General features: G+C 39.6%; 1 protein-coding gene and 1 long non-coding RNA gene across 3 annotated transcripts; one reads left to right on the top strand and one right to left on the bottom strand.

Annotated features, from left to right (window-relative positions):
* Positions 1–11,826: 11,826 nt before the first annotated feature.
* LOC133653176 (uncharacterized) lies at positions 11,827–37,096 on the bottom strand. Its single transcript, XR_009826678.1, has 4 exons — positions 36,995–37,096; positions 36,606–36,697; positions 36,423–36,522; positions 11,827–11,945 (listed from the first exon to the last, which is right to left on the bottom strand). It is a non-coding gene; the product is annotated as an uncharacterized LOC133653176 (long non-coding RNA).
* A 30,717-nt stretch (positions 37,097–67,813) lies between these two features.
* Positions 67,814–71,230, top strand: her9 (hairy-related 9). Of its 2 annotated transcripts, none has more exons than XM_062052223.1 (4): positions 67,814–68,126; positions 68,216–68,311; positions 68,392–68,479; positions 70,287–71,230. In XM_062052223.1, the coding sequence occupies exons 1-4, from the start codon at positions 68,019–68,021 to the stop codon at positions 70,853–70,855; spliced, it is 861 nt and encodes a 286-aa protein (XP_061908207.1). In that variant the 5' UTR covers positions 67,814–68,018; the 3' UTR covers positions 70,856–71,230. The 2 variants fall into 2 exon arrangements, with proteins under 2 accessions (XP_061908207.1, XP_061908206.1); XM_062052222.1 differs by having other exon boundaries at positions 67,818–68,126; positions 70,284–71,230.
* Positions 71,231–72,089: the final 859 nt, after the last annotated feature.

The raw sequence follows: 72,089 nt of genomic DNA, 5'->3' as shown, positions 1-72,089 counted from the left end.
TTTTGGCTAATGTAGTAGCATGGCGATGAATTCCTACACAAGCAAATCAGTTCCTCAGTGTTCGCTCTCACAATAACAATGTTGCTACAGCTTGATTATTATATAGGTTACGGAACGTAAATGAAGTATTGTTGGAGGTTTTTAGAAACATTTTTAATATGATTTATTACCATTAGCTGCATTGCTAGCCACCTAGAACAGGCTGAATATTACAAGTTTGAATGCAAAAAACAAAACAAAAACCCTTTTGTCTGCTTGTCTCTCATCAGGATTGTGAACAATAAGCAAAATTCACCCCCAAAAAATGATTAATCTAAATGTGTTCATGATTAATGTGATCAGTTTGTGATTTTTGACAGCCCTATTAACAATATTATCTTCTATATGAAAAAACAAACGTCATTAAAAAAACAAAACACCAGCAGACACAAAAACGCATCAATTGAATTTGTTTTAATCAGGAACTTAAGTCATACAGCTGGTATAAAATTATAAAATAATATTAGTGATTAGACAATATGTCAAATCAGTCCATATACTGTAGGTTCAGAAGCATTCATAAGATTGAGCTTCTGCACAATTGCCTCCTTTCTCACAGCCGTGAGTGTAAATGTTTCAGTTTGCACATACTTTTCAGACATGCTAACTGCTAGAACTCATGTGCATGTGCAACATAGCGCATGCACATGAGTTCTAGTCATGATAAATCAAACTGCATGTGCAGAAAAATTATATTTGCATCTTCTCCTCCCAGTATTGTAAGCGTTCTGATGATCGACATTAGGGTTGTGAATCTTTGGGCACCACACGATTTGATTTGATTATTGGGGGTAACGATTCAAGTCAGAATCATTTTTTAATTTTTAATAACATTGGTTGCCAGTTCTATGATTAACTACATTCCTCTATAGAATAGACAAGCAGCTCTGATAAATGTTCATGTTACTTAAAAGAAAACAGGTTTTGTTAAACAAATTTCTACTCAAACATTTAATAAAGTTAAATATAAATAAGGCAAGTACCCACTTCTCTTTTCTAAAGTAAATCTGTCCAGCAAATAGGGGCATCTGTATTAACAAAAGGATTTGCCTGAGTGGCTGGACAGGACAAAAAAAAAATTATAATGAAAAAATAGATTTTTGATTTTCTTTTTAATTGATAAAGAATCATTACAAATATCTTAAGTAGAGTTTATAAGTCTTCCATTTGTGCCCGACACAGCCTTATTCAATGCAAGCTAATACATCACACTTATTATACCAAGGTCCAATTAGCGAAGATATATGATGGCATATCCGTGTTATTAGCTCCAGCTAATTTAAACATATGTTTTGGCTCTGCCTATCCCTGAACAGCTATTGGACAATACTTTCTAACACTTAGTCTGTGGTCACTGGCAAAAGGATTGAACTGAATCCTCTAGGTCAGTGGTCCCCAACCACCAGGCCGCGGCCGGTTACCGGTCCGTGGATGGATTGGTACCGGGCCGCACAAAAAAATTTAAAAAATTAAAAAATATATATATATATTTTTATTAAATCAACATAAAAAACACAAGATACACTAACAATTAGTGCACCAACCCAAAAAACCTCCCTTCCCCATTTACACTCATTCGCACAAAAGGGTTGTTTCTTTGTTATTAATATTTCTGGTTCCTACATTATATATCAATATAGATCAATACAGTCTGCAGGGATACAGTCCGTAAGCACACATGATTGTATTTTTTTATGACGAAAAAATAAAAAAATTTAAAAAAAAATAAAATAAAAAAATAAAAAATTACCATAACCCCCCCGCTGGATTAAAGATGTACTTTATTTCCTCAAACTGGAAAAAATTATCACTAACATTGAATGGTTGTTCTGCAAAGTTTCAAGAACTGTGGGGTGTCTTTCTGAGATATGTAGGAGAGAGTGATCTTCAAATTAACCACGATTAAAACACATTTGAAATGTGGATGGTTGATGAGCCTTTTGTGTGCATGTTGTATATCTTTAGGGCCATTCAGGAATGCAACTGTTTGTGGTTTTATATTGATATCAGTCTTTGGTTTCTCTTTTATTTATTTAATTATTCATATTATTTTTTACTTGTTGAGTGGAGGCAGCATTTGATGCATTTTTGGCTATTCCTGTCAACTATTTGTGTCTGAAACCCAATAAACAAATGTTTAAAAAAATACTAATAATCATTACAAATACGAATTGCGATTCATTCATATCGACATATAAGCTGCCTTTTCATGAAGACAAACGCTAAATGGGTTGCGCGCCTTATTCTGCTCAGGAAAGAGACGCAATCCTAAGTGCACACGTTTCTTAGATCAGCTTTGCGTGTGCTATCAAGTTTGCACGTGTTTTGGAGCACGCAAACCATTAGTAGATCAGGCCCATGATGTTGATCTCACATCGTGAAAAGCACGCTCGGCTGACCTCCCAGGATGTCCCATTCATATAAAAGTGAATCACATTTCCAAAGACGGATATAGCTTTACATCGTTCCAAAAGGCCGTGTACCGTGAGAGCCGTGCGCCAATCAAGGTAACAGGCGCAAATGTGCATGGAAAAAAAATAACGCTGCCACACGCACCCGCTATTGTGGTCACGCATACAAACCCGACACGTTGCAGAATCTCAAACCAATCAGACCCAATAAAACCAACAAAGCTCATGAAAGCAAAAGAGGAGATGTCCCTTGAATGGACGGCGGTGAAAGGAGAGCTATCATTCATCGCGCTATGGCTCCCATGCCTGGACAAGCTTGCTCCCAGCTCCACACACTTGTTGTCATTGTGACACGCTGGCAGAGTGAAGCCTCTGTATTCTCGGGATCAATTCAGAGGCTGACAACACCACACTGAACCAGGGTGCCATTTGTTAGGGACCACCACTACCACCGACCCCCCTCCTTCTCTCCCCATCTGTCAGGAGGCCTCCGAGCCACTTTTTGTGTCCGCCACGGACGTGTGAATGTAAGTGGGTGGGAAAGAGGAGGTTAATCAAGATCTGGATGTGGACTAGGGCTGGGAGGAGGGCGCACATATGAGAGATTTGAATGTGTGCTAAGTCATTATGTTGATTTCCTTTTCTTTCTCTCTCCACAAGACATTCAGAGAATACTTTCTTTTACCTTCTTTTCTTCGCAGTACCTCCTGTGCTGCCCATTTTTGGGCCCAGAGGGACAGATATCTGGGAATTGGGTCAATTAAGGACGATGGTGTGCTGATAAGAGCGACACGGAGCGGGTGTGCTGTTATTTTAACAAGTTTAAAATGGAGAGATTCTCAGAGGGTTGAGTTGTCTCCTGGAAATGACTGGCTTAAGGCCCTGTCTACATTAAGCCGGTTAACTCCTTAAACAAATAATTATTTCGCCTAAGCATCGTGTCTGCCACACTAAACCATCGTTTAAGGTCCCCCTCCGTGGAGAATTTTTTACACGGGTAAGTGCGCCGTGTATTTCTTGAATCTCCGGCTCTTAGCTTTGTATGGACTCCCCGCTCGTTTACAAACTGTTCTGAGAGGAAGTGACGCCAGAAAGACAGCGCCCCACACAGAAACAACCTGTTTCCACTCGGAGGTAAACACTAGAAAGATGGAGGCGAGTCATCCAGACATGCCGTGTTTCCCCTTCCTCTACATGTACAGACACTTGTGGGAATCACACAAGAATACCTTCAGAGAAAGCGATTGCAGCTATTTCGGATACAACACTTCTCAAACGGCAAGAGAACTTTCGAATGTCCAGGTCAGCTGTGATTCTGCTTAGCGAAAAACTTTGTCCATTTGTCGAAGGAGAGACAACAACAATGCGGGCTCCCGTGGATGTGACAAAAAAAGGTATCGTGTGCTTTATATTACCTGGCCGACGAGGGAAGACTACGGAAAACATTGAATGCTTTTGGACTAGCAAAGCAGACTGTATCAGTTATTGTCCGCCATGTATGCCGTGGGCTCAACGTCTAGGTCCAGAGTATATGAAATCACCAAAAACGACAATGAATGTGAAGGCAAAAGAGTAAGGAGTGTCCTGACCAGATATCTAGATCCCTAGATTGATTGATGTAACATGTTCTTTATCACATTGTTTACTTTCACATGTCCGTTAAAGATTGTATTATTTTATGATGTCTCAGGTGTGAGTCACTACACCAGAGCCCCACAGCACACTGGATTTCAGTTAATTGAAATACCACAACACTGGATATTGTTCAGATACGTTACATTTAATTTAAGAACTTGCACACAAAGCAACACTGGAGGTGCCCATTTTCCGCGCATGCGTACGAGGTGTCGTTGTGTCGGCGGACGGAGGGGGTAGAGGGGGTCTTAAACGACGGCATTGTGTGTGTGTGGACAAGGATAAGGTTAGGTGGGATTTACCCTGGATAACCTTAGTCGGCTTAGTGTAGAAGGGGCCTAAGAGTGGCCAAAGGTATGTAGGGGTGTGTCCAAGTCAAAGGGCACGGCAGGTTGTCAGTGGGTTAACTTACAATCGTGGTCAAGCTGTGTAAAGTTTGCTGTGGTCTGTAAAAACATGAAACATAAATAAAAATGTAACCAATGTTACATGTAAACATAAAGTGCTATGCGACTAGGTGTAGAAGTCATCAACAAGCCCAAACAACATAGGTAAAGGTGTAATAGTTCATTCAAATATGTATTTGTATATATATTTTTGTTTGAGAATTACAACTAGCATTATTATTTGTGATAAATGTTCATCCCTTTGTATAAGAAGTGTAATTTGGTCGCAAACATAATTGTTGACAATGTTTTTGTAATTTTGTAAGATAGCGATGTTATTGGGAGGTTTTGTAGTGTTTTATGAGAGGCTGCAAGACTTGTGTAGCACACATGCAAAGAGACGTCGCTTGTGCCATCTGCAGCAGCTCGACGAGTGTAAAAGAACTCACAAGTATAAAGATTGTAGGACCTCCAAGGTGACAGGCGGCCACAAGTTTTCACGGCGTTTAAGAAGGCTACAAAGTGCCGGTCAGTCAGAGGCTGTGCTGGAATTTGTTCTTTTTAGAGCCACACGAGGGTTTGGGTGATATAGACAAAATACTAAATCCGGCCGACGATCAGAGGTGGGTAGTAACGCGCTACATTTACTCCGTTACATCTACTTGAGTAACTTTTGGGATAAATTGTACTTCTAAGAGTAGTTTTAATGCAACATACTTTTACTTTTACTTGAGTATATTTATAGAGAAGAAACGCTACTTTTACTCCGCTCCATTTATCTACATTCATCTCGCTACTCGCTACTGATTTTTATCGATCTGTTAATGCACGCTTTGTTTGTTTTGGTCTGTCAGACAGACCTTCAAAGTATGATCTATCGCATGCCTGCGTTTCACCAATCAAATACAGTCACTGGTGACGTTTGACTCCGTTTCACCAATCAAACAGAGCCAGGCGGTCTCATGAGAAACAAACTTAAGCTTACATGAACTCAACATCAAATTTGAGGAAGCACATCGTGGTAAGTAACCTTAGTAGATATTTTGGCTGTCACCCTAGGCAGATGTTAGCTTCCCTGCTATGAATCACTGTCAAATGTACATCGTGTGGGGACATTTATTAACGCACTGCAGCCTCATAGACAAACACACACACACGCACAGTCGCACACACACACACATACACACGCATGCATAGAAACACCAATCAGTGTGTTCCCAGGTGCAGCCCACACCTATCAGTTTATGGTTTGTCTAAAGGCTAACTTTTTATTTTCCTTTGTAATCTCTGCCTACTGAGCCTATGGTGCTGTTAAGTTATTGTGGCTCAATTAGCCTTAATTTTCTTTATGTTAATGTATTATTATTTAATATATATTATTGTTTTAGTTGCTTAAGAGATATTCCTGGCTCTGAATTTGCTCATTGCTATTTTTATGTTTTTGTGCATTATTTGTTGCCGTCATCATTAAACGAAACAGGTTACTCATCAGTTACTCAGTACTTGAGATGTTTTTTCACAACATACTTTTTACTTTTACTCAAGTAAATATTTGAGTGACTACTCCTTACTTTTACTTGAGTAATACATCTCTAAGGTAACAGTAGTCTTACTTGAGTACAATTTCTGGCTACTCTACCCACCTCTGCCGACAATAGAGCATTTAACACTATTGTTGTATCGTGTTAATACATGTTGATGACACATTCCAGCTGTGCCTGCAAATTAGACAGCGACAAGCGAAGGAACGCGACCTCAATGCACTGTAGCATTCTTGCTAACGAGCTAACAGCTAACGTCCTTCCACACCGCAAAGCCGCGTCAATTCAGTAATCCATTGGCGGCAAATAAACTACAGGTATGTTTTTTTCAAGTATCATCTGTGGAGGACAAGGGATAGCTAAAAATGCTATACACTACACAACGTAGGAAGATATGCTTACCGCTAACCACCATGAGCCAGAGCTCTTGAATGTAAACAGAGATTGATACAAATATTGACAGTAACGATACTGAGTATACAGTTAGTATATGGTTGATACTACAGTGATATTTTTTTTCGTAAAAAATATTTTTTGTTATTATTTACAATCTCACTCTGGACACAGGAGAGCTTTACGGGCAAAAACCAAAGGATTTAAATCAGTACCAATGGTATAAAATCATTTAAATATTTAATATTATTACACCCACAGCCTGTGTTTCAATCTGATTTTATTGGGGCCAAAAAATTAATCATTCATTGATCTTAAAAATTCTAAGTATCAGTATCAGCATTGGTATGACCAATACTGCCCCTGTACTTGGTATTGGATGAATACGCACATTTGAAGTATCATCTAAAACTAATGTAAAGTAGCTAACAACTGAAGAATATGACAGCTTTTTACATTTTAACAGAAGTGTAGGAAGAACCATGTTACAACAGAAGGTAACCAGATATTACCAGTAGAATAATAATAGTTTTGATAAAAAAAAATACAACCAAGAATGATGCAATTAAGTTACCTCATACATCAGCAGCTAATACAAAATATTGTGATATGTAACCTTATCGCAGGAGGCTACTATATACAGTATGTCGCGATATAGGTATTAGGCCATTTGCTCATCCATGCAAATATGAAATATGAACATAAAGCTACATAAAGTAAAGGAAATGAAATTAGCTCAAACATAATATATGGACATACAGTTAGCCTGAAGCGTGCTAGCACCCATTAGCTAGCAGTTATGCACTGAGCAAATTAGCAAATTCACACATGGTGTTAATGTTATCAAAGCTCACCTTTGTGAATTCACGCACACTGACATCAGGTAAACAAGAATGAGGCAAACAAACAAACAAAAGCCAAACTGCTGGTCACACAGTACACAAACGGTGCGTTCAGGGACCACTGAAAAGAGTAGGACAAGACAGACCTCACCAAAACACTATCATTGAGGCATTACCGTTTTTTCCATTTGCTTACACACTATTTTACTAACAGTGTGTCTTTTTTCAAAAGGATTTACACACTTTTCCAAACACCTTATTCAATGTTTTCTTAATTCCTAGATTATTTGCAAAATGACACACTTCGGTCAAAACATATGCCCATTCATCAAAATAAAGCAAGCATTTGTAAAAAATTGGGGGTGTCCGATAATGGCTTTTTTGCCGATATCCGATATTCCGATATTGTCCAACTCTTAATTACCGATACCGATATCAACCAATACCGATATATACAGTCATGGAATTAACACATTATTATGCCTAATTTGGACAACCAAGTATGGTGAAGATAAGGTCCTTTTTAAAAAAATTTATAAAATAAAATAAGATAAATAAATTAAAAACATTTTCTTGAATAAAAAATAAAGTAAAACATTATAAAAACAGTTACATAGAAACTAGTAATTAATGAAAATAACAATAATAATAATAAATAAAATTAACTGTTAAAGGTTAGAACTATTAGTGGACCAGCAGCATGCACAATCATGTGTGCTTATGGACTGTATCCCTTGCAGACTGTATTGATCTATATCGATATATATGGATGTATCAGAATATTAATAACAGAAAAAAACAACCCTTTTGTGTGAATGAGTGTGAATGAGTGTAAATGGGGGAGGGAGGTTTTTTGGGTTGGTGCACTAATTGTAAGTGTATCTTGTGTTGTTTATGTTGATTTAATAAAAAACAAAAAACAAAAAAACAAAACCGATACCGATAATAAAAAAAACGATACCGATAATTTCCGATAATACATTTTAAAGCATTTATCTCTAGTAAAAATGCAGTTTTATTGTCATCTCACTCACACAGACTTCAAATGATAACACACTATTAGAGTGAGTTACCCAGAACAGTGATAAATACAAAACACAGTTGTAAAAACCCCTATTTTACTATAAGAAATCACATGTTTGGGGCATTTTGCCTGACCCTTTTAGCATATGTGATGAATGATTACTGTAACTTGACAAAATATATTGGCAAATCCACAGCAATCGTCATTGTTTACTTTGACCTGGGCCTATACGTAAGGACCTAAAGAGAAAGTACAAATATCCTGTAATCTTTTCAAGAACTGCTCAACAATGATGCTGCAAACTGCAAATATGTATTTTTTACCACATTCAGGTAAAGTAACACCACAGTAGTCAACAATGACATGCAGTGCAAATTAAAAATCTGAGACAAATAAAAAGGTTTGAAAAAAAAAAATATGGAGATAAATAAAAATGACAGCATAGAGTATAGGCTACATGTGCAGATTCAGGCAACAGCAAGGTTTGAAAAAAAATCTGTAGATAAAGTTGTGTGTATCACAATCCTAGTGTGTGTGTAAAGTGTGAAAATGTGTGTATCACAATCGTTATCTGTGTGCAAGATGTGAAGATGTGTGTAAAGCATTGTGTGTAACATTTCGCAAAAACTGTGAAGCAGTGTCTATGCCTAATATTAGGCAAATCTGCACAGTGGTTTTGTTTACTGTGTGTAGACTTTGTTAACTGTGTGAACATTTAACATTTAGTGTGTAAGCAATTGGAAAAAACTGTAAAACACAAACATGCAAAACCGTGGGCCTTCTAACAAACTTAATAGGCCTTAAACCTTCTGTCATATCTGTGATGATGCTCAATTTGATGCACCTGCAAAGTCTTAAACCTACAACGCTTGCTGGGACGCGTCTGAGCCACATTAACCAGCCACAAAGGGGGTGACAACATAGAACAACTATTTATTCTTCTTGTCTTAGGCTTAATTCACGAGTCGCCGGCCCGAAAAACTAACCCAGGCGCTTTTTTTCCTGCTGACCGTGGTCTTACACCAGGAGGGTTCATGTTGGTTCTAGCTCACAATGGGACACGTGGTGACCTACGACCCCTGGCACTGACCCTCCTCTCTTCCAGGGGTTAGGTGGAGAAACAGATGTGGCTAAACTTCCCCCGAGAACAACAGAATGAGGCCCACTTGTCAAAGAACCCAGTTTCTCCTTCATGAGGGTGAGAGTAAACCTTTAAAGCGGAAGGTGGGTCTAATTGGGAAAGGTCTGGATTGTCATTGCTAATTGGGGCATGTATAGTCCTCTCTTTTGTCCACAGCTGAGCAGGAGTCTTCTTCTGGTAAATAACATCTAATATACATTTCTCAAGTGTGCAGTTGTTACAAGAACAAACAACATGGAGGGAAGCATGCTCTATAGGCTGCATACCAGAAGGGGGCCCTCTAAGCCTGACTGTTTGTCTTCTCATTAGCTCTGCAGACTGGGAAGGAATGTAACATACAATAAATAACACATTTGACAGTATTTAGATAAATACTTATATAAAAAAGGCAATATTAGAAAAAAGCTCTCAGGATGCAACACAACAGACTGTAACCAAAGCAATAAACAATAACTCATATATAATAACATTCCTGGGAAATAACTTTATTTGTTTCTTAATATGTCAGCTATATGCAACAGACAATGTAAACTGAATTAAGTATGCATGAGTCTCTAAAATGAAAAATGCATTAAAACATACTTTAAATGCTTATCTATCAGATTTTATTTGTATGTTTAAGTAGTAAAAATAATCAAAAATACCTAAGTATGACATGCTGTACATACGTGTAGATTAAATGAAGTAACATATCGTAATGCTTATAAATGGATTTTACATATGACTGAGTGCATACAGGTAACTAAAATATTTTAAATGTGTATATTTGAGCTTTTCTTCTATATTAGTGAGCAATATGTAGTATATATTACTGTTTGTTTTTTATTATGCTTTACTTCTGTTACTGTATGTAAAAACCTGCACTGCAACAAAGTAATTTCCCCATTGTGGGATGAATCCTATCCTATATTATTCAATCAATCAATCAAAGTTTATTCATATAGCCTGTGCACGGAGGATTGCGTCTCTTTACTGAGCAGAATAAGGAGCACGACCCATTTAGCGTTTGTCTTCATGAAAAGGCAGCTCATATGTCGATTAAGGGTGTCAAAAACAAAATAGATTTTTGAATGAATCGCCATTCTTATTTGTAATGGTTATTTTTTAAACATTTGTTTATTGGGTTTCAGACACAAATAGTGGGCATGAATAGCCAAAAATGCATCAAATGCTGCCTCCCCCCAACAAGTAAAACATAAAATGAATAATTAAATACATAAAAGAGAAATCAAAGACAGATATCAACATAAAACCACAGACAGTTGCATTCCTGAATGGCCCTAAAAATATACAATAACCAACAAGCACACAAAAGGCTAATCAACCATCCACATTTCAATTATGTTTTAATTGTTGTTAATTTGGAGATCAGTTTCTCCTACATATCTCAGAAAGGCACCCTACAGTTCTTGAAACTTTGCAAAACCACTGTTCAATGTCAGTGTCTCAAAGGGCTGCACAAGCCACAACGACATCCTCGGCTCAATTAAGTACATAAAAGTAGCTTAAATAAACATATAAATTAATAATAAATAAAATAATAATATTTATATACCTACATATTATTTTTTACACATACTTGCAGACAATGGATGCAAATTAGCTTTTGTGCTAATTCCAGCATATTTATGTTGAAGCTGTTTTTGCTGACACATTGATTAATACGTACTGTCCTATTTTATTATTATTATTATTATTATTAGCCTTTATTTAACCAGGTAAAATCCCATTGAGATCAAAGATCTCTTTTCCAAGGGAGACCTGGCCAAGAGGGCAGCAGCAAGGTTACATTAAAAACAGTAAACAAATACATAAAACATCACATTTACGACCTATTTCAAATAAATAAATACAAATAAAATATACAGTATAGAAAAAAAAAATGTAGTCTAGCTTTTTATGCATAGGTATGACTACATAAAATATGCAAATACATTTGCTGAATTCTAAATGCTTCTGTATTAGCTTCTCTTTCATATGTTCAAGTACATAAAAACATAAAAAATAATCTAAGGCCTACATATTAATTTTTGCAAATGAATATGCATGATAGAATGAAGTCAAATATCTTAATGCTGATGAACGGGTTTTACATATGAAGAAGTGCATACAGATAACACAAATATTTTAAATGCTTCTATTTTAGCAATAATAATAATAATAACAATATTTAAATGCTTACAGATGCCTCTTTACACATATTGTACAAAGAATGAGCTACATACATGAGTGCATAAAATGAACTAAAGCTCTTTAAATGCTCTTATGAGGTTTTTTTTTTACATACAGAACTGTATCTATGAGTGCATAAAATTAAAATATATACATTTTAATTTTTGTAGTGTAGCTTTTTATACACAGGTACGACTCCATAAAATACGCAAATAATAGTATGTAAAGAAAATATGACTTACCCCTTAAGTTCGTATGTTTTCCTTAATGTTGTACTCATATGTTTTTTTCCCAGCACACATGGATTTTATTGGACTTTTAATCCTTATTTGAGGCCACGTATATTGTTCATTTACTCCACCTAGAAACAACAGAAACATTCAGTGAGAATTTCTGAGGGCGGTTGCCTGGGTTATGTCCACAAATGTCTAACATGCCATTGGAATAGCATGCTACACTTCCACTGGCTCCTGTCTAATGAGTGCTGCTCCGTCTCATAATTAAAAGCATCATGAGACCAGAGAAGCAGTAGAGAGGGACAATGGCTGGGAAAGGTAATAACCGGCCATTTAAATCACTCCAAATGAGACAGCCTGCTTGGATTCAGGGGAGACCTTTTCTTTCGTCTTTCAGACACAACCCAAAAAAATGCGACATCTCTTTCCCAGCATGCCACTGTGAGGACGAGGACCGTGAGCATCCTCAGCGTGAACCCTCTTTTTTTTTTTTTTAGTTGGTGGCCAAAAAGTCATAAATGTCTTGTCCCTATTGTGTGGGAACTCATCTTGGACATTGTCCCGGCTGCTCTGCCCACCAGTAGCCAATAAGTGGAACATGATCTCCTATCGAGCAGCAGTCTAGCATTCCGGACATTTCCAGTCGGCTGTCTGCCATAGGTCACAAGAGACAGCGTCAAACACCAAGACACCTTGTTTTGGTCTTTGTTCCTGGTGAGCTTGTCTCCACACAGGAATGTTATTGTCCCCCCACAACAACCAACATCTCAATAACTGATTTGTACGGGTTTAATGATTCTTGTTTTGGTTTTTTTCCGATTCAAATCAAAATTTGGTGTTGCTGACACCATTCAGGGACGATGTAATAATTTATTTAGAACGATACTGAAACAATTTGGTGAGTTGAAATCCATTCAGTAACTTTTTTAGCAAGAAAAAAAACAACTACCAGTGTTACTGTTCAAACAAGCAGGTAAACAACAATTAATGACCGGTGCATTCACATCCATCCATCCATCCATTTTCTACCGCTTGTCCTTTTTGGGGTCACGGGGGTTGCTGGAGCCTATATCAGCTGCATTCAGGCGGAAGGTGGGGTACACCCTGGACAAGTCGCCAACTCATCACAGGGCCAACACAGATAGACAGACAACGTTCACACACAAGGGCCAATTTAGTGTTGCCAATCAACCTACCCCCAGGTGCATGTTTTTGGAGGTGGGAGGAAGCCGGAGTACCCGGAGGGAACCCACGCAGTCACAGGGAGAACATGCAAACTCCATACGGAAAGATCCCGAGACCGGGATTGAACTCAGGACCTTCGTATTGTGAGGCACATGCACTAACCCCTGTCACACCGTGCTGCCCTGCATTCACATTGTATTTGAATAAAGTGCAACCAACACTTTAGGTTGAATAACAAGAGGAAACATGTTCTACTCTCATTGTAAACATTCAAGAAATGTTCAATAAAAGTGTAGTAACCAACATTTTAACAGCAGGTTTACCTACCACATTTGCTTTTGTTTTTCAACGTAAAAATAATACAATATTAATAACAAAAATAAAGTGCTACCAACATCTCTTCAGGTTGAATTAACAGTAGATTACCAAATATGTGTTATATGTGTGGTTTATGTTGCACGATTGCACCAAGAAAAATTCCTAGTTTGTGAACCCGTTCTCAAACAATGGCAATAAAACTATTCTGATTCTGATTTACCTGAGAAATTAAGGGCAACCAAATCTTTTCAGATTAAGGCCCCTTCTAAGGTTATCCAGGCTATACAGTATCTCACCTGACCTTATCCTTGTCCACACAAACACAATGCTACCGTTTAAGACCCCCTCCCCCTTCCGTCCACCGGCGCAACGCGACCTAGTACGCGTGCGCGAAAAAAAATGTGCGCGTCATAGTCACCTCTGACCTGGAAGTGTATTCTTACCCTGTGTTTCAATGTAGCCTATTGCCACATTTCTCTTAACAATAAACCTGGCTTGCTTTACCATCAGCAGCTGTTAGACTGGCCCTATTGTAGTCAATCACACCTGAGCCATCATACATTATTCATATCTTTAATGGACGTGTGAAAGTAAATAATGTGATAAATAACATTTTACAACAATCAATCTAGGGGTCTAGATATCTGGTCAGGACACTGTGCTTGTAGGCGGAAATTGGCGGTCGTGCTTGACGGCCGCAACCACTTCATGGCTTCACAATAGTTATGGAGTACTGTAGTAGAATTTCTGACCTTTTGACCTATATTTCTTGTCTTTTAAGAATGTCCGCTCATTTTCAATACTCTTGTATTTTTGTGCCATTGAATGGACCAGTTGTGGGACAAAAGTGAATATTAAGTCGTGCCAACCTGTCTATAGAATGTGTTGACAGTCTAAAGGATTCGAGTTGTTATGGAACAGATAGGAAAAGCAAAACAAGACACTGACGCACTTGATAAGGAACGATGACGCACAACAGACATATAAAAAATGGCAGAAGACCGGAACTCGGGAGTGATTTTGGCTTGTGTGTGTCTTGTTGGCTCCGGAGTAACTTGTGGTTTGTCTGCACGACCAACTCAATTCAACCTGCACTTCTGATAATGGGTAAATAAATGTATTGTACTAAACTACTTTTGTTGCCTGCTTAAGCTTCGGACAATCCACTACAGTACAAAACTAGACATTGAGTAATCACTCGACATACATAGCAGACAATAACTGATAGTCTGCTTTGCCAGTCCAAATGCATTCGCTGTTTTCCGTAGTAGTCCCTCGTACACAGGAGCCCGTTTTCTCGTTGTCTCCTCTTCGACAAATGGACAAAGTTTTTCGCTAAGTACAAACGTAGAATCAAAACTGACCTGGACATTCGAAAGTTCTCTCGCCGTTCCCGTGGCACAACACGCTCGTTGACAAACATATCCCACCAGGCTGCCGTTCTTCCAGGCCTTATCCAAAACCGTCGCTCAAAATTGCTATGTTGCCGTCTGAGATGTGTTGTATCCGAAATAGCTGCAATCGCATGTTTCCTTCTGTTAAGGTATTCATGTGTGATTTCCACAAGCGTCTGTTATGAAGCTGGTTGTGGCGCGTTCTTTCTGGTGTCACTTCCTCTCCGGACTCAGTTTGTAAACGATCGATGAGTCCATACAAAGTGAAGAGCCGTTTCGAGTGACCGCCGATGATGATGATAAAAGCAGCTTCCATGAAATGCTCAGTCATTCACAAACAAGGATGTCGCGAGGGTCACCACTTTGTGAACAAATGCGTGAACAAATTATCCAACAGTTTAAGAACAACATTTCTCAATGAGCTATTGCAAGGAATTTAGGGATTTCACCATCTACGGTCCGTAATATCATCAAAAGGTTCAGAGAATCTGGAGAAATCAAAACGAAAACCAACATTGAATGCCCGTGACCTTCGATCCCCCAGGCGGTACTGAATCAAAAAGGGACATCAGTGTGTAAAGGATATCATCACATGGGCTCAGGAACACTTCAGAAAACCACTGTCAGTAACTATAGTTGGCCGCTACATCTGTAAGTGCAAGTTAAAACTCTACTGTGCAAAGCGAAAACCTAAGATGGCCTGATGCAAAGTGGAAAAGTGTTCTGTGGTCTGACGAGTCCACATTTCAAATTGTTTTTGGAAACTGTGGACGTCGTGTTCTCCGGACCAAAAAGAGGAAAAGAACCATCCGGATTGTTATAGGCGCAAAGTTCAAAAGCCAGCATCTGTGATGGTATGGGGGTGTATTAGTGCCAAAGGCATGGGTAACTTACTCATTTGTGAAGGCGCCATTAATGCTGGAAGGTACATACAGGTTTTGGAGCAACATATTGTGCCATCCAAGCAACGTTATCATGGACGCCCCTGCTTATTTCAGCAAGACAATGCCAAGCCATGTGTTACAACAGTGTGGCTTCATACTAAAAGAGTGCAGGTACTAGACTGGCCTGCCTGTAGTCCAGACCTGTCTCCCACTGAAAATGTGTGGCGCATTATGAAGCCTAAAATACCACAACGGAAACCCCGGACTGTTGAACAACTTAAGCTGTACATCAAGCAAGAATGGGAAAGAATTCCACCTGAAAAGCTTCAAAAATTGGTCTCCTCAGTTCCCAAATGTTTACTGAGTGTTGTTAAAAGGAAAGGCCATGTAACACAGTGGTAAAAATGCCCCGGGCCAACTGCAATGTGTTGCTGCCATTAAATTCTAAGTTAATGATTATTTGCAAAAAAAAAATTGTTTCTCAGTTCGAATATTACATCTATTGTCTTTGCAGTCTATTCAATTAAATATAAGTTGAAAAGGATTTGCAAATCATTGTATTCTGTTTTTATTTACAAATTACACAATGTGCCAACTTTACTGGTTTTGGGGGTTTGTAAACTACTTCAATCAAATACAAGGAAAGTCCAACACTTATTGGAGGACATTTATCTGTTACCTGGTTGCCTAGCTATGCACAAGTAAACGCGCTGCAGGACTGCATGGGTCAGAGCTTACATCAGAGATTTTAGATGCAAGTCGACAACATCCGATATTTATTTGCTGATATCGACTCAGGGCCCCCCCTAGCAAAAATACTCAAACATTCAGCAGTTATATTTACAGTATAGATACGGTATCTCAGGGATGTCCAAAGTGTGGCCCGGGGGCCATTTGCGGCCCGCAGCTCAATTTTTTATTGACCCGCGACACATTCTATAGACGAACTAAACAGGTCCCAAATTAGAACAAAAAACTATGAAAAATTCAACGGGACCAAATCCCCCAAAAATGGGACCTGAAAACCAAAATGGCCAACAACCTAAGCGTCTTACTGTATGAGGTCATTTCTTGTGAGACATGATATGTTTTTGAGTGTACTAAAGCCCTCAAAAGCGTTTCAGTTGACGGTATAATAGCAATATTAGTAAAAACAAGCTTACTTTAGAGCACAGTTAACAAATACAAATAAAATCATTATTAAAATAATTATGAATGATTTTATTGCTTTGTTATCTATAACACTAAGCTAAGATATAGAAGTGTTTTTCAAATGTTAGCATATGTTCACCTACCGTATTTTTCGGACTATAAGTCGCTCCGGAGTATAAGTCGCACCGGCCGAAAATGCATAATAAAGAAGGAAAAAAACATATATAAGTCGCACTGGAGTATAAGTCGCATTTTTGGGGGAAATTTATTTGATAAAACCCACCACCAAGAATAGACATTTGACAGGCAATTTAAAATAAATAAAGAATAGTGAACGACAGGCTGAATAAGTGTACGTTATATGACGCATAAATAACCAACTGAGAACGTGCCTGGTATGTTAGCGTAACATACACTACCGTTCAAAAGTTTGGGGTCACATTGAAATGTCCTTATTTTTTAAGAAAAAGCACTGTACTTTTCAATGAAGATAACTTTAAACTAGTCTTAACTTTAAAGAAATACACTCTATACCAGGGGTCACCAACGCGGTGCCCGCGGGCACCAGGTCGCCCATAAGGACCAGATGAGTCGCCCGCGGGCCTGTTCTAAAAAAAAAAAAAAAAAAAAAAAAAAATATTTTATTTTTAAAAAAAAATTAAATCTACATAGAAAAAACACAAGATACACTTTCAATCAGTGCATCAACCCAAACAACCTCCCCCATGCACACTCATCCACACCCACTCACACAAAAGGGGTTATTTCTTTCTGCTACCAATATTCTGGTTCCCACAACATAGACAACACATCTGCAAGGGACACAGTCCCTGAAGCACACATGATTGTATAGGCTGCTGGTCCACTAACATTTTCATTAATTACTATTTTTTATGTAATTATTTTTATATTGTTTTACTTTCTTTTTTATCCAAGAAAATGTTTTTTATTTATTTATCTTATTTTATTTTATTTTTAAAAAAAGGGCCTTATCTGCAACAGACCAGGTTGTCAATGAAATTAGATTTGTTTAAAGGGTTTTTTAAACCAGGCCCAGTCCAGATAATGTCCAAGTTGGACTCAGCAACACACACCTTCATTCATGTACACAGAAAAAAATTAGGGAACACAACAGATTGCATATAATTTATAAACAAAATTGCATTTTCAAAATAAGCATTTATGTACAGTCCAGATTATGTCCAGGTCACTCAAATTAGGGAACACAACAACAGATATCATATAATCTATAAACATAATTATACTTTCAAAATAAGCCTTTGAGGAATTCTCATCTTTTTTTAATGTTTTTTGGCATCATTATCGTTTTCAACCATGTAACTTTCTAAAGTTAGAAAATACTGAATAAATGTTTTAAAGAAAGTAATACTAAGTGAATATCTGTTTTTGGCCTTAAAAATAAACATTTTACAGAGTACTATAATTAAATTGACTAAATCATGATTGTCAATGAACTCTCCTAAAATAACAGAAACCACATTAAGCTTCATAAACAAACCAATCCTTAAACACATTTTTTCAACTTCCACCCAAAACAAAGACACAATATGACAATACCAAAACAAATGCAGGGTGGATTCAGGCTCCTGACAACAAAATCGGCAATCATCTGACTCTGTCATATTCCATAATTTTAACATTTTCCCTGTGGGTAAGAAGTTATAAATAATTTTAATTTGAAAATAACGATTTTGCACATCGATAGTGGTTTTATAGATTAGTTTGAATATGGCATCCCATGGCAACGGGCAGTCAAAAAAGTCCTCCCATTTTCCATTTGTGTTGTATGAGGCAGCCTTCAAAGATTTCTTTATTAAATAAAAACTATATATTTTTCTATTTATTTTAGTTCCTTTTTGCCAACTAGAATTTCTTATTAGAGGTTTACAAACTCATAATTTAGTAGTTCCATAATTAATTATTTGTTTCCATATTTTCCCAATTACTCCAGTTAGTTGATAAAATGAAAAGCTTGAGCAAGCATCACCATACATAGCTCTAAATTCATCATACTTCATAATTTTACCATTCTCATTGATAATATCATTGACAAAAATGATTCCTCTTTCAACATATTTTTCCAAAAGAAAGGCTTTCCATCTATTACAATATTAGAGTTCATCCATATTAACTGCTGCAAAATATCGTCTCTTTTTTCTGGCACATAAAATTGAAAACAGCACTATGAGTGGATTGTTTCCTTTATGAACCCCGCCATGTTTCCCAGCAGACTCTCTGGGAGGGGATCACTTGTAAAAAAGGATACAATTTCTTTTGATACAGTACATGTTTTTTGTCCAACAGGACATTTGTGTACCACTCAATGTTTAAATACATCTTTGGAACAATTGATGCTTTTAAAGACAGACACATAGCTTCAAGGTTGAGAAGTTTCAGGCCCCCATATTAATACTCTTTGTACAAAACCTTTCTTTTAATCTTTTCTGGTTTGCCGTTCCAGACAAAATCGAAGACCCTCCGCTCATAAATCTTAAAAAAGTTTTGTGATGGAGCTGGTAATGACAAAAACAAATAAATAAATTGAGGAATAATTAACGAGTTGGCAATAGACATTTTACCATACAAGGTTAGGGATTTCCCTTTCCATAATTGCATAATTTTGTCCAGCTTTCTTAGTCGATTATCATAATTTACTGAGCCTAGATCTTCCAGATTTTCTGGGACAACAACACCAAGTATGTTAACTGGTCCATCTGTCCACAAAACAGGCACTTTGCATTCCATTCGAAAGGACGTTCCCTTTAGATTTCCGATCCTTAACATTTTACATTTATCATAATTAAGCTTAAGGCCAGATTGCTGTGAAAATATGTCCAAAAGATTAAGAAGGTTCCGCAAACAATGAGGAAAAATCTTATCTTTGTGAATCAGCCTTTTCTGACATGAACTTCATCAAGAACAAACACAGAACACGCCTCACTGATGCACATCTGCAAGACTCACTCAGAGTTGCAGTGTCAAGTTACACACCAGAGTACAACACACTAGTTAACAGCATGCAATGCCAGGCTTCCCACTAACTGACAAAGAAACAGATAACAGATTTGGAGTCCAGTTCAAAGTGTGACATGATTTAAAAATTTGAGAGTTTACTTTTGTATTTTACATGAGTTATTATTTGTACAAACATGGTGCAAAGTAATTCATGATTTGTTAAAAAATGTTAGTGGCTAGCTAGTTAAAATGGGATATTGTGATTTCACAAGACTGTCTTAGAAGTGATCATTTGAAAATGTTCAATTTGAAAAATGTGCACTTAGAGAAAATGTAAAAATAAAGTGTTGCATATTGATATTTATCTGTTTCTATATATATTTATTGTGAGAAATCATTAAGATGATCAGTGTTTCCACAAAGATAAATATCATTAATTATTAATAATAACAGAGTTAAAGGTAAATTGAGCAAATTGGCTACTTCTGGCAATTTATTTAAGTGTGTATCTAACTGGTAGCCCTTCGCATTAATCAGTACCCAAGAAGTAGCCCTTGGTTTCAAAAAGGTTGGTGACCCCTGCTCTATACATTGCTATTGTGGTAAATGACTATTCGAGCTGCAAATGTCTGGTTTTTGGTGCAATATCTACATAGGTGTATAGAGGCCCATTTCCAGCAACTATCACTCCAGTGTTCTAATGGTACAATGTGTTTGCTCATTGGCTCAGAAGGCTAATTGATGATTAGAAAACCCTTGTGCAATCATGTTCACACATCTGAAAACAGTTTAGCTCATTACAGAAGCTACAAAACTGACCTTCCTTTGAGCAGATTGAGTTTCTGGAGCATCACATTTGTGGGGTCAATTAAATGCTCAAAATGACCAGAAAAAGAGAACTTTCATCTGAAACTCGACAGTCTATTCTTGTTCATAGAAATGAAGGCTATTCCACAAAATTGTTTTGGTGACCCCAAACTTTTGAACGGTAGTGTATTATGGTAAGAGTCATTCAAATAACTATAACATATAGAACATGCTATACGTTTACCAAACAATCTGTCACTCCTAATCGCTAAATCCGATGACATCTTATACGTCTAGTCTCTTACGTGAATGAGCTAAATAATATTATTTGACATTTTACGGTAATGTGTTAATAATTTCACACATAAGTCGCTCCTGAGTATAAGTCGAATGAAAAAAACTGCGACTTATAGTCCGAAAAATACGGTACATTATTTTGGTTTGAGTATTTTTCATATACAAAATGTATAAAAGAGGCCCTCGCATCCTTCAATTTTTCTCTATGTGGCCCTCGCTGGAAAATGTTTGGACACCTTTGACATACTGTAAAGGAGCAATTACATGAAAATAAAACTTTCACCAAACAAATTGCTGATTAAATGTATTTTTATGGATATTCTAGTTATTGCAATGCAAGTCATTAAAAATACATAATGGAGTCTTGCTCTTTGCTCATAGATAAAGGGGAAAGTGTAGTTGGGGGGGCATTAACTCTTACTTGTGGTCATAAAATAAAGTGTAAAAAGGGTAACGGCGTGTATTGTGTCTGCAGGGAACTCTGCCTCCGCTGTTTTACCGCTCTGGATTTAAAGTCTCGTTACTGAGAGATTATTAGACTTAATCTAGTAAAAGCGGAGCGTGACAATCCGATCACCCCGAAGGCTCTCCGGAGCCCCCGGAACAGTAGGGGGATTCATCTGAAGCGGCCATATGCTGCCTCCCCTGTGAGGAGGGGGAGAGGTGTGGCTAATTCTCAAGTGAAGTCCATTCAAATGTCACCTGAGGCACTTAGCTGGCAGGTAGCGACTCCGCTCGTAGTTTCATGTGTTGTAAAATGGCGGCAATGTTGGTGATGGAGCACATGGTCACCCGCGGTGTGGGGGAGCCAAAGTGGGGGGGGGGGGGGCCTTCCCTGAGGGCAGGTGGTGGCTGGATAGCTTTGGAGCAGTGAAGTGCGGTGGGAGATCCTCATGGGAGCCTTTTGAACTGCTCGATGCAGGTGGAATGTGCTTAGTCAGCAGGTCACTTCTTCACCCCGCTTAAAGGCTGAGCCTGGAGAGTCAAGCTAATGCTAATTGTCCTTGATGTGATGGGCTGCTGCTCTGTGACAGAGGTTTACCAGTCATCATGACCAATCCGTTGTCCACATTCATCACAACACCCCCCCCCCAAATCGTCCCTTCAGCGCTTTAGATCCTTTTCATTTTGTGCAACTTCAATGGCCTTATTTTTCATCTGTCTTCTGGCCACTCGGCTTTACGGCCGGGGCCCGACCACATCCAGCAGTTGACATGAATGAATATGAATAATCTTGTTTCACAAACCTTATTAGCCATTTTTTCACCTACCTAGGTTCCATTCTAGAGGCTAACCTTTCCTGTGACAAAATGGCAACCAAGGTAATCAAAAAGGTTAACCAACGAACGAGATTTCTCTACAGAATTTCCTCTCTGGTCAACAAAAGCACCTTGAGGATTCTGGCGGGAACTCTCGTTCAACCCTTTTTCGATTATGCATGCACCTCCTGGTACCCTAGCACCTCCAAAACCCTCAAATCTAAACTCCAAACATCTCAGAACAAGCTAGTCAGGTTACTTCTAGACCTCCACCCCAGATCCCACCTCACTCCTGCCCACTTCTCTAAAGTGGGCTGGCTCAAGGTGTTAAACAACTTGCACTGAGCCTAGTCTATAAAATCCGCTACACCTCCCTGATACCGAAGTACATGTCAAACTACTTCCTTAACGTAAATGACCGCCATAACCACAACACCAGGGGGTGCTCCACTAACCACGTTAAACCCAGATTCCGAACTAACAAAGGTCTTAACTCATTCTCTTTCTATGCCACATCAATGTGGAATGCGCTCCCAACAGGTATAAAAGAAAGGGCATCTCTATCCTCCTTCAAAACCGCAATAAAAATTCACCTCCAGGCAGCTACAACCCTAAACTAACACCCTCCCCGGATTGCTAATAATCAAATGTAAACAATCAAATGCAGATATTTTTTCTTTTTCTTATGCCTTCTGATCTCTCTCTCTCTCTCTCTCTCTCTCTCTCTCTCTCTCTCTCTCTCTCTCTCTCTCTCTCTCTCTCTCTCTCTCTCTCTCTCTCTCTCTCTCTCTCTCTCTCTCTCTCTCTCTCTCTCTCTCTATGTCCACTACTTGATGTCCATACCCCCCCCCTCCCTCCACACCCCTGATTGTAAATAATGTAAATAATTCAATGTGATTATCTTGTGTGATGACTGTATTATGATGATAGTATATATGATAGTATATATCTGTATCATGAATCAATTTAAGTGGACCCCGACTTAAACAAGTTGAAAAACTTATTCGGGTGTTACCATTTAGTGGTCAATTGTACGGAATATGTACTTCACTGTGCAACCTACTAATAAAAGTCTCAATCCATCAATCAATCAATCATTAATTAGGTGGGTTACACACAAAGAGTCCTTATTGAGCTGTCCACCGACTAGACAGGAGTGTCGTAAACCTAAACCAGAAGTATTTGCAATTGAACAAGAGTAGTACTTGCTCAGGACCAGCTCAGTGGCCTTGTGGTTAGAGTGTCCGCCTTGATATCGGTAGGTCGTGAGTTCAAACCCCGGCCGAGTCATACCAAAGACTATAAAAAAGGGACCCATTACCTCTCTTCTTGGCACTCAGCATCAAGGATTGGAATTGGGGGTTGAATCACCAAAATGATTCCCGGGCGCGGCCACCGCTGCTGCTCACTGCTCCCTCACCTCCCAGGGGGTGGAACAAGGAGATGGGTCAAATGCAGAGGATCATTTCACCACGCCTAGTGTGTGTGTGACAATTATTGGTACTTAGGGATGATACTCGAAACCGGTTTTCCCGGTTGTTTGATAAGAAAAGAACCGAGTCCTCGGACTCGAATCCCTTTTTGAGAACCGGTACCCGTTATCGAGACCACTATAGTAAAGAAAAACAGTTGGTTCTTTATTCAAATCCCTGGGACCAATCCCGTCCCGACCAGAAATGCCCCGTGAGAAATCACAAGAAATTACGTCATGTAGCTCAGTCATTAGGCGCAGATAAGGAAAGCAGGGGCCGGAAAAAGCGCTCCAAGGTGTAATAAAGTTAAAAATAAAAGGTATAATCCAATGAATAACTTTACTGAGAGATTTGAGCAGGGTACAAACACATGACGAACACTTTTACGACCAACCGGAAACATAGCAACCAGGCTAGCAACGCACCTCCTTTACGGCAGCTGTCGCAACGTTCTTAAAGCAACCGCAGCACATACATATATATATATACACAACATATATGACATCTCCCTTTTTTAACTTTTGTTTTTCTTTCCTTGTAAACAAAACAAAATCACACTGTATATGTGTTGTCTGTCTAATTATAAATAATGCAGACGAAGCGTGTTGGCTGAGTTCTTGACGTTTACTTTCACAGCGTGCTCATAACCTCATTCTTACGTGACGACATGCAACAACACTTTTCGGGGCTACCACGCATGCTCGTCACTCCCTTTGCATGCTGGGTAGTGTAGTTGTTATATTCCTAGCTCATAACATCACATATTTCCCCCTATTAAGAAACAATGTTAACTCAATAAAGTGTATTTCTTTTTTTAGCTTTAACTTTTCATTTTTTAGCATTGTAGCCACATTTGCAAACAACTTTTCTCTTCGTAGAATTTTCTTTCAATAAAGAAATAAAGTGCAAAAATGTCAAAGCATCAAAACAAACAGTTATGTCAAATAGCAGCAGAAGTGCACTTTTTGGAGAGCTGTATTATTTTCAGTTTTGTGCCCAAGGGACTGATTTTATTTAACACTATATTATTATTTATACACCTACAGTGATCACAGAGACAGGTTGTTTTTGTGTTACTGTATATATTTGTTTTTCTGAAAAATCCCACTTAATATACTTTGGGTAACAACAGTCAATATTTATTTATTTATTAGATTTTATTTGTTTCTTATATAATAAAAGTGAGCTTTTGTTAAACCAAATATTGTGTGGTTTTTTTTCCATATACAACAACCTATCTGGACTCGATAAGAGAATCGATAAGGAATCGGTTCGATAAGAGGATTCGATAATAGGCTCGAACTCGATAATTTCTTATCAAACATCATCCCTATTGGTACTTAAACTTAAACTTTTTACTTGGACAGATTTGTGATTGGAAGCCATGCGCCACAAAATAGTCAGACAACTGCAAAATAAAAAGAAGAACTAAGGCTCGCTTTTAGCTTACCTAGTAAAACCCTGGCAATTTTCTTGAGATAGAACTTGGCGGAGACATATACCGTATTTTCCGGACTATAAGGCGCACTTAAAGTCCTTTTCCCCCCCCCAAAACTCGACAGTGCGCCTAATAACCCGGTGTGCCCAATGTACGGAATAATTCTGGTTTTGCTCACCGACCTCTAAGCAATTTTATTTGGTACATGGTGTAATGATAAGTGTGACCAGTAGATGGAAGTCAAACATAAGAGATACGTGGTAAGAAGGTATGAGGGCAATATGACTCAAGTAAACAACGCCAACATTTTATATGTTCCATTGAAAATATAGAACATTACACACGGCGCTCAAAAATCTATCAAAATGTTTTAGTACGACTTTGGTAAGCTATGAAGACGCTTGCTGGATTGTCGGTGCATTAAACATACAAGTATTATTATGGTGTGTGTATAAGGTAAGACATATTATCTGGCGTTTTGTTTCGCAATATTATGCAAAAGCAACTTTTCTTACCTTCTGGTACCTGCTGATGTGTATTTGGGATCTTCATAAATCCTGAAAAATTGCGCCATCCGCCTTTGAAGTCCGTACAGACGACGTAGTCGATAAGCATCTTCTTTTTCTCTATCTTCTTGTTATGGGACATTCATCCTCCACTGTTGCCATTTATAATATAAAGTAGTGTAAAGTTCTTACTTATATCTGTCAGTAAACTCGCCTAGAAAGCGCTAAAACATACCGGTGCAGTGAGTTTCTATTATTCACCCAAGGAACTTTAGTTATTAGAGTTCCGGTCGGACGGTTTTTCACGGGTTACATTTCCTGCCTTGTTGTTGATTCCGGATGAGGAGATGCTGCTCCGTTATTTATTTAAGTAAAGTCTGAATGTCATTAAAACAGTTAGCTCCATCTTTAGACACTTCATCCACTCCCGTCCTTCCACGCTACACCACTACAACAAAGATGACGGGGAGAAGACGCTGCCGAAGGTGAGCCACGAAAAAAAGACCGCCCACAAAACGGCGCATCCGGAAATGACTGTCAGAAAGTGGCTTGAAGTTGATTTGTAAAACATAATCTATGCAACATTTCTGACTCCTTTAATGCGCCCTATAATCCGGTGCGATTTTTATATGAAAAAAGATCGAAAATAGACCATTCATCGGCAGTGCGCCTTATGATTCGGTGCGCCCTATGGTCCGGAAAATACGGTAATAAATATGCATTTTCCTCGGTCCTCCATTTCTGAACTCAATCTTACTTTGTGTTTTGTGCTAATTGCAGATAGCCATTATTTGTTTATGCTTGTCTTATTCAGTTTGTTCCCTGATTTGATATTGTTTTGTTCCATGCCAAAGTCTTAGAGGTGAACTGCATTTTTATTTTTTATTTTGCCAATCACCCACAATCCCCATGTGAGACAAAAACACACAAGTCTTTCTCTTTTTGTGCGTTCTAAATAGAGAACAAGTTCTAGTACGAGGAGGCTAACAATGCAGGTAATTGGGATCCAATTAATCCGCCTATAAAACCTTTAAAAAACATCAAACAAAACAACACCTGAATATTAACCAAACTGTAGCGACGTCACACCTCTCACCTGTATATATGTATATATATATATATATATATATATATATATATATATATATATATATATATATATATATATATATATATATATATATATATATATATATATATATATATATAGATAGTACTTTATTGATTCCTTCAGGAGAAATATATATATATATAAGATTGTGGCACTTTGTGGAGATTGTGGTCAACTTTAAAAATACACACACTACCAATGTGATACTGTATGACTCACATCTTTGCTCTCAACAAATGGAATGTAGCATTAAGCTATCGCAACATTGCTAGGAAAACATTTTTTATCTGAAGATTGAGGATTATTCTGAATTTACCAGATCAAGGAGAGCACAAGTGCTGGAAGATACAACCATCCTCGGCATCCCAGTGAGAGCAGACCTTGTAAGTCTCTTTTTTATGTTCTTTGCCATTAGTGGTTAGTGGTAGCCAACATAGACAGTGCTCGCCTTGTTGTTGTTGTTGTTGACATTGATTTCATAGAGCGCAAAACAACAGCAATGTACTCTGTCAAATCAATGCACCCAGGAATGAAGCTACGGTACTGCATAAAATGATCAACATACTGTAAATATTACATGTTATCATGAATGTGAGGTTACGACATTACATTCATACTCACAGCATGTACACATAACAGTGTTGGAGGCTTTTGGATGTTTATTTAAGGGCTTTATAGACAGGACAGATTATACCCCCATTACCAGCTTTGTTATAATCCTCTTACTAGCAGTTTTTCACTGTTTAGAATGTATAGAATAGGGAAAGACGTGTGTTCTTGCCTTGTGGATGACGGACTAAATTGCCAAAAATATCCCAGTGGAAAAAAACACCCTAACCACCACTAGTTAAAACTCACCAGGTAGACTAGCTGGCCTTTGCTGAATTTAGTTGGAAGGGGAGATTTGAGAAAAAAATTGGTTTGTGTACCCCACTTTAGCTTCTTTCTGTCACCTTATGTTATCATTCACACAGGGTTTGAATTACAGATGCCATTTTTTATTTGGCCTGTGGGGCAACTCGGATTAAGCCCTAGGAGCTCTGCCTAGCAACAAGTTGACATGATAATGTGAGACGCTAATAAAAAGAATCTCAGCAATTTTGTTGACCTGTCAGGGAAGGCATGACTCAGATGGTAGAATGGCCGGCCAAAAATAATTAAGGTTCCAGCTTCCGCAATCCCAAAGCCCTTTTTCCACCGCAGGAACTTTTTCAGGAACTTTCCCACTTATAATACAGTTTCTCCTGTGTTTCCACCAAAAACCACCCGGGTAGATTTAGTTCATCAGGAACATTTTGGAGTACCTCCTAGCTAGGCTATCGAACACTGATTTGTTGAACACAGTTTGGGCCGTTCCTAATTTTTCAAACACACTTAGGAATATACGCGGCAACTTGTTTATTTCTTATTTATTTCTTATTTCCTGTATATTTCTATTACAAGGAGCTTTAGAAATGCAGGAACTTTTGTGGGGCATCTTTGTGCTAAAGAACGCTGATCGGTGGAACTATTTTGAAATGTCCTTAGTCAGCCGTAGTCTTTAAAATATATGCAGTTTATTGATGTTTATTATTCTTACAAACTTCCTTTCTGTCATGTCTGTGTTCATGTTTTTGTTTGGCCATGTGCTGTTTTGTTTTTTGGACACTTCCTTAGTTCCTTGTTTCACTTCCTGGTTTTGTTTGTCACCATAGCAACCATTAGTTTCACCTGTTCCACGTTTGGACTCACACACACCTGTCTCACGTTTTCACAGTCATGTCACGCACCTGTTCACAGTTAGTCACGCACCTGTTTTCACTTATCATGTCACTATATAGGCTTTTCTGTTTCTGTTGTTCGTCCTGGCGACATCACCCATTCATGCCATGTCCACAGTTCCTTGTCACGTTAGTTCTTGTTTCATCTCTTGTCACGTAAGTTTTTGTTTGTTTAATGTTCATAGTTCTCCGCCATTGTGCGCGCCTTTTGTTTTTTCCTAGTGAAGTTTTTTTTACCTCCGCTGTGAGCGCCTTTTGTTTGTACCCTTTTGTTTGTACTTTGTAGTTTATAGTTATAATTAAACTATGTCTTTACCTGCACGCCACGTCCGTTCCATTTCTTTTGCACCACGGGAGAGCAAACCACGCCAAAGACCAAGTCTTGACAGATGTCGCCAGCACGAGAGCTCTCCCGCAAAAAAATGGGACAATTTTGACGAGGTAACGTGGGAGGTCCTGCGCGCCATGGAAGCCGAGACACTCCGCCATTCCCCCATGGAGCGCAGGGATCTCATGTGGGGTCCGACCGGCAAACTGGTGCCGATCAGCTCCCTTTGGTCCGAGGATGGCGCTGCGTCACCGCAGTCCCGGAAGCGCCGCTCCCAACGAAGGACGTCAGGGAGGGCTTCCACAAGCATTGGAAAGGACGCATCGTTCCCGCAAGCTCCTCCCCCTCCGGGCGGAAACGAGCTGCAGCCAGCCCGGCTTCCCCAGGACGACGTCACGCCGCTGCCAGTGGGTGACGTCATGGATTTTTTTCCCCTGAACTCTTTTTCTTGTCAGCCACATCCAACCAAAGACTCTAAATCCATGATTAAATATTACCAAGACATGTTTTTAGAAATCAGATCCTGTCAATCACAGTCACCCAATTTTCATGCCCCGCCCCCCAGGACTCATGCCACGCCCAAGTCAGAAATTTTTTTTTCACCCACAAAAGCCCAGGTGGGGGGGAACGAAAGACCTTTTGGACAATTTAGAGGGGAGGATTCTGCCCTCCTCCTGAACCCCCTCCGCCCACCCCAAAAGACGGTTCCAGACCGCGGGGAGCGCGTCTGGGATCCGCTCCTTGAGGGGGGGGCTAGGGCTGGGAATTGTTCAGGTGGGGTGGGTCAGCATCGTCACGCCAAGCCACAGCCTCCAGCACGACCACCACCACCTGTCTTTCGACCTGCCAAGCCACAGCCACCAGCACGACCCCCACCACCAGTCTTTCGTCACGCCAAGCCACAGCCTCCAGCACGACCCCCACCACCTGTCTTTCGACCTGCCAAGCCACAGCCACCAGCACGACCACCACCACCAGTTTTTCGACCATGCCAAGATCCACCTGCTCCACGCCAAGCGCCACCAGTACCTGCTCCACGCCAAGCGCCACCAGTACCTGCTCCACGCCAAGCGCCACCAGTACCTGCTCCACGTCAAGCGCCACCAGTACCTGCTCCACGCCAAGCGCCGCCAGTACCTGCTCGCCGCCAAGTGCCGCCCGTGGCTGCCCCACGCCGCCAAGTGCCGCCCGTGGCTGCCCCACGCCGCCAAGTGCCGCCCGTGGCTGCCCCACGCCAAGACCAAAGCCAAGACCAAGACCCGCCAAGTGACCAAGACCAAGAACCGCCAAGTGACCAAGAACCGCCAAGTGACCAAGACCAAGAACCGCCAAGTGACCAAGACCCGCCAAGTGACCAAGACCAAGAACCGCCAAGTGACCAAGAACCGCCAAGTGACCAAGACCAAGAACCGCCAAGTGACCAAGACCCACCAAGTGACCAAGACCAAGAACCGCCAAGTGACCAAGAACCGCCAAGTGACCAAGAACCACCAAGTGACCAAGACCAAGACCCGCCAAGTGACCAAGACCAAGACCCGCCAAGTGACCAAGACCAAGACCCGCCAAGTGACCAAGACCAAGACCCGCCAAGTGACCAAGACCAAGACCCGCCAAGTGACCAAGACCAAGTCCAAGCACCGCCACGCCAAGTCCAAGTCCAAGACCAACCATGTCAACACCAAGACCAAGTCCAAGACCAACCATGCCAAGACCAAGACCCAGACCCTCGCCAAGACCAAGACCCAGACCCTCGCCAAGACCAAGACCCTCGCCAAGACCAAGACCCTCGCCAAGACCAAGACCCACGCCAAGACCAAGACGCGCCACGCCAAGACCAAGACCCACGCCAAGACCAAGACGCGCCACGCCAAGCTTCGCCGCCTGACGCGCCACGCCAAGCTTCGCCGCCTGACGCGCCACGCCAAACTTCGCCGCCTGCCATGATGACGACGCGCCTGCCTCCTCGTCTGCCACGAAGGTGGCCACAGCCTGGTCGTCCGCCACGCCAAGTGCGCCCACCTCATCGGCCATGGATATGGCCATTCCCGGGTCGCCCACCTCGTCAGGTACAGCGGCGATCTACGCGTCGCCGCCACCTGATCCTGCCCCGGTGGATTCGGGGACACCTGGTCTGGCGACCCACCGCCATGTCCCCCTCCCCCCCTCCCATGACTCTTGATCCTGTTTTTTGTTTTTGGACATCTGGGATCTGTCCGTAAGGGGGGGGTTCTGTCATGTCTGTGTTCATGTTTTTGTTTGGCCATGTGCTGTTTTGTTTTTTGGACACTTCCTTAGTTCCTTGTTTCACTTCCTGGTTTTGTTTGTCACCATAGCAACCATTAGTTTCACCTGTTCCACGTTTGGACTCACACACACCTGTCTCACGTTTTCACAGTCATGTCACGCACCTGTTCACAGTTAGTCACGCACCTGTTTTCACTTATCATGTCACTATATAGGCTTTTCTGTTTCTGTTGTTCGTCCTGGCGACATCACCCATTCATGCCATGTCCACAGTTCCTTGTCACGTTAGTTCTTGTTTCATCTCTTGTCACGTAAGTTTTTGTTTGTTTAATGTTCATAGTTCTCCGCCATTGTGCGCGCCTTTTGTTTTTTCCTAGTGAAGTTTTTTTTACCTCCGCTGTGAGCGCCTTTTGTTTGTACCCTTTTGTTTGTACTTTGTAGTTTATAGTTATAATTAAACTATGTCTTTACCTGCACGCCACGTCCGTTCCATTTCTTTTGCACCACGGGAGAGCAAACCACGCCAAAGACCAAGTCTTGACACTTTCGTTACGCGAAGCTACGAGAAGTGGACGGACTCTTTAAAACGTATTTACGGAGGAGTATGAAGCCGGACTCGAAGCGGCGACCCCAGCTGCTTACTACTATGACTTTGTTGGATAAATGTGGGGAAAAAAGGGAGGCAGCACGCGAGTGGAACGAAGGTAAATCACATCAAATATTAACTAATTACTTTGTTACATGTTGTAAAAGTAGTCTATGACACTCCATTTGTGTAGTTATTAGCCTCAACCTGAGGGAACAGAATGCTAATGCTAACAAGCTAACACTAAAGCCGATATGTTCGTGTTGCCATGAATTGTACCATGAATTGATTTACGTGGACCCCGATTTAAACAAGTTGAAAAACTTATTTGGGTGTTACCATTTAGTGGTCAATTGTACGGAATATGTACTGAACTGTGCAATCTACTAATAAAAGTTTCAATCAATCAATCAATTGTCGGCGTGAGATAACCCCGGACATTTATTCTTTATATATTGTTTTTTACAGCTCAAATGAACCAAAAGGACCCTCACAAATTCATCATTTACTGAGAGGACGACTTTCTGGCTGGACAAAAGCCAGATTTTGGATGAAAAATGTGTATATTATTGCTTTGTATTTCAATGACCTACTTTTTAGTAAAATAACTGCAGTCACCCAATACTGTCTGTTTCTTTACATGGTATCAGTGTAGAAATATAGTAAACCACTCCGTCATATGTCATCAGCCGGATTTGTATAAACTACCCTGAACAGTGAAATGCGGTGGAAACACAAACCACGCACTTCTACAGGAACCTATAGATCCAGGAACCAGAGATTCCAGGAACCAAAAGTTGAACTTTTGGTTGTGAAGGGCCTCTAGTCCAGTGGTTCTCAAATGGGGGTACGCGTACCCCTGGGGGTACTTGAAGGTATGCCAAGGGGTACGTGAGATTTTTTTTTAATACTCTAAAAATAGTAACAATTCAAAAATCCTTTATAAATATAAATAAAAACCTATCTTTTTTTCCAAATAGTTCAAGAAAGACCACTACAAATGAGCAATATTTTGCACTGTTATACAATTAATAAATCAGAAACTGATGACATAGTGCTGTATTTTACTTCTTTATCTTTTTTTTTCAACCAAAAATGCTTTGCTCTGATTAGGGGGTACTTGAATTAAAAAAAAATCACATGGGGTACATCACTGAAAAAAGGTTGAGAACCACTGCTCTAGTCAATGCTGTTGCGTCCTTGGGCAAGACGCTTCACTCACCTTGTAGCTTAAATGTAGATACCGGGTTATGGGTTTCTCAATGAAAAGTGCTTCGATTCATTACAGAAAAAGTATTAGATAAATATAATTCACTTCACGTTACCTGTGACATAGTTTTAGTACAATAAATGTGTTTTTTCTGAGGGATTTTAAAAATAAACATAAAACCAAGTAAATTGCACTATATTCATCACACACAATTCATCCTCTGATCATATTACAGAAAAGAGCAGTGCGGATCATTCACAACGTTGGTTATTCAGAACATACTCACAATCTGTTTATGCTATCAAAGTTGCTCAAATTTGATGACCTTGTTAAATATAATACATTAATTTATGCAATCAAAGTTGCTCAAATTTGATGACGTTGTTAAATATAATACATGAATAATCTTATATAAAGCATTTAACAAATTATTGCCGCCTAATCTACAACATTTTTTTTATAAAACGAGTGCAGGCTCATAACTTGAGTGGCTTTGGATATTTCTCATTGCCGAGAGCTCAAACCACTCGTAAACGTTTTTGTGTGTCTGTACGCGGAGTAAAACTCTGGAACAAACTGGACTTACAACACAAGCAATGCCAAACTATTAATCGAATATAGAGATGAGGGTCTTTAAATTGACCTGCTGTTGTACTCTCTCTCAAAGTGTTAACATGTGCTCAATGTTTTCTTACCATTATTTTGTATGTTGTCTATTACTATTGTTGGTATTTTGTCTATTACCATTGTTGGTATATTCATTATTCCTACATTGTTGATACACATTATTGTTACAGTGTAATAATTATTGTTACCTGTGGTAATGTCACTATGATACAACATCTGTATTATAATCCTTGAACAAAGTAGCGGTGAAACTCATGGGAATAATCACTGAATGGAAAACTGGGGGTGGGATTAAATAAATTATCTTTTTCCCACTCCCTTTCAGGCAAAACTGGACAATCATGCACTACATACTATACATTACCTTTTGCACTATATTAATTTATATTATTATGTGTTTTCAACTTTGGACTTTTTTTGTTATCATTATTTTTTATGTCATTGCCTGAAATAAATAAATAAATAAATGAAAAAAATTAATGAATTCAATGAACAAATAACTATAATCAATTATCATATTGAACATATTTTAAAAAGTATTTTATTTCAAGACCGATGAAATTTGTATGACACTTTTAATAATTTATAAGACATTCATCCTGCCCCCCACCTCTTTAAACCGTGACCTTAATGGTTTTTTCCACTTTATTTTGTTTTTCAAGGAACTCCAGCATCATAAAATAAAATTCCATCAAACAATTGAAATGTCATGGAATCTATATATAACATTAGGTATTAATATTAAATTGGTTATATCCAAACAATTACAATTTACAATTGCACAAATACAATACTTAATTGAAATAAATAGATCGGTTTAAGAGTTAGACGTCAGGAAAAGTTGTTTTTCAAAATATATAAAATATGACATGAAAACTATTTTGATGTGAATAGGTATGTGGAAGTATGGAACCAGTGGGTCTCAGAAGACATGGTAACTCTTCCTGGAATCCCTTTGTGTCTCACACCCAGACAGAGGGTACCTGACCATGGGGGGGCACTTGTCTTCTGAATTGTCTAAGAGATGCTAAGATAGCATCAGCTCAAACAGTCAAACACTCCACGTGGCTTTTACGATGGAAGTGGTAAAAAGGTGGTTTGTATCATAACATAGGGACGTGACCTACCTCTACTCAAGAGTTTTTTTTGATGTGGTAGCATATATTGTACTGTATGTTACAGTCCTCTTCACTCTGTGTGTCCCCGCCAACAGATCTAGGCCCCGGGCCGAGGTGGTCCGCTGCTAACCCCCAACCAACCTCCAGGTGGGCGCTGCTAATGAGCCCCAGTTGTAGCTCCAGCGTGGGCCTCTTATTCCCAGGGTTGGAGGGGGCCAAAGGGGGCGTAGGGGGTCTAAGGCTGGGTCAGTACCAGGCAGGGGGCTTGGGATGAGACAAGGAGGAGAGACTGAGAAAAGGGAGTTAAGAATCACACTTTTCAGACCTTATTAATGGTGAGTTTGTGTACGAGTGTGGGAAGATAGAGTGTGAGGGCCTTGAGGTTGCCACATGGTGCATTATAAGACACAAGTCCATTTTGTGGCCCTTGAATTGTCTTTATTGGAAGTGGGCACATAGTAGGTCACTTGTTTCCTTGCTAGTTGAATGGGCCAGGCGGTAGGTTCCCTTTCGCACTTTGCTTTTACAGTGGCACATATTCCAAAGTAAACAGCCCCTCCTCGGGCCGCGACGGGATTCACGTGAAAGAGAATGCAGTTGACTAATGGGAGTGTTTGTCTGATGCTGCCACTGTCTGCCTTTGTTTCCTAGCCTTTTGATGTGATTGATACACAGTGTTTGCAAAGACGCAAAGTGTCTCCTCAGCTATGTTTGGCCCAAAATAAAAGTTAAAGGGAGGGTACGCAATGAATCTTCACATCAGAGGCTTCAGGAAGGGTGGTCTGTTGGGATTTAAGGGAGGGACTTTGATGATGGGATGGTGTGTACTATTACCATAAACACACTCCTTGTTTCAACCATTGCAGTCTACGAGCTCTGCTTGGATCAAAATGCATTTGATATCTTTGACTTCACTTCTTCTCCAAAACAATTGAAACCCTCTTGAGAAAACAAGACATATAGCGTGTGAGGTACAGTCCAGTTTTAGAAAAGGGCTCGAAAGTGCATGTGATCTCGCATTATGGGCTGCAGTCGCCATTTTTGATGGAAAACATTTTTAAAGTTAAAGTTAAAGTACCACTGATAGTCACACGCACACTAGGTGTGGTGAAAATACCCTATGCAATTGACCCATCCCCTTGTTCCACCCCCTGGTGAGGGGAGCAGTGAGCAGCAGCGGAGGCCGTGCTCGGGAATCATTTGGTGATTTAACCCCCAATTCCAACCCTTGTTACTGAGTGTCAAGCAGGGAGGCAATGGGTCCCATTTTTATAGTCTTTGGTATGACTCGGCCGGGCTTTGAACTCAAGACCTACCGATCTCAGGGCGGGCACTCAAACCACAAGGCCGCTGAGCAGGTATTTCTGTAGACATCGCTGAGTTGGAGAGCGAGTAACAAACTAATAAAACATTGGCTGTACCAAAAAAAAGCAAGGGATCATACCTAGACTAACTGGACCTTGTTCCAAAGGCTTGATACCGTGACAAAAATCACTAAAATCTGTGAAATTGATTTGTATGAGTACATCCACTAGACATTTGAATGACCTCCCACCATTATCCGAAGCAACGTTTGTCCTAGTTAACGAGTCCGTTTTTATACCTGTGAACATTTTCGGACTGCAAAGTCTCTAACGGCTCTTGGCTCTTGGACAAACCAATTGTAGGTGGCTGCAAGACATGCACATTTTAAATCGGAACGAGAAGACCGTCGTCATTTCAGAGGTATGTAGACAACACGGCCATTGTCACTTTTAAAATGACAATCTTTTCTAAAAAAAACCCCACAGATCACTTTAAGTCAAGTTGTTTTCCCCATAATGCGCTACATTGTTTACAGCCCGCAGCTACCTTGGTTAACGCTAACTCTGGCAGCCTACTAAATGCTACTCGTGAAACAGTGGAATACAATGCTTCGATTCAAACTTACCAGTCTGAAAATGCCATGAACACACCAACATGTGTCCGGTGATGGAACAAAAAGTGACGTTTGCTCAACTGCCGTCTCTTTTCTGCTCTGCCCCCCTCTCCTGCGTAGAGAGGTTATTAGGTGACCACAGATGATCCGCTAGCTGTTCAAAGTCGGGACCCGGGGTGGACCACTCATCTTTACATCAGTTGATGACGTCTCTGCGCTGCTGACTTGTCTCCACTCAAGATGATCTCCTGCTGGCCCCACTATGGACTAGACCAGAGGTCGGCAACCTAAAATGTTGAAAGAGCCATATTGGAGCAAAAATACAAAAACAAATCTGTCTGGAGCCGCAACAAATTAGAAGCCATATTACATACAGATAGTGTGTCATGAGATATACATTGAATTGAGATGACTTAAAGGAAACTAAATGACCTCAAATATAGCTACAAATGAGGCATAATGATGCAATATGTACATATAGCTAGCCTGAATAGCATGTTAGCATCGATTAGCTTGCAGTCATGCAGTGACCAAATATGTCTGATTAGCACTCCACACAAGTCAATAACATCAACAAAACTCACCTTTGTGTATTCACGCACAACGTTAAAAGTCGGGTGGACAAAATGAGACAGAAAAAGAAGTGGCATAAAACACATCCTAGAAAGTCAGAGAAAGTTATACATGGAAACAAACTAAAGGTGAGTTCAAGGACCGCCAAAATTAGTAGGACAAAACGGCGCTCGCCAAATACTCGAATCAGTGAAGCATGTTTAATACAAACAGTGTGCTTTATAACAATTAGGGAGGTTTGTGTCATGTTTGTCCTCATACAGAAACCATATTAAAACCAAAAAAATTGTTTTTTTCCCCCTCATCTTTTTCCATTTTTCATACATTTTTGAAAAAGCTTCAGAGAGCCACTAGGGCGGCGCTAAAGAGCCACATGCGGCTCTAGAGCCGCGGGTTGCCGACCCCTGGACTAGACTCTCACACTATTAAGTAGATCCACTCTACGTCGTTTGTAGCCCATTGGGTTGAGTTTTTTCTTGCCCTGATGTGGGATCTGAGCCGAGGATGTCGTTGTGGCTTGTGCAGCCCTTTGAGACACTCGTGATTAAGGGCTATATAAATAAACTTTGATTGATTGTTTGATTGATTGAACTCACAGCTGCTATCCAGACCATTCGGCGTCTTTAACTCACGGATCCGAGGCCGGTGGCTTTGCTTACACGTTGGAAATGAGAAAGATCTCACGCTGTCGTTTTTTTCCCCTGTGAACGATTGTGGCAGATAATAACGCAGCAAGTTTGCACCATGTTTTAAACTTGTTAAAAAAACAAAAACACTACAAGCAGCCAGCGTAAACACGCTTAAGATACCCGTAAAGCCCACAATGCATTGCGTTTTTTAAAATTTGCTATGTCACCCTTTTTGAGCCTCATTGTGGGCCTAGTTTACCATTTTTTGGAAATATGATTCAATCGGTAAAAAATGGATGGACGAATGGATATTTTAAAAAACAAATTGTAAATATGAAAGGAAAAATTCATCCCCTTTGTATCATGAAGTGGAGTATGTGTGGAAAATGTATACCAAAGACTGAAATAATTATATTCCGGTTTTTTTAATCTCCTTTGGGGAGACACAGTTGGGCTGCATGAGTTGATGTCCTGTGGTGCTGGTCAGTTAGACTGGATTGCCCTGCGTCATGGGTTCAAGGCAACGCCATAAAGGACTTTTTTGTTAGCCGTGAGTGGGGGTCGTCTCCCTCCTTCACTGACCAATGAACATTCATGATCTCCACCTTTCTTATGATTTGGTTTAGCCAACGCAAACAAAAGTATAAAGCCTTGAATTATTCAGGAAAATGAATAAAGGATTAATTTGCATTGATTTGGGAACAAAAGGTGTCATTTTCTGTCCAGAAAAATAAAGGCAAAGCATTTCTTCCAGAAACAAAACTGAACAAAAAAATCTATTATTATGGCGATCAGGGTGGAAAATCACTTAAAGTTGTGCTTTGTGCGATTTTAGTTATCGGTTGAATTTTTCACTTGATCTGCAGACACGGAGTCAATGCTAGCTTTGTGTGCAGCTACCGTATAATTGAAATAAAAGGATCAGAGTAAATTTCAATAATTTGACCAGTGAATGTTGAGAGAGACTGCTATAAATCACAACTGACTGAGGATGGAAATGCAGTGACAGATGTCTGTGTTTGTCTGTTTGACTTATTCAGCGCACTCTGTGAAAAGAATCGTGTTCCCTTTTATCTGTTTATTTAGGCTGAAATGACTGGCCAAAGGGGATTTGCTGGTCTATTTTACTTAACTTCTGTTGGACGGTGGACCAGGGATGGGCTTTGGACACATTTCATTAATTGTTCATTAAAAGTAATCGGTTATTTTCGTTTAAAAAAATGTTTAAGGTGCACAGACTAGAAAAGTCTAGTATGTAGATGTAAACACAGTAGTAGACAAGCTAACTTTGCTAGCCTGAATGTTAACTTTGCCAACCTAAATGCTAACTTTGCTAGCCTGGGTGAACTTCCTCAATTCAATTTCCAGTAACATGTCCTAAAAAATGGGAATATACTCTTATGGTTGTTCTGAACTTCTGTTTCAATGCCAGTAATGTACTGAGAGCAATAATGCCTCCCAAACAAGTTGTACCATATATAGCAGACATGGGCAATTATTTTGACTCAGAGAGAAAAACAAATGTGTTTGGGGGCCGGTGTGTATATGTGTGCATAATAAATAAATAAATATATATGTGAAGTGAATTATATTTATATAGCGCTTTTTCTCTAGTGACTCAAAGCGCTTTACATAGTGAAACCCAATATCTAAGTTACATTTAAACCAGTGTGGGTGGCACTGGGAGCAGGTGGGTAAAGTGTCTTGCCCAAGGACATAACGGCAGTGACTAGGATGGCAGAAGCGGGGATCGAACCTGGAACCCTCAAGTTGCTGGCACGGCCACTCTACCAACCGAGCTATACCGCCCCGTGTATATATGTATATGTGTGTGTGTATATATATATATATATATATATATATATATATATATATATATATATATATATATATATATATATATATATATATATATATACACACACATATATTTATTTTTACACATTTGAATATATATATATATATATATATATATATATATATATATATATATATATATATATATATATATATATATATATATATATATGTATATATTATTATATATATATATATATATATATATATATATATATATATATATATATATATATATATATATATATATATATATATATATATATATACACACATATATGTATATATGTGTATGTATAGACACATATATGTATTCATGTATATACTTACACACATATATGTATATAATTTAATGGCAGCAACACATCGCAAAAAAGTTGGCACGGGGGCATTTTTACCACTGTGTTACATGGCCTTTCCTTTTAACAACACTCAGTAAATGTGTAGGATTTGAGCAGACCAATTTTTGAAGCTTTTCAGGTGGAATTCTTTCCCATTCTTGCTTGATGTACAGCTTAAGTTGTTCAACAGTCCGGGGTCTCCGTTGTCGTATTTTACACTTTATAATGCACCACACCATTTTCAATGGAAGACAGGTCTGGACTACAGGCAGGCCAGTCTAGTACCTGCACTATTTTACTACGAAGCCACGCTGTTGTAACACCGTGCAGAATGTGGCTTGGCATTGTCTTGCTGAAATAAGCAGGGGCGTCAATGAAAAAGACGTTGCTTGGATGGCAACATATGTTGCTCCAAAACCTTACCTTTCAGCATTAATGGTGCCTTCACAGATGTGTAAGTTGCCCATGCCTTGGGCATTAATACACCCCAATACCATCACAGATGGATGGTTCTTTTCCTCTTCGGTCCGGAGAACACGACGTCTACAGTTTCCAAAAATAATTTGAAATGTGGACTCGTCAGACCACAGAACACTTTTCCACTTTGCATCAGTCCATCTTGGATGAGCTCGGGCCCAGCGAAGCCGGCGGCGTTTCTGGGTGTTGTTGATAAATGGCTATGGCTTTGCATAGTTAAGTTTTAACTTGCATTTACAGATGTAGCGACCAACTGTAGTTGCTGACAGTGGTTTTCTGAAGTGTTCCTGAGCCCATGTGGTGATATCCTTTACACATTGATGTGGATTTTTGATGCAAGACCGCCTGAGGGATCATAAGGTCACGGTTATTGCCGCTTATGTGCAGTGATTTCTCCGGATTCTCTGAACCTTTTGATGATATTACAGACCGTAGATGGTGAAATCCCTAAATTCCTTGCAATAGCTGTTTGAGAAATGTTGTTCTCAAACTGTTGGACAATTTGCTCACACATCTGTTGACAAAGTGGTGACCCTCGCCCCATCCTGAGCTGCTTTGACGTAGATCACAGTAATAACTTGTATATCATTTAAAAGCCCAGATTCCAATCATTGACTTACTTTAAAAATCTTAAAGGGCCGTAATTTGTCAAGTCTGAGATAGTGTGTAGATATGTGTAGATGCCGCAAAGTAGTGTATTCCAATTTGCCTCAATTAGTGCATGACACAATTAATGATCTATTTCACATAATTCTCAAAAATCACTGAAGTAGTTTGTTAGTCCATTCCTACATTTGACATTAAAAAGGCTGTTCAATATGCATCATAACAAAAAGGGTAATACTAAAAAAATGGATAGATGTTGATAGTCCAACTCAAACTGACTGGTACACACAAGCTATGAAAATGATATCAGTAGAAAAAAATGCATTTAGTTTAGATAATAATGAGTCGAATATTGGAATATGGGATCCATTATTTAAATTAGTTTTAACAATTAAATTAACTTAAAATATGACTTATTTAATCTTTGTGGAAAATATTGGGCACAATGTGTTGTCAAGCTTATGAGATGTGATGCAAGTGTAAGCCACTGTGACACTATTGTTCATTTTTTAAATGTTTTTATTATTTTCTAAATGGCTGTGATGATAATGTCAATGAGGTATTACTAATCACTGCTATGTTGGAATTCATATTAATATTGATACTGTTGTTGATATCATTCATTTTTGTTTGACTACTTTTGGATTGTTTTGTGTCATGTTTGTGTGTCCTCTCAATTGCTCTGTTGATTGCTATTCTGAATGTTGCTAGGCCGGGTTTGGTTTTGGAATTGGAATTGTATTATTATGGTATTATTGTGGATTATTTTGTTGGATTGATTAATAAAACAATAAAAAAAAAAAAAAAGGCTTTTGGATTGTAAAAACAACAACACCCTGACTCACAAATACACTGATTATCATTGGTGCAAAATTGCAAAATCAGAGATTATTATCAGTGTTGAAAAATTATTAATTTAATAAAGCAGATTAATCACCCATTTGAGATTGACTTCATCAAAATTAATCACAGGTTATTACTCGCTTGCATACATTAAATTAGCCTAAAAAGGGAAAAGAGAAAAAGGAAATAGAAGGGATAAAAACAAAAACATTACCAAATGTATTTTCGATACTTTTCGGTACTTTTCGATAATTTTCTAAATAAAGGGGACCACAAAAAATTGCCTTATTGGCTTTATTTTAACAAAACATTTTACGGTACATTAAACATATGTTTCTTATTGCAAGTTTGTCCTTAAATAAAATAGTGAACATACTAGACAACTTGTCTTTCAGTAGTAAGTAAACAAACAAAGGCTCCTAATTTAGCTGCTGACGTAACATATTGTGTCATTTTCCAATCTATTATTTTGTCAAAATTATTAAGGACAAGTGGTAGAAAATGAATTATTAATCTACTTGATCATTAACTGTGAATATCTGCTTACTTTCTCTTTTAACATGTTCTATCTACACTTCTGTTAAAATGCAATAATGTCTTATTATTCTGTAATTTGATACTTTACATTAGTTTTGGATCGGATTTGCGGCCTCATGTTTTGGACACTCGGGTGAAGAGAGGGGCGGAGCTTTCTACCGATCACCACCTGGTGGTGAGTTGGCTGCGATGGTGGGGGAGGATGCCGGACAGACCTGGCAGGCCCAAACGCATTGTGAGGGTTTGCTGGGAACGTCTGGCAGAGTCTCCTGTCAGAGAGAGTTTCAATTCCCACCTCCGGAAGAACTTTGAACATGTCACGAGGGAGGTGCTGGACATTGAGTCCGAATGGACCATGTTCCGCACCTCTATTGTCGAGGCGGCTGATTGGAGCTGTGGCCGCAAAGTAGTTGGTGCCTGTCGTGGCGGTAATCCTAGAACCCGTTGGTGGACACCGGCGGTGAGGGATGCCGTCAAGCTGAAGAAGGAGTCCTATCGGGTTCTTTTGGCTCATAGGACTCCTGAGGCAGCGGACAGGTACCGACAGGCCAAGCGGTGTGCGGCTTCAGCGGTCGCGGAGGCAAAAACTCGGACATGGGAGGAGTTCGGGGAAGCCATGGAAAACGACTTCCGGACGGCTTCGAAGCGATTCTGGACCACCATCCGCCGCCTCAGGAAGGGCAAGCAGTGCACTACCAACACTGTGTATAGTGAGGATGGTGTTCTGCTGACCTCGACTGCGGATGTTGTGGATCGGTGGGGGGAATACTTCGAAGACCTCCTCAATCCCACCAACACGTCTTCCTATGAGGAAGTAGTGCCTGGGGAATCTGTGGTGGGCTCTCCTATTTCTGGGGCTGAGGTTGCTGAGGTAGTTAAAAAGCTCCTCGGTGGCAGGGCCCCGGGGGTGGATGAGATCCGCCCGGAGTTCCTTAAGGCTCTGGATGCTGTGGGGCTGTCTTGGTTGACAAGACTCTGCAGCATCGCGTGGACATCGGGGGCGGTACCTCTGGATTGGCAGACCGGGGTGGTGGTTCCTCTCTTTAAAAAGGGGAACCGGAGGGTGTGTTCTAACTATCGGGGGATCACACTCCTCAGCCTTCCCGGTAAGGTCTATTCAGGTGTACTGGAGAGGAGGCTACGCCGGATAGTCGAACCTCGGATTCAGGAGGAACAGTGTGGTTTTCGTCCTGGTCGTGGAACTGTGGACCAGCTCTATACTCTCGGCAGGGTCCTTGAGGGTGCATGGGAGTTTGCCCAACCAGTCTACATGTGCTTTGTGGACTTGGAAAAGGCATTCGACCGTGTCCCTCGGGAAGTCCTGTGGGGAGTGCTCAGAGAGTATGGGGTATCGGACTGTCTGATTGTGGCGGTCCGCTCCCTGTATGATCAGTGTCAGAGCTTGGTCCGCATTGCCGGCAGTAAGTCGGACACGTTTCCAGTGAGGGTTGGACTCCGCCAAGGCTGCCCTTTGTCACCGATTCTGTTCATAACTTTTATGGACAGAATTTCTAGGCGCAGTCAAGGCGTTGAGGGGATCCGGTCTGGTGGCTGCGGGATTAGGTCTCTGCTTTTTGCAGATGATGTGGTCCTGATGGCTTCATCTGGCCAGGATCTTCAGCTCTCACTGGATCGGTTCGCAGCTGAGTGTGAAGCGACTGGGATGAGAATCAGCACCTCCAAGTCCGAGTCCATGGTTCTCGCCCGGAAAAGGGTGGAGTGCCATCTCCGGGTTGGGGAGGAGATCTTGCCCCAAGTGGAGGAGTTCAAGTACCTCGGAGTCTTGTTCACGAGTGAGGGAAGAGTGGTTCGTGAGATCGACAGGCGGATCGGTGCGGCGTCTTCAGTAATGCGGGCGCTGTATCGGTCCGTTGTGGTGAAGAAGGAGCTGAGCCGCAAGGCAAAGCTCTCAATTTACCGGTCGATCTACGTTCCCATCCTCACCTATGGTCATGAGCTTTGGGTTATGACCGAAAGGACAAGATCACGGGTACAAGCGGCCGAAATGAGTTTCCTCCGCCGGGTGGCGGGTCTCTCCCTTAGAGATAGGGTGAGAAGCTCTGTCATCCGGGAGGAGCTCAAAGTAAAGCCACTGCTCCTCCACATCGAGAGGAGCCAGATGAGGTGGTTCGGGCATCTGGTCAGGATGCCACCCGAACGCCTCCCTAGGGAGGTGTTTAGGGCACGTCCGACCGGTAGGAGGCCACGGGGAAGACCCAGGACACGTTGGGAAGACTATGTCTCCCGGCTGGCCTGGGAACGCCTCGGGATCCCCCGGGAAGAGCTAGACGAAGTGGCTGGGGAGAGGGAAGTCTGGGCTTCCCTGCTTAGGCTGCTGCCCCCGCGACCCGACCTCGGATAAGCGGAAGAAGATGGATGGATGGATGGACATTAGTTTTGGATGATACCACAAATTTGGGTATCAATCCGATACCAAGTAGTTACAGGATCAGACATTGGTCATATTCAAAGTCCTCATGTGTCCAAGGACATATTTCCTGAGTTTATAAACATAATATAAAACATTTTTAAACGAAAAAAGATTGTGTGATGCTAAAAAATATTGATGTAATCATAGTACCGTATTTTCTGCACTATAAAGCGCACCGGATTATAAGGCGCACCTTCGATGAATGGCCTATTTTAAAACTTTGTTCATATATAAGGCGCACCGCATTATAAGGCGCATAGAATAGACGCTACAGTAGAGGCTGGTGTTACGTTATGCATCCCGTAGTTGCGAGACCTGTTGTGGCTCAATATTGGTCCATATATAAGGCGCACCGGATTATAAGGCGCACTGTCAGCTTTTGCGAAAATTGGAGGTTTTTAGGTGCGCCTTATAGTGCGGAAAATATGGTAGTATCGACTAGATACGCTCTTGTACTTGGTATCATTACAGTGGATGTCAGGTGTAGAGCCACCCATGGCATTTGTTTACATTGTGATGCCGGTGAGCTATTGTATCCTCCTACGGTGTGTAGTGAAGCATGTTTAGCTATTCCTCGTCCTGCAGGGATGATGCTTGTAAGAAACTTACTTTATTAGTCGCCATGGAGGCGAGGATTAGTGATTTAGAAGTAGCTAAAACACTGCCGACTGCGAATAGACGTTCTCCGCTCGCTAGCCATGTCTTAAAGCACCTCTTCCTGAGGGCGTTTCAGTGTTATAACTTCACTTTCATTGTTAGTTTTTAAGCCAAAATGCGTCCATTCTCCCTTTTCTGTCTACACACTGTGTCTGTTTGTAAGTACTCTGTGATTGTGTGCTGCCAAACATGCTCCTCTGCTCGTAAAACCAGCAAAGACACGACTTTTTAGGAGCGGTATAGTACCGAATATGATTCATTAGTAGCGCGGTACTATACTTGTAGTAAATTAACCCCAGTCACCTAATACCAGTTTATATATATATATAAACTGATACAACATACAACAGTTTTTGCTACTGTTCTACTTGCAAAATAGGTAGGCTCGGTGGCCAGGGTGATCAATAATAATTAGGACTGTCAACCAGTTTATATATATATAAACTGGTTTACAGGATCTGAGTTTATATATATATATATATAAACTGGTTGACAGTCCTAATTATTATTGATCATCCTGGCCACCGAGCCTACCTATTTTGCAAGTAGGACAGTAGCAAAAACTGTTGTATTTTGGCCTTAAATCCATTTTGAGATTTATTTTCAGTCTTTTTGATATTTTGTATTTTCATGGCCCACCCTCTGTTTTAAATCCAGGAGCTTGTAAGCACGAGGTTGAGGGAGTGGGATGCTGCGAGGGGGAAGCCTTGCCCATCCCTTCTTGTAAAGTGACCATGAGGGCCATATCTGTCACAGCACATTCCACTGTACATGAGCTATAATATGAAGGAATTGAGTGAGGGGATGTGCCTGAGCCACAAGTGTGGAGCTCAAAGGGCTGCTGAAATGCTGTGATGTAATTTTGTTGACAGTCTCTCATGTCCATTAGCCTGAATGTGTCGTGCACCCTCTCCCTTGCCCACCCCCATTCAGGCAGTGGACTGCTGTGTCTTTTCAGGGGGGCTGGATCTGAAGTCATCTGAAAAGGCCTCTTCTCTATGCTCATTGTGCTCATTGTCTCTGTAAGCCTGTTATTAGAGGGGGCATCAAGTTACCGCACACTTCCGATGAGAACCTTTACCTTTACAGTTAGGGGTCGGGGACGGGGAGGATGTTTCTGTGCCAGACATCTGTGCGTATTAATCAGATCCATTTTTGATGGGCAATTAATTTGTTTCACCGAACCATTCGGTGCTTTAATGACTGTTCCAATTAGTTAAAACTGGCATTTTACGCCTGATTTACTTTCTGGTCTTTGTTCTATAGCAGTAAACTTACCACATTTAATTATTATACAGTTTTATAAATGTGACACTTTCTGCATGTAGTTAGGTTACGGTTCATATTTAATTAAAATTTGGGTTTGTCATCAACAAAAAAAATTAAAATTAAAATTCCCTTTTCATATTTGTTATTTTTTATATACACAATTGATTGAATTGTGGGTATCAAGGAGCAGTATCAATATGTTTTTAAATAGTTTAAATACATTTTATTTAGCCTCTATATTAATGATTTGCCCACTGTTTGTCCTGAAGCTGAATGCTTAAAGGCCTACTGATTTTTTTTTATTTAAACGGGGATAGCAGATCCATTTTATGTGTCATACTTGATCATTTCGCGATATTGCCATATTTTTGCTGAAAAGATTTAGTAGAGAACATCGACGATAAAGTTCGCAACTTTTGGTCGCTGATAAAAAAAGCCTTGCCTGTACCGGAAGTAGCGTGACATCGCAGGTTGAAGGGCTCCTCACATTTCCCCATTGTTTACACCAGCAGCGAGAGCCATTCGGACCGAGAAAGCGACGATTACCCCATTAATTTGAGCCAGGATGAAAGATTCGTGGATGAGTAACGTGAGAGTGAAGGACTAGAGTGCAGTGCAGGACGTATCTTTTTTCGCTCTGACCGTAACTTAGGTAAAAGGGCTCATTGGATTCCACACTTTCTCCTTTTTCTATTGTAGATCACGGATTTGTATTTCAAACCACCTCGGATACTATATCCTCTTGAAAATGAGAGTCGAGAACGTGAAATAGACATTCACAGTGACTTTTATCTCCACGACAATACATCGCTGAAGCACTTTAGCTACGGAGCTAACGTGATAGCATCGTGTTTAAGATTAAGATTAAGATTAAAGTACCAATGATTGTCACACACACACTAGATGTGGTGAAATTTGTCCTCTGCATTTGTCCCATCCCCTTGGCAATGCAGATAGAAACAAAAGAAATAAGCCCCTGACTGGAAGGATAGACAGAAGATCAACAATACTACTATCGGGAGACATCGAACCAAACACTGGACCTGTAACTACACGGTTAATGCTGTGCCGCCTGTCGAAGCCTAGCAATGCTGTTGCTAACAATGCCATTGAAGCTAACTTGGCTGTGGGACCTCATCAGAGCTATGATAAAAACATTAGCGCTCCACCTACGCCAGCCCTCATCTGCTCATCAACACCCGTGCTCACATGCGTTCCAGCGATCGACGGCGCGACGAAGGACTTCACCCGATCATCGATGCGGTCGGCGGCTAGCGTCGGATAGCACGTCTGCTATCCAAGTCAAAGTCCTCCTGGTTGTGTTGCTGCAGCCAGCCGCTAATACACCGATACCACCTACAGCTTTCTTCTTTGCAGTCTCCATTGTTCATTAAACAAATTGCAAAAGATTCACCAACACAGATGTCCAGAATACTGTGGAATTTTGTGATGAAAACAGAGCTGTTTGTATCGTGATACAATGTGTCCGAATACTTCCGTTTCAACCATTGACGTCACGCGCATACGTCATCATACATAGACGTTTTCAACCGGAAGTTCCCCGGGAAATTTAAAATTGCACTTTATAAGTTAACCCGGCCGTATTGGCATGTGTTGCAATGTTAAGATTTCATCATTGATATATAAACTATCAGACTGCGTGGTCGGTAGTAGTGGGTTTCAGTAGGCCTTTAATGTATGCAGACCGCACGGTTTTCTATGTTCATGGTCACACCAAAGACATTGTTGCTGCTAAACTCACTAAAACAATGTCCAACTTGGTTGCAGGAGAGCTGTCTGCAGCTAAACCTTTCTAAAACTGTAGGCATGTATGTAACTAAAACAAAAAAAAGTATCATCTGACCCCGACATACATATTAATGGAGAAAGAATACAAATTGTCAGCCAATATAAATATCTTGGGTTAATAATAGATTCAGAGAGTTCCTTTAAAGCCCATATTGGCAAATTGTGTAAAATTTAAAAGTTTAATCTTGCAAATGTTTCTGCAATTCGAAATGAAATGTCAACTAAAGCTGCAAAATTGTATTTGCATTCGATGATTTTCAGCCATTTCAACTATTGCCTTACCAGCTGGTCTCAGGCTGGTCAGAGTTTTAAAAAAAACATTGGAAATTGTGTACAAACAAGCAATTAAGGTTATGGATAAAAAAAAACCTAGGCACCATCCTCACTGTGCCATTCTAAAAAAAATACAGTATTTTAAACTGGGACAGCCTTCACACATTTGCAGACTTAAAAGTGACCTATAAAGTACTGCATGAATTACCTCCAGATCCTCTGGCAGAGTTCATCAGCCAAAGAAACAGCCGTGAGCGTGTCACTCGAGGCTCTGTCAGAGGTGACTGTTATATTCCTCTGCGCAGGAGCACTTTCAGTAAGTCGGCCTGGTCAGTAAGGAGTGCAAATGTTTAGAACTCAGTACCTGAGGAGGTTCAACTGGTCACAACTTACAAGGCCTTCACAAAAACTTTTAAAATGTGGCTTATCAATGCCTACAGCTGCCAGCAGTAAAAGATGAGCCTGTTTCATCGATAAATGTTATGTTGTGATGTTGTCTTTTATTTTTTTATCATATCGTGTATGTCAGGGGTGATCATTACGTCGATCGCGAGCTATCGGTTGATCGCGGAGGTTGTGTCAGTCGTTCGCCAGCCAGGCATTACAAAAATAGTCCTAAAAATGAGCGATCATAAATCTTCACTATGACGTCACTTTCGTCACTTGATTGACATTCATGGCACCCGAGGGTCTTCTGAGATGACGCTGGCTGCTGCCAGCTCATTATTAAGAAAAAATTACAGACAGGAAGGCGAGAAACACTTTTTATTTCAACAGACTCTGGCGCCGTACCTGCCGTCAAAACTCCAAAGACCGACTGCACAGTTCCGGCCTTCACAATAAAAGCTCTGCTTCATCCTGCCTGCGCTAAGAGTCTCAGAAAGCTGGCGTGCACAAGCTAGCAAGCTACGGAGTTTGCCGCCAATGTATTTCTTGTAAAGTGTATACAAAGGAGTATGGAAGCTGGACAAATAAGATGACAAAAACCAACCACTTTCGTGTGGTATTGGACAGAAAGGAGGGCTTTTTTTCTCCTCCATTTGAAAATGCGGACGTTATCAGCACCACTGTCTGATTCCAATCAAAGCAAGTCATCAGAATCAGGTAATACACCAACTTATATTCTTGTCTTCATGAAAGAAAGGAATCTATATGTGTTAAACATGCATGTATTATCATTAAACACCTTTAACTTGTTACACCTCCACCTCCCCCTCCTTCTCTTTTACCTGCCACAGCCGTTTTTTTTCCCCCCTCTCCCCTCCCCCACTTCCACCCCCACTGAGAAAGCCAGCCCGGTGTGTCTGACACCTGGACTTGTAAAACGGCAGCTGGAGAAAGTCAATCCAGCTAAGTCAGCAGGCCCTGACCGAGTCAACCCCTGGGTCCTGAAGACTTGCGCTGCTCAGCTAACTGGGATCCTGCACTTCATCTTCAACCTGAGTCTGAAGCTAGAACGGATACCAGTGCTATGGAAAACATCCTGCATAGTGCCGGTGCCCAAGAAGCCCATCCCATCTAGCTCAAATGACTTCAGACCTGTTGCCCTGACGTCCCAGGTCATGAAGGTCCTCGAGAGACTTGTGCTGGATCAGCTGAGGATACTGGTGGCTCCTTCCCTGGATCCTCTACAGTTTGCATATCAGCCCCATGTAGGAGTGGACGATGCTGTTATCTACCTGCTGCATCATGCTCACTCTCACCTGGATGGTGGGAAGGGCACTGTGAGGATCATGTTTTTTTATTTCTCCAGTGCCTTTAACACCATTCAGCCAATTCTGATGAGTGACAAGTTGCTCAGGATGGGTGTCAGTTCATCCATTGTCTCCTGGATCACTGATTACTTGTCTGACAGGCCCCAGTTTGTGCGACTGGGGAGCTCCGTGTCGGATACTGTGGTCAGTGGTGTAGGTGCTCCACAGGGGACCGTCCTGTCTCCTTTCCTGTTCACCCTGTCCACCTCAGACTTCCAGTATAGTTCCAGGTCCTGCCACCTGCAGAAATACTCTGACGACTCTGCTGTGGTCGGGTGTATCGGAGAGGGACGGGAATTGGAGTACAGGACACTGATCGCTGACTTTGTGGAGTGGTCTCAGGCGAACCATCTGGTCCTTAATGTGGACAAGACTAAGGAGCTGGTCATCGACTTCAGGAAGAGAGTGACCCCGGTGGAGCCCATCAAGATCCAGGGCCGGGAGGTGGCAGTGGTGGAGCAGTACAAGTACCTGGGAGTCCACTTGAACAGCAGACTGGACTGGAAGGACAACTGCAAAGCTGTTTACAAGAAGGGCATGAGCAGACTCTTTTTCCTGAGGAAGCTTAGGTCATTCAATGTGTGCAGCAAGCTGTTGGAGATATTTTATCAGTCTGTTGTGGCCAGTGCACTGTACTTCGCAGTGGTTTGTTGGGGGAGCAGCACCAGCAAAAGGGACTCAAACCGGATTGATAATCTGATCCGGAAAGCCGGCCAAACTATTGGCACGCAATTGGAGGCGTTTGTGTCAGTGAGGGACAGGAGGTCACTGGACAAACTGCTGGCCATCATGGACAATCCTTCCCACCCACTACACCTGACAATTAAGGGACAGCGGAGTTCATACTCCAACAGGCTCCTTCAACTTCCTTCCCGCACTGTGCGATTCAAGAACTCCTTCATTCCACACTCCATCCAGCTGTATAATCACTCGCCATACAGCAATAGATGACATCTGCCTATTACCTGACACCTGACATGTTAGCTACTTCTCTTTGTTTATAATGTCTATTTTCTATTTCCTGCTGGACCTACTCTCCATTTTATGCTGCTGCTGTCATATAGACTGTATATACTGTAATATTGTACATGGTCATTGGTGTATATTGTATATATGTTATAGACATAATATAATATATCTGTATATAAATTACTCTGTACACATATTATGTATATATTCGTATATATGTTAGATTTTTTATAGCTATACTAGTCTATTTATACCTGCATTGTCCTTTCCATCATTGTAACTGAGCTACTGTGTTGAACAATTTCCCTTGTGGATCATTAAAGTTGGTCTAAGTCTAAGTCTAAGTCTAACAATATTAACTATATGTGTTAAACATGCTTGTATTATCTTTAAACACCTTTAACTTGTTAACAATATTAACTATATGTGTTAAACATGCTTGTATTATCTTTAAACACCTTTAACTTGTTAACAATATTAACTATATGTGTTAAACATGATTGTATTATCTTTAAACACCTTTAACTTGTTAATAATATTAACTATATGTGTTAAACATGCTTGTATTATCTTTAAACACCTTTAACTTGTTAACAATATTAAGTATATGTGTTAAACATGCTTGCATTATCTTTAAACACCTTTAACATGTTAAAAATATTAACTATATGTATTAAACATTCTTGTATTATCATTAAACACCTTTAATTTATTAACAATATTAACTATGTGTGTTAAACATGCTTGCATTATCATTAAACACCTTTAACTTGTTAACAAAACATATATTTCATAAATAAGTAAATATAAATTATATATATGAATGAGGTAGATCCCCACGACTTGATCAATTGAAAAGTAGCTCGCCTGCAGAAAAAGTGTGAGCACCCCTGGTGTATGTATTGTGTGCTTTTTTTCTTTTTCTCTCTCTTTCTTTTCTTTTTCTTTTAAATTGTAATTTTACGGCCTTTTTTTCATCATGGCCAGGGGACTACAGATGAAAAGTAGCCTTCTGGCTAATTCTGGCTTTTTGATGTGTTTTATGAAATTGCATTGCCCCCTTACAAATAAACTAATATAATCTAACTTATGTTAGACGTTTTTATTTAAACTATATTTAATCAAAATGTCTGCAGCAGCATTAATAACAAGTATTGCACATAGTGACATGAACTAGAAAGTCATGAACACAAAAACATGCAAATAGTAGGTCAAGGTTATTTGAGTGATCAACACAGTTTCAGTTTCAGCATCTGAGTCACACACATATAAATGACATTAAAAATGGGGGCGTAATGTTTAAAATCCACATGCAAGCTCGCATCCGAACAACAATTAAGAACAACTTAACAAGCATTTTTATAAGTGTGCTGATTACATTAGCCTTGTAGTTACTAAACAGCTCGCCGACATTTATCTGAGAATCGAGTTAAGGGTTCCACCAATTTGCCGAATTTGATTTAGCGTTTTTTTTTCCTTTTTTTCTTTTTTTAGTGCTTTGTGTTTACCTAATCTCTGGCATTCACGCAGACACCAGTGGAAATGTCCAAATGCGTCACTGCACAACTTTAAAGGCCTTTCCCATGTATTGCAGCCTAGTGACCCATTCTAAATAACCTATATCATTGGGGATGTGTGGTTTATAAAGGAGTCCATTGGAGCCCATGTTTGAAAGGGCTTTTTTTTTGGACTGGAAGCTTGGAAGAAAAGTGCAAAGAGGAGGATAAAGGAAAAGTATAGGAGATGTCAGGACGCCTTTGGAAGGAAAACAAACTGCAGAGCCCAATGTGAGTTGACTTAATCTGATTAGGCTAACCTCATCAACAGCCCACTTAAAAAGGAGAAGAAAGACTTGAATCGGGGCGAGGAGCAAGAGAAAGGGCGCTCTCTTTCTGTGTTCAGAAAGCCAAAAGGGGCTGTGTGAATACACCACATTGTACTGGACATGCTGGTCTGCAGATGGCAAAATGACAACAAGCCGTTTGAAAAGTGAGGCAAATATAATTGATCACAGGGTCTCCTTGCAGATATGAAAACAGCTGAGAGAGTAAGGAAATTAAAGAAGGATAACGTGTGCGGGAATTAGCATTTGTGGTGCAAGCGTCCATGTTCACTGCAATATTTCGACTCTCATTCACTCAAATAGGACCTTTTATCAAGCACTTGGGGTTCACATCAAACTTACGTCAAATTATGAAATCACTGTTCTCATAAATGTTAGCTGCATGCCCCATCCAAAACTGAACAAATCCATCCATCCATCCATTTTCTACCGCTTGTCCCTTTTGGGGTGCAATTTCGAATCTCAAAAGAGAAAATTCCCTTGATCTCGATCTTTTGTTTACAGCCCATATAAGTTAAAGGCCTACTGAAATTATTTTTTTTTATTTAAACAGGGATAGCAGATCCAATCTATGTGTCATACTTGATCATTTCGCGATATTGCATATTTTTGCTGAAAGGATTTAGTATAGAACAACGACAATAAAGTTTGCAACTTTTGGTCTCTGATTAAAAAAAAGCCTTGCCACTACCGGAAGTAGCGTGACGTCACAGGAGAGGAAGGGCTGCTCACATTTTCCCATTGTTTTCAATGCAGCGAGAGAGATTCGGACCGAGAAAGCGACGATTACCCCATTAATTTGAGCGAGGATGAAAGATTCGTGGATGAGGAACGTGAGAGTGAAGGACTAGCGTGCAGTGCAGGACGTATCTTTTTTCGCTCTGACCGTAACTTAGGTACAAGGGCTCATTGGATTCCACACTCTCTCCTTTTTATATTGTGGATCATGGATTTGTATTTTAAACCACCTCGGATACTATATCCTCTTGAAAATGAGAGTCGAGAACGCGAAATGGACATTCACAGTGACTTTTATCTCCATAACAATACATCGGTGAAGCTCTTTAGCTACGGAGCTAACGTGATAGCCTCTGGTTTAAATGCAGATAGAAACAAAATAAATAAACCCCTGACTGGAAGGATAGACAGAAAATCAACAATACTATTAAACCATGGACATGTAAATACACGGTTAATGCCTTCCAGGCTGGCAAAACTTAACAATGCTGTTGCTAACGACGCCATTGAAGCTAACTTAGCAACGGGACCTCACAGAGCTATGCCAAAAACATTAGCTATCCACCTACGCCAGCCAGCCCTCATCTGCTCATCAACACCAGTGCTCACCTGCGTTCCAACCCTTGATGCTGAGTGCCAAGCAGGGAGGTAATGGGTCCCATTTTTATAGTCTTTGGTATGACTCGGTCGGGGATTGAACTCACGACCTACCGATCTCAGGGCGGACACTCTAACCACAAGGGCACTGAGCAGGTTATTATCTATTACCATATGTGCTGATTGTATAGGCCTACATATCCTATAAGTAAACATTCCAGGCGGTATTAAAAATGGCGGGTCTGTGTTGTGGCTAGGAGAAGCACGTATCCGTCAAGGGGCGTAGATAGTCAGTTCAACCAATCACCAAACACCTTTGTATTTTAGTTCCTATGGGACTCAGTTTAGACCCTGCCTCAGAGTAGAGCTAAAATGGTTTTAGTCCCTAGTTCCCGTATGTCGGAACATGACGAAAAACGGCCCGGGGACTAAAAAAATGATAGGAACTCCAAAAAGTCCCTACAGTCGGAAGCCGACCAATGTGCGAATGAGTACTCATTATTCACTTGAAAGAGCCTTTCAAAATATCTGATTGTTCGGCCACCGTATAGCAGCTGTTTACTGAGCATAATAACGTGTCACATTTTAAAACTTTTTGGCGCATTTGCGAGCGACGGGTTGAAAAGAGTAGTCTGTCATAATCCATTATTCATTACATCATATCTCTAAACTACGTTTTTATACGGGCTGATTTTGGACTGGTCTCTGGTCAAAATGGTCCCAGGGCTGTTCTTTTTAATCCAGATCCAAGTGGATTCTACAACTTTATTCTGATGTAGAATTGATGTGACACCATGTGTTAACTTTTTTGAAAGATGAATTTTTTGTGCATGGCTCTTGTCACAACAGAGTAAGATTGTACGGTATACAGGTATTAGTATAGTACAGCAATACTAAGGAATCATATTCGGTACTATACCGCCTCTAAAAAGTACCGGCCCCGCACCGCCCGCCCCACCCGTCATCGTCATGTCATGTCATTGCTGGTTTCGATACTACTATGATTACATCGATATACTATTTTCGTTTTTTTAATTTATTTATATTATGTTTATAAACTCAGGAAATATGTCCCTGGACACATGAAAGCTTTGAATATGACCAATGTATGATCCTGTTACTACTTGGTATCGTATTGATACCTACATTTGTGGTATCATCCAAAACTAATGTAAAGTGTCCAAACAACAGAAGAACAAGTCATTATTAAATTTTAACAGAAGTGTAGATAGAACATGTTAGAAGAGAAAGTAAGCAGATATTAACAGTAAATGAACAAGTAGATTAATAATTCATTTTCTACCACTTGTCTTTAATCATTTTGACAACATAATAGAATGGAAAATGACCCAACATGTTACTGCATATGTCAGCAGACCAAATTAGGAGCCTTTGTTTGTTTACTTACTACTAAAAGACAAGTTGTCTTGTATGTTCACTATTTTATTTAAGGACAAAGTTGCAATAAGAAACATATGTTTAATGTACCCTAAGATTTTTTGTTAAAATAAAGCCAATAATGCACTTTTTTGTGGTCCCCTTTATTTAGAAAATTACCGAAAAGTACCGAAAGGTATCAAAATATATTTTGGTACCGAAATATTGGTATCGGGACAACACTACAACAGAGTAATACCGTATTTTTCGGAGTATAAATCGCACCGGAGTATAAGTCGCACCTGCCGAAATTGCATAATAAAGAAGGAAAAAAACATATATAAGTCGCAATGGAGTATAAGTTGCATTTTTGGGCGAAATTTATTTGATAAAACCCACCACCAAGAATAGACATTTGAAAGGCAATTTAAAATAAATAAAGAATAGTGAACAACAGGCTGAATAAGTGTACGTTATATGAGGCATAAATAACCAACTGAGAACGTGCCTGGTATGTTAACGTAACATATTATGGTAAGAGTCATTCAAATAACTATAACATATAGAACATGCTATACGTTTACCAAACAATCTGTCACTCCTAATCGCTAAATCCCATGAAATCTTATACGTCTAGTCTCTTACGGGAATGAGCTAAATAATATTATTTGATATTTTACGGTAATGTGTTAATAATTTCACACATAAGTCGCTCCTGAGTATAAGTCGCACCCCCGGCCAATTTTTGAAAAAAACTGCGACTTATAGTCCGAAAAATACGGGACATGGTTTCTAATAAGCTTTCCTCAACAAGGAGACCTTTTCCTAACCGGTTTGATCACTTTGTCCGAGCAAGGATTCAAGCAAAGGCCGCTGGCTGCTGGTCATTCCTTGCTGTAAACATCAGAGAGCACCTAATTGCCCAAACGACGGCAGCTAATACTCATTGAATTGACTCTCCTTCTACATTCTGCACATGGATTCCAAGAGGTACATGGGCTCATTGTGCTAAAAACAAATTAAGCAGACGGCAGTGAAAAGGAGCTGCTGAGCTTTGAGCGGCACAGGACAACAGGCCACTGAAGTCTGCTAAATCTGCAAACACTGCTTCTCCCCTCTTTTTGGGAGCCTTTTCATCTCCTCCAAGCATCTCCTCCTGCAATTCTTTATAGCTCAAAAGACTAAGTCAAAAAGCAAGTACTTTTGCTTCTTTTCTGCTGAATGTTGCTGTGATTTCTATTCTCCGCATTCCTTCAGAAAGCCATGTCGGTATCAGCTTTAATGATGTTCTAATGACAGAGTCACTCAAAAAGTGTTCTTGTCCTTGAAGGGGAATTCCTGCGCTCTTTGTGGCCTTTGATATGCAGGAGTGAAGAAGGGGAATTATCGGTGGATATGGTCCGACATAACAAAAGTTGCCCGACTTGTTCTGTCCGACTTCCCCTCGGGTTCAGCAGGTGCGACTCCCCCGTACAAAATTATTAAAGCCAAAGCCTATTACCTCCGATGCGGCGGTAGGCAGTTGTGTAATCTTTGCAGAACTCTGTAGAATTAGATCTGCATCATTTGGGCCGATCCAAAGGCAAATAAAGGCAGAGTGAGTCCAAGCACACACAGCTGGCCCTTGAGACCCTGGATCCCGGGTAAACAAGCGTCCAGCATGCCTCAGCACAGATCAGCCATGGGGGCAGATGAACCCCCCAACAATGGCTTATATAGTCTCCTTGAGCGGGGCTTAGCAAAATTTTATTACATTTGACTCGTTTCAATAGACTGCCGACCAAAAGAGGATCATTGAATTTGTCATCAGTTTTAAGATTACGCAGACATCTATGCTGCCTCAGACTTGGTAATGCGCCTTTTGTTGGGGAATATCCCCTGATTTTACATGGAAATGTACTCTTTTAATTTAGAGTTATGGTTGCAAACGCACCAAAGCAAGTCCACCTGCCCAAACTTACAGGTGTACTTATTTCATGTTTGTATGTTTTGTTCCATATTTCTAATGCGTACTTTGCATAAGTATCTGATCCATGCAATCACATGGGACAATGTAACATATATTTTCTATGCAAATATTATTGCAGGTGATACTGTTCGTATTTGCATGAATTTTTTTTGGTTTGGGGGCGAATTTATATGGATTTATTATGTTTGAATTCATGACACATAATTTGCATGTATGTTTGAAGTAGGAAATCCCAGGTGCATACAAACGGTTGACATATATATATATATATATATATATATATATATATATATATATATATATATATATATATATATATATATATATATATATATATATATATATATATATATATATATATATATATATATATATATATACTGTGTATACTATGTATCAGTGGTCCCCAACAACTGGGCCGCGGCCCGGTATCGATTGGTACCAGGCCGCACAAGAATTAAAACAAATATTTTTATTTTTTATTTTTTTTATTTTACTTTTTTAAAAATTAAATCAACATAAAAAACAAAGGATACACTTACAATTAGTGCACCAACCCAAAAAACCTCCCACCCCCATTTACACTCATTCACACTCATTCGCACAAAAGGGTTGTTTCTTTCTGTTATTAATAATCCTGATTCCTACATTATATATCAATATAGATCAATACAGTCTGCAGAGATACAGTCCGTAAGCACACATGATTGTATTTTTTTATGACAAAAAAAATTAAAAAATACCCCCCCGGTCCGTGGGACTAATTTTCAAGCGTTGACCGGTCCGCAGTTATAAAAAGGTTGGGGACCACCAACGTTCCCTCTAAGGTGCGCGCCTGTACAATTGCACACTGCTCAAGCGTCCTCTGCGCACGGCAAATCTATGCCACGCACACAATCAAATAAAGAAATAAGCACATAACAATTTTCGACACACGGACACGACAGAGAAAACAGTTTTCGTCATCATTGTTCAAATATTGTAACGTCTGTCGAGACGCTTTGAGGACATGAATTCCATCCATCACTTTACTGAGCTAAACTCTTTATTGTCAGCCATGAACACATCACCAAAACATTGGTAAAAAAAATGATATCTAGCAAAACTGGTCATTTTCTGCAGTACAAACCAGACCAAAAGCAACTTTGTTATATCAACAGCAGCCGCTCGCTCTTTCTCACTTGCGCCAACACATGCACATATGGCACATAGCCAGTGATGCGTTTACAAACACACAAAAAGTCGCACAACTCCAACACCACACATAATGTGTAATTCCAGGTCGTTACACTATGATTTACCAATCAAATGTGTGCTTATTCTAGTGTCATTTATTAGGAATCTTAATTTATAAATATTAATCATGAAATGCTGTTAGTATATTAAATAAATACTAATAAAAATATATTTTTTACAAACAGGAAGTTGCAGGAATGTACACATGATCCCCTGCTTACATCTCATTGTGCAACATGTTAATGTTTTAGTGGGAGCTAAATGCAATGTCTGAAAAGGGGTAAAAAATATTTCAAAGCAGGACCTCCACCCAGACAAACAATACAAGTACACAGTTCATGAAAAACAATATTTTTTGTTATTGTCATTGTAAGTGGGCCTAAACACTTATATTAGAAATGGAAATGACAGCTGTCATTTGATTATAATAATAAGAGAATGTTGTCTGTCTATCTGTGTTGGCCCTACGATGAGGTGGGGACTTGTCCAGGGTGTACACCGCCTTCCGCCCGAATGCAGCTGAGATAAGCTCCAGCACCCCCCGCAACCCTCAAAGGGACAAGTGGTAGAAAATGGATGGAGGGATGGAGATTGAACTTGTTATTTAGTCAGGTTTGGGACAGACGTTAGAAACCGGACCTGGACCAAGGGGGCCCGGTAACCAGAAGGTGATGTCCAAAGAGCTTGTGCAGAGCAGGAGAAATCCACAGAGACACAGATGCCCTCCCAAGAAGTTGTCCTACCAGTCGGTAGCTGTGAAACCTGTCTCTGATAAGCAAAAGATTGAAATAGGACGAAGACTGTGGCTGGTGGCTAAAGAAAAGAAGATGGCTGCTGTTAAACACTGAGCATGATACATTGCACCATTGCACTTCACCTCTCATATCACAAACACTAGGTATCGTGTTGACACGGGAAGAGGGAGGGGTTGTGTATCTAATGGCTGAGACACCATCATAGAAAGAAGGTGTGGGTGTAAGGAGGTGAACTGATGTGGGGAGTCTGCAGAGGTTCTTTCAGAAGGCTGGGACAGTTGTTAGGGAAGCCTCCAGGGGGCGCCACTTTGTGGTCTGTTCACTGTTGTCTGTGAATGTTCTTCTTCGTTGGTTGTGGCCATTGATTGATTGATTGATTGAAACTTTTATTAGTGGATTGCACAGTGAAGTACATATTCCGTACAATTGACCACTAAATGGTAACACCCGAATAAGTTTTTCAACTTGTTTACTATCAAATATATACTGACATCATAATACAGTCATCACACAAGATAATCATCAGAGTATATACATTGAATTATTTACATTGTTTACATTATTTACAATCCGGGGTGTGGGATATGGAGGGGCCATCTTAGGTCACAACTCCATGTCCTTTGCTAAAGGTAAGCAGTATGGGACCAGGCTCCCCAGTTAAAATATGAAAAAAAAAGGTATTGTTTTGCACTGTTAAGCCCATTTATTCACAAAATATGATGGCTAAGAGTTATACTAAGGTGGGGGTTCGGTAAGTTGTGAGGAGACTGTGGATTTTGTTAAGTTTTTATTAGGGATGTCCGATAATGGCTTTTTGCCGATATCCCATATTCCGATATTGTCCAACTCTTAATTACCGATACCGATATCAACCGATACCGATACATACAGTTGTGGAATTAACACATTATTAAGCTTAATTTGGACAACCAGGTATGGTGAAGATTAGGTCCTTTTTAAAAATAAGATAAATAAATTAAAACAATTTTCTTGAATAAAAAAGAAAGTAAAACAATATAAAAACAGTTACATAGAAACTAGTAATTAATGAAAATGAGTAAAATTAATTAAAGGTTAGTACTATTAGTGGACCAGCAGCACGCACAATCATGTGTGCTTACGGACTGTATCCCTTGCAGACTGTATTGATATATATTGATATATAATGTAGGAACCAGAATATTAATAACAGAAAGAAACAACCCTTTTGTGTGAATGAGTGTGAATGATTGTAAATGGGGGAGGGAGGTTTTTTGGGTTGGTGCACTAATTGTAAGTGTATCTTGTGTTTTTTATGTTGATTTAATTTAAAAAAATAAAAAAATAAAAACGATAACGATAATTTAAAAAACGATACCGATAATTTCCGATATTACATTTTTAAGCATTTATCGGCCGATGATATCGGCAGGCCGATATTATCGGACATCTCTAGTTTTTATGCCAGTGTGTGTGGTAGCCCAGAAGCATGTTATGCTAGGACATGTTTTGGTTCTTTTCATATGATTATCCACTCACTCAGTCACTTATGCCTACACGCACGCACGCACGCACGCACACACACACACACACACGCACACACACACACACACACACACCCACACACACACACACACACACACACCCACACACACACACACACACACACACACACACACACACACACACACACACACACCCACACACACACACACACACACACACACACACACACACACACACACACACACACACACACACACACACACACACACACACACACGTTACCTGCTGGGTATATTACTGGTCACAATGAGAGAAGTTGATTGTGTTATAAGATATAAAGTGTTATAGTGTGACATATTTTGTAACAACTCCATGTCCTTTTCTAAAGGTGAGGACCCTATGCTTCCTTGCCTGGTCTTTCTCTCCGTCTTCCCACGCACACAAAAATACAATACACAACGCAGAGACTTCATAGGGAGACCGAGGACTGGACGGACCCGGGATAGGGGAAGCCAGCTTCAAGGGTTACATATATATATATATATATATATATATATATATATATATATATATATATATATATATATATATATATATATATATATATATATATATATATATATATATATATATATATATATATATATATACACACCGTATTTTCCGCACTATAAGGCGCACCGGATTATAAGGCGCACCTTCAACGAATGGCATATTTTAAAACTTTGTTCATATATAAGGCGCACCGCATTATAAGGCGCATAGAATAGACACTACAGTAGAGGCTGGGGTTACGTTATGCATCCATTAGATGGAGCTGCGCTAAAGGGAATGTCAACAAAACAGTCAGATGGGTCAGTCAAACTTTATTAATAGATTACAAACCAACGTTCTGACAACTCTGTTCACTCCCAAAATGAATAAACAGCTATTTTATTATTTTCCCCGAGGTAAAGTCAGTGACGTGGTGTTTTGTTTATCTTTGAACAACAGCAAGGTATAACATGTAGTGCAACATTTATATCACATAGTGGAGGGGAACTTTTCCCTGATTCAATAAACACGTAAAAAACAGTCTGATACTGTTACGGTAAATCAAACATTAGTGCAATCACAATATGGTAACACTCAAAATAGTGCAGAGCAATAACAATATGTCAATACCTCAACGTTGCTCAAACGTTCATGTCACACAACACAACACAACACACAAAATAAACATGTAACGCTCACTTTATAAAGTTATTCCTCATCCACGAATCCCTCGAATTCTTCTTCTTCAGTGTCCGAATTAAACAGTTTGGCGAATACGGCATCCAACATCTGTCTCGTTGAAGTCGTCATTAATCGAGTCAGTGTCGCTGCTGTTGTCTAGCAGTTCAGTGACAATTCCTGCCTTCCTGAAAGCTCTGACCACAGTTGAGACTGATATATCAGCCCAGGCATTTACGATCCACTGGCAGATAGTGGCGTATGTCGTCCGGCGCTGTCTCCCTGTCTTGGTGAACGTGTGTTCGCCTTCTGTCATCCATGTTCAATTCTCTCGCTGCTGCTCTATTCCCATGTTCTACTGCGTGACTGATCGCCTTGAGTTTAAACTCTGCGTCGTAAGCGTGTCTCTTAATGGGAGCCATTTTGGGGTCTTTACATAAACAAAAAAATGGAAATGAAACGGCACGCCTCGCGCAGTCATATATCCCAGCATGCACCGCACGCTTCTTCTTCTTCTACGGGGGAAAATGAAGTCTGCTTACCGTAGTTGCGATTGATTGACTGATTGAAACTTTTACCTGTTGGAGGCTCAATATTGGTCCATATATAAGGCGCACCGGATTATAAGGCGCACTGTCAGCTTTTGACAAAATTGGATATATATATATATATATATATATATATATATATATATATATATATATATATATATATATATATATATATATATATATATATATATATATATATATATATATATATATATATATATATATATATGGTTCAATCCTGGGCTCAGGATCTTTCCGGGTACTCCGGCTTCCTCCCACCTCCACAAACATGCACCTGGGGATAGGTTGATTGGCAACACTAAATTGGCCCTAGTGTGTGAATGTGAGTGTGAATGTTGTCTGTCTATCTGTGTTGGCTCTGCGATGAGGTGGCGTCTTGTCCAGGGTGTACCCCGCCTTCCGCCCGAATGCAGCTGAGATAGGCTCCAGCACCCCCCGCGACTCCGAAAGGGACAAGCGGTAGAAAATGGATGGATGGATGGATGGATGGATGTGTATGTGTCAAAATGTGCATGCATGTGTGTGTATATGTATATAAAAAAATGTTTGTAGATGTGTGTTTGTATATGTGTATGTATATATATGGACATTTGTGTATGTATGTGTGTATATATATTTTTATATGTATATATGATATGTATACACATATACAGTATGTATACATGTATATACATATATGTATATAAATATATATGTTTATGTACGTGTATATCTGTATATATTTGTACATCTGTATATACAGCATATGTGTGTGTGTTCGTGTAGATATGTATGTGTGTATATATATATATATATATATATATATATATATATATATATATATATATATATATATATATATATATATATATATATATATATGTTTATGTATGTTTATGTATGCATATATGTGTGTATATGTATATATATATATATATATATATTTATATACATACATATATGTATATATGTATGTACATATATATGTGTATATATATGTATATATATATATATATATATATATATATATATATACATGTATCTATAAATATATGTGTGTGCGTGTGTGTACATACGTATATATATATATATATATATATATATATATATATATATATATATATATATATATATATATATATATATATATATATATATATATATATATATATGTGTGTGTGTGTGTGTGTTTGTGTGTGTGTGTGTGTGTGTGTGTGTGTGTGTGTGTATTGTCCTGTTACAACAAGGGGAATACTTGTTTGTGCTCGTTAGTTGTCTGTATATTTTGCTTTCTGTATATGAACAGGATATTAAATATATATCATCCTATACTATGATGCTGCAAATTGCAACTCATATCTGTATAATTGTTTTTAATTAAGTTTTGTTTTGTGTACTTTTCAACTCAAGTTGAGTTTTGCGTCCTTACTTGGTTTTGGGTCAATTTAAAATATCCTCAACAATAGCTGCATTTATATGCATAGGTGCATGCATTCATTAACACAACAATAATAGGCAATTTGATATATGTATTTGTTAAAGCCCATATAAATGAGCCTTGAGCATGATTGTGTGCAGAAAAGCCACCTTGTGGTCAACATGAAGAGCATTTTCTAGCCTCCCTCTTCACGCACCTCAGACAAACTATTATTTACTTATTATTTCAATGAATTGATATCAAGTAAATTAACTGCTTAACCAGACTCAGAAAAATCAATATTAATGCATACAATATCAACATGCCACGTTAGGGCAGATTAATTGTACACAGTGGTCGCTAGGTGGAGATCAAACCCAAGAAAAACCTTTGTCACAAAAAAATACTTTTCCTTAAAAGAATGGATCTGCTATCCCCGTTTAAATAAATAAAAATAATTTCAGTAGGCCTTTAAACACAAATCTTGCAGAAACTTTAAAGTAAATCATATACAGTACTCTTTACGCTAAATATCTGATTTTAGAGTGATGCAGTATAGTTTTTGTACACCTTATGGAAAGTTGATGTACATGACAATAACTTTTTCTGTAGTTTTGCACGCTTTTGTATAAAGATTTTGAATATTTGTCTCCTCGTGACTACATGTATATGTATATGTATATATGTGTATATAAACATACTGTATATGTATATATATGTATAGAAATATATATGTTTATGTATGTATATATATGTGTATATCTGTATATATGTGTACATATGCATGTACGGTATATGTATATACAGTATGTGTGTGTGTTTGTGTAGATATGTGTCTATATGTATATATCTTCGTCTCCTCGTGACTATATTTAAATGGGCTAGAATCGGCGCATGCAACATGTATATGTATAGAAAAGCGCTATACAAGTATAACCCATTTATCATTTATTTATTTATACATGTGTATATATACATACTGTATATGTATATATATATATATATATATATATATATATATATATATATATATATATATATATATATATATATATATATATATATATATATATATATATATATATATATATATATATATATATATATATATATATATATATATATATATATATATTATATATATATATATGTGTGTGTATATATACATACTGTATAAGTATATATGTATATAAATATATATGTTTATGTATGTGTATATATGTGTATATCTGTATGTATGTGTACAATGTATAGACAGTATATGTATTTATGTGTGTGTTTGTGTAGATATGTATATATATATATATATATATATATATATATATATATATATATATATATATATATATATATATATATATATATATATATATATATATATATATGTTTATGTATACATGTATGTGTGTATATGTGTGCGTTTTTGTACACTTTATGGAAAGTTGATGTACACGACAATAACTTTTTTTGTAGTTTTGTACACTTTTATATAAAGTCTTTGATTATTTGTCTCCTCGTGACTATACTTAAATGTGCTAGTATCGGCGCGTGCAACATGTATATGTACATGTATGTATGTGTATATACACATACTGTATATGTATATATACTGTATGTATATAAATATGTATGTTTATGTATGAGTATATATGTGAATATCTGTATATATGTGTACATATGTATATACAGAGTGTGTATATAAATGTGTGTGTGTTTGTGTAGATATGTGTATGTATATATATATATATATATATATATATATATATATATATATATATATATATATATATATATATATATATATATATATATATATATATATATATATATATATATATATGTTTATATGTTTATGTATACATGTATGTGTGTAAGTGTGTGCATTTTTGTACACCTTATGGAAAATTGAAGTACATGACAATAACTTTTTTGTAGTTCTGGACGCTTTTGTATAAAGACTTTGAATATTTGTCTCCTCGGGACTATATTAAAATGTGCTAGTATCGACGTGTGCAACATTGTATATGTATATATGTGTTTATATACATACTCTATATGTATATATGTATATAAATATATATGTTTATATGTGTATATATTTCTATATCTGTATGTGTACATATGTATATACAGAATGTGTATATTTGTGTGTGTGTGTGTTCGTGTAGATATGTGTGTATATATATATATGTATATATATATATATATATATATATATATATATATATATATATATATATATATATATATATATATATATATATATATATATATATATATATATATATATATATATATATATATATATATATATATATATATATATTTATGCGTATATGTGCGTTTTTGTAAACCTTACGGAAAGTTGATGTACACGAAAATAATAATATTTTTTTGTAGTTTTGCACGCTTTTGTTTAAAGACTTTGAATATCTGTGGACTATATTTAAATGTGCTCGCACCGGCGCGTGCAACAAGTATATCCAAGTCTCGTGGCACACCGCACCACCCTCCTTCCTCCCAACCTTCCCCCTCCTCCCTTTTTTTTTTTTTTTTTTCCTTCGCCCCCGCTCTCCGAGATGATTGATATACGTAGGGGTGAGTTGGGGGGGGGGGGGGGGCATTTAGCGAGCCAATGGGAGTGTCCTGTGTGCCTCATTTGCATAACGTGGTCGCACGCCATTGGCTGAGTGCGTGCTGCTTGAGAAAGCTCCTCGCGTGCCATCACACGACGCCGCACGCCCGGAAGTAGTCGTAAAAAATAAAAGTTGTGTACTTAGGCGGAACCGGTTTTGCTGAAAGTGTGTTTGGATATATATATATATTTTTAAAAAAAAATGTTTTTTATTTTTTATATATATGTGTATAACAAACATATAACATACTGATAAGGGTAGTTTTGTTTAAAAAAAAAAAATTAAATAAAAACTAATTAATTTAATGTCTTTTTGTAGTTAAAGTTGAAGGCAAACATCCAAGCGCATTCCCCCGGCTTATCGTCGCCACCTCCCCGGGCCTGCCGCACAGCCGCTCGCCCCGCTTGTGTTGTTCTTCCCCGGCGGGGCTGATTGAGCAGCGCGTGACTGACGGCCCGCAGAAGCGTTGGCCAATCAGCGGCCGGCCTGGCGCCCAGCGGGCTGAGCCGCGCCCCCATTGGCTGAGCGGAGTGTGGGAAAGAATGCAGAGAGGGTTTCACACGAAGTGGGAGCACGCGCGCCGCCTATAAGTAGATCCGTGGCGCGTGTCGGCGGCACAAGTGAAGACGCGGACAACTCGCCACTCGACACGCTGATAACAGGAAAGCATTATTTTTGCTGGACCGCCATTCATTTTTTTTTTTTTTTTCCTGAGAGGATTTATTGATTTTTTTTCCCACGCGTTGTCTATATTTCCACCCACGACCATGCCGGCTGATACTATGGAAAAGCAGACCGGATCCCCAATGGCTGGCGCCCCTGCGAACGGATCGCACACCCCAGATAAGCCAAAAAACGCCAGTGAGCATAGAAAGGTAAATAACACTCATTTTTTCATTAATTATATGTTATTATAAGAAGTTTTATCATTTTTTTTAAACACTTTTTCTTCCCCCTTTTGCAGTCATCCAAGCCCATCATGGAAAAAAGGCGCAGAGCGAGAATCAACGAAAGCCTCGGCCAGCTCAAAACGCTCATCCTTGACGCACTTAAGAAAGATGTAAGCTTGACTGGTCGTTGAGAAAAATATACAAATAATGAAATTGGATCGGCGTTAAACTTAAGCATGCTCCTCTGCAGAGCTCCAGACACTCCAAGCTGGAGAAGGCAGACATCCTGGAGATGACAGTGAAACACCTGAGGAACCTGCAGCGCGTCCAAATGAGTGGTAAGTTGAGGCCAATGTGATTATGATGAGGAATTAGGGCAGTGGTTCTTAACCTTGTTGGTGTTACCGAACTCCACCAGTTGCATATGCGCATTCACCGAACCCTTCTTTAGTGAAAAATAAAATGTTTTTTTTTTTTTCAAATTCAAGACAAAGTTATATGTTTTTGGTAACACTTTAGTATGGAGAACATATTCTAAGTACTAAAGACTTAATTTAGAGTTATTTGGTTAGGGTCAGGGTTAGAGGGTTAGGGTTATAATAAGGCCATGCCGAATAAGGCATTAATAAGTACTTAATAATGACTAGTTAAGTTACTAATTTGCATGTTAATAAGCAACTAATTAATGGTGAATATGCTCCCCATACTAAAGTGTTACCATGTTTTTTTTACTGGTGCATAAAATGAACCGTGCATGAACATAACCTTGTTCAAACAATAAAAACCAACACAGTGCATAAACTCACAACAAATTACACACCTGCAAACCAGTCAGCTGTTGCCGTATCCGTAATACGCCGATAGGGAGAAGTTTGTATTTACACGATGAGTCAGGTGTGTTTTGACCTCCGCCGAACCCCTGAGGCCGACTCACCGAACCCTTGGGTTCGATCGAACCCAGGTTAAGAACCACTCAATTAGGGCATTTAAAGCAAGTTGTGGTTTATTGTTTACGTTTATTTTGAACTTGCGTACACAATTTCCCAGTTTCTCTTCTCAGCATGGTTGAAAGGAAGTGAAGTGAAGTGAATTATATTTATATAGCACTTTTCTCTAGTGACTCAAAGCGCTTTATATAGTGAAACCCAATATCTAAGTTACATTTAAACCAGTGTGGGTGGCACTGGGAGCAGGTGGGTAAAGCATCTTGCCCAACGACACAACGGCAGTGACTAGGATGGCAGAAGCGGGGATCGAACCTGGAACCCTCAAGTTGCTGGCACGGCCGCTCTACCAACCGAGCTATACCGCCCGGTTGACAGGAAGAAGCAGAGTGTATTGAATCCTATACCCCTTTTCTGTTTCGTAGCAATTACTCACATATATTTTCACTTCCTGTTTATTGTTTATTGAGGATCCCCGGGCTAGTCTTCCTGGAGTCCCTCTCAAAAGTTCAAAGTAAAATAATAATACACTGATACAGTTACAAAACATACACAAATCCAGTTACAAATAAAAAGAAAAGAAAAAGAAGATTCTCAAAATAATCAAATAAAATAACTACACAGATCCAGTTACAGAACTTAGCACATCCAGTTACAATAAAAGAAAGGAAATAGAGAAAGAGAGAGAAAAAAAAAGTTGTCAAACTGATAACATGAAAGATAAATTCTTAAGTCTAAAAAGTGACTTTACATGTTTCCTTAATGCTTTTTTTTTTACTGGGAATAGTCCTAATATTTAAATGAAGTGTATTCCATAATGAAATGCCTCTGTATACAACTGTGCTTTTCATTGATAGTTTTTGGTCGTGGTAATGCAAGTAGACTTTGAGTTAAAGCTTTGGTACTATAGTGGTGAACATCGGCATCTGCTTAAAAAGAGCTGTAGGGTACTTGTTCTGAATAATGTTTTGAATAAATAACAATAAACTGTTAGATAATCTATTAATAACCTTCAGCCATCCAAGACAAGCATGCATACGGTCCACACTCGATCTATAAGAACAATCAAGACTAAGTCTAGCTGCCCTATTTTGAGCTGTTCTCCTCAGTTTTTACACAGTTTACTCCATAAATAATACACTTCTAGTAATGGTTTAAGAGTGAATGCATCGCTAATGTTGTTTCCTCCTTTCTTCAGCAGCTCTCTCTCCAGACGCCAGCGTCCTCGGCAAATACAGAGCCGGATTCAACGAGTGCATGAATGAAGTCACCCGCTTCCTGTCCACCTCCGAGGGGGTGAACGTGGAGGTGAGGTCCAGGCTGCTCAACCACTTGTCCAGCTGCATGGGTCAGATGATGGCCATCAACTATCCGCAGCAGCAGCAAAGTTCCCCCCAGCAGGCCCACCTGGGTCAACCCCTCCACGTGCAACTCCCCTCCACCCTGCCCATCAGCCCCGCCATGGCCTCCAAACTCAGCCCGGCGGAGGCAGCCTCCCCGAAGGTGTTCGGCGGCTTTCAACTGGTGCCGGCGTCCGATGGACAGTTCGCGTTCCTGATCCCCAACCCCGCGTTTGCAGCCGCCACAGCCCCGGTTATCCCCCTGTATGCGAACGCGGGGCTGCCTTTGGCGGTCAACGGGCCTTCTGCGCCCACCGCAGCGTCGCCAGTCCACGGTATGACGTCGTTCTCCGGGGGGTCCCAGGCAGTCAGCCCGGTGGGAGTGAGCCCTGGCTCGGACAGTGGTGAGGCTGTCTGGCGTCCCTGGTAGCGCCTCCTTGGCAAGTTAGTGGATGCAACGAAAACCAGGAACTGTGGGACTGCCGGCTGCTATATGAGGATCCAACCTGGGACTTTTAATGCTTCAGGACCTTGAACAACGTTTTTGTTTCGTTTTATGGAACAGAGAGCTCTTAGATGGCTCAATTAAAACAACTACCTATTCCAACATTTGGATTTCGGTGTTAAACAATGTGTACATACATAAAAGATGATTTATAGGAGTTTTTGCTATAAAGTATACTTTCTATCAAAAGGTTTAGTTTTGTACATTATACCAAAGTTGTCTTTTATATGTTTTCTTGCTTGTGTTTTCAAGAAAAAAAAACTGGGTGATTGCCTGGTGTTTGATTAATAAATAATGCAAAAATACACTTTTCATGTCTACAGTCCATTTTTGTCAAAAAAACATGTTGACTGACAAGCCCAAACAAATCCTAACACAAAAAGATGAGAATTGTTTTTTTATTCTCCAATTTAAACTGGCAATCTTTCAGGCATGTTTGGCGGGAGTTCTTCACATCTGGCGTGGATTTTGTTTTCTCTCTCTCTCCCCCTCTCTTTCTCTCTCCCCTGCATAGAGGTAATTACAAGTTCTAAAGGGGCTCTCATCCCGTATGCAGCGGGATCTTGGAGAAGTCCTAAAGTCTATTCATGAGCCTGGGAAATATGTGCTCAGGGGTTAATGTCACTAAACAGATTGCCCCAGAGAAAGGAGAATATGGAAGGATCCTCTCTGCCTTTTGTCTGCCAATTGTTTCGATTCCACTCCCTTACAAGCAGTGGGCTTGCACATCAAAGGGGAGAAAAAAAAACCCCAGCAAATTTGTTTAGACCTATGCTGAGCACTGTAATGTTGGTACTGCAGTGCATGGGTTTGATCTCCTTTCAAATGCGACCGGATGAATCCTGGATCCCTTTATAAGTTAGTCTGCCAATTGTTCAATTATACTCCCTTCAAGCAGTGCTTGCACTAGGGTTGTACGGTATACCGGTAGTATAGTACAGCGATACTAATGATATTCGGTACTATACCGCCTCTAAAAAGTACCGGACTTGGTATCGGATTGAAACCCAAATTTGTGGTATCATCCAAAACTAATGTAAAGTATCCAAAGAACAGAGTAATAAGCAATTGTTACATTTTACCAGAAGTGTAGATAGAACATGTTAAAAGAGAAAATAACCAGATATTAACAGTAAATGAACAAGTGGATTAATAAATC

Source organism: Entelurus aequoreus, linkage group LG07, assembly GCF_033978785.1.
Source record: "Entelurus aequoreus isolate RoL-2023_Sb linkage group LG07, RoL_Eaeq_v1.1, whole genome shotgun sequence".
Taxonomy (NCBI): domain Eukaryota; kingdom Metazoa; phylum Chordata; class Actinopteri; order Syngnathiformes; family Syngnathidae; genus Entelurus; species Entelurus aequoreus.
The sequence above is the reverse complement of the archived record's forward strand: the minus strand, read 5'-3'. Positions and strand labels throughout refer to the sequence as shown.

What these genes read in the sequence shown, in the direction of transcription:
- her9 (XM_062052222.1), top strand. Translation starts at nt 68,019, where the DNA reads ATGCCGGCTGATACTATGGAAAAGCAGACCGGATCCCCAATGGCTGGC. An exon ending in TTGACGCACTTAAGAAAGAT is followed by an intron (nt 68,312 to 68,391) that starts GTAAGCTTGACT and finishes GCTCCTCTGCAG; the next exon opens with AGCTCCAGACACTCCAAGCT. An exon ending in GCAGCGCGTCCAAATGAGTG is followed by an intron (nt 68,480 to 70,283) that starts GTAAGTTGAGGC and finishes TCCTTTCTTCAG; the next exon opens with CAGCTCTCTCTCCAGACGCC.